Raw genomic sequence first — 64,358 nt, 5'->3', positions numbered from 1 at the left:
TTATTTTGGGGTCAAAATGTCAAATGTCAATGTCACTTTTACCTTGATACTGGCAAACAAATTCCGGAGCATGACTTAAGTTCCATTTGGCCCACAATATTCAAAACTTCATTAGATTATTGTCCATATTGGGTAGAAGACCCATATTGATTTTTGGGGTCAAAGGTCAAGGTCACAATTACCTTAAAATTGAAAAGAGTTTCCGGAGCATAACTTTAAGTTCCATTTGACCAACAATATTCAAAACTGCATAGGATAAGAACCCTTTCGATTTTAGGGTCGCAAGGTCAAAGGTCAAGGTCACTATTACCCTAATATTGAAAACCATTTTCCGATAACTTAAGCTTCCATTTGGTCCACAATATTCAAATTCTTGGGATGATTGTGCATATTGGTTAGAAAACCCCTATTGATTTTGAGGTCAAAGGTCAAAGGTTAATGTCATTATTATTAACTTAAGTTATTAATCAACTTACAACTAAGGATGAACAGCTAATTCCGATGTCTTACAAATGCTTCATCCATACTAAAAAATCACTTTCGGGCATTTTATGCTCCGCCTAGCAGTAATCTTTTTTCTTAATGCTTCAACTTCAAACTTCATATAAATGTTCTTTATCATCAACCAGATCTTATGTGTTAAGGTTCATAACTCTAGCACTAATTATTACAAAAATTATCTCCCCATTAACTTAGAATTTTTTTTACTTGAAAAATGTTATTTCTTACTAGAACTTCTTTAGTTTTAAAGGTATCTACCTCAAACTTTAAATACATATTTCTTATAATCAACCACATCTTATTTGACAAGGTTCATAACTCTTGAAGCAATATTTTCAGATTTATCTCCCTTTAAACTTTGAAATTTCTTTAAGAAATATTATAACTTCTTTACTTTTTAAGGTATCTTTTTCAAACTTCAAATATATATTTCTTATTATTAAAACACATATTGTGTGACAAGGTCCATATCTCTAGTGTGACTGTTTTCAGAGTTATTCCCCCTTGAACTTGTAATTTTATGCTAGCAACTATAACTTCTTTGTCATAAGAAGAAATATATTTATATCATAATTTAATTTACTTTCAGAGTTTTTGTCTTCCTTACTGTGTCCAGTATTTGATTGGTCGAGCTTCGCTGTCTCCTGTGACAGCTCTTGTATAACATAAAATGCCAAATGAATAACAAAACTATATTTTTATTTATAATTTTGTCAAGTGTATGTCAAGTAATCAGCAGAAAGCATCAAAATAATAAAGAAAAGGACTTTACTTTAATTGCATGTGTCTTAATTTTTCTGTTTCTAAATTCCATAATTCTAGTGGACAAATAGTGTAGGTATAACTGATATGGTATAAAACATTGTAATACAGGAACCCCTGGCTCAAGTGAAAACATGTTTGTGAACCTTATGTTCATCTATAAATGAAGATGTTTTCTTTTTGCTTTTGTCCCTTTCTTAATCAAATCAGATATTTACACTTAGAAAAAATATGTTTTCTTCCATAATCTATGAGACGTTTTTTAAAATTACACCTGTGTTAAATACTCATAAATGAAGGTCAGTTATTGAAAATTTCATTGTTTGCTGTATTTAATTAATGAAGGATTGACTTCATATTAAGAGACACAACATGCTTTAAGAATAAGATCTTTATGTATATCAAACTCAAAATTGACCTTGACTTATATATGATTTATTTATTCATTTATTATTTTATACATGAACTTAACAACTCTTGTGACCAAATGGACATGTTGAATAATTTAGATATATTAAGATATGACCTTGACCTTTAATGACCTTGACAGTCAGATTGATTGAACTTTTGCTGATTGAATTATTGTTTATATTTATTTAGCTTTGTCATTTATTTATGGAAATGATTCTTACTTGAAACAAAACAATCAGTGGGCTAGGCAGAACTGTTAAATTTACGAAAAGGAAAAACCTGATTTGTTTCCTTAATTTCTTTTTTAAAGATTTGTTTAAACCAAACCTTTGTTCGCTTATGGAAAAGGTAAAAGAGGCAAGCATTGCCCATGCGCAGCAGTGGTTCTTGTTAGAATTTAATTATTTCTGCATTTTGAAAGTTTTTAACGATGACATATTTAGTTTTAGGATTTTGAAAGTGACTCTTTTTATAATTTAATATAGTTTAGTTTATATGTACATTTCTCTCAAGTATCTTTATCAAACAAATCAGACTAAATTCATGGTTTAATGGATTATAATATTATATATACACTCGGCAAAATAGAATACTTTACATGGACTGTAAAAAAGCATATTTGAATTTCTAATTGGTGTATCCAGATAAATATGATGCCATTTGATTCCTTTGACATTGTGCTGTGATGTCCTTACATTTTTGTTGATCTTACCTAAAGAAACAATTTATACACGAACAAATTCTGACCTAGTGGTCCAAATAAAATATCCAGAAATGACAGGCATAATTTAACAAGACTTTTGAGATTTTGAATCTTTTAATTAAAACAAATATTGTTTATCAGAACAACTTTGTAACATGTGTTGCCCCCAGAACTAGCAATACATACTCGAACTCTCCTCATAGAGTAAATGTTACACCTGATTAAGACATCGTGCAGGGTCCTCCATTCCACATGCAGTGCCAGTGCAAGATCATTTAACATTGTCTATCTGGTGATTTCTTCTCACACTTCTCCCAAGTTCATCCCAAATATGTTCAATGGGATTCATATCTGGGTAGACAGGGGACCAGGGTAAGACATTAACATGCTTGCAAGCTAGAAAATTGGCTGAGTGTGGTCTTATCTTGGCTTGTCTTGCTGGAAATGTAATCCAGGACCATGATCCTGCATAAATGGTAAAAGAATGTTTGTTAGAACACAATCCTGTGCTGTAAGGTCTTTGTGCAACCACAAGCTCTGTCTTTCGTTCTCCCATTATTCCTCCATCGTGCATCACACTAATCCCCTACCAAACCTATTCCTTTCCCGGATACAACATTGCTTGAAAAGTTCATTTCTGTGACCAGAGATTCATACCCTGCAGTCAGCATGACTTACTCTAAAGCAAAATTCCTCGCTGAAAATAACCCGACCCCAGTGGTTTCGTGTCAAGGGTAAGTTAGACTGTGCCTAGGTCAACCTGAAGACCCTATGGCGGGGTCTTTAAGTATCTGACCAGTATAGGTCTGCGGGAACGACTTTCGAATGTTGCATTGCACAAGGCGATTTAGGATAGTGTGGGCAAATGCAGCTGCCAAGCAGTAGCGGAAGCAAGCAAAAACCGGCTGTGGAGGTGATTCAGCCTAATGACGAGGTTGTCCCTTAGTGACGTCATACGAGTGAACCACTGATCTTGGACAATTATGAACAGATTCAATATTACCGAACCGTGTATTAAGATTATGAATTGTTTGCCTAGAGCAGCAAAAATGCTGTACATGTACATAAACCTAATACCCGCTTGCAGCATCCCAACAGCCTGATTACATTGACTTTCAGAGAGCCATGGCATGGCTCCTGAAATCGTCAGATTAAACTGTAGAGTGAGTGATAATGTTTTTCAAAATTGTGAAGAAGAGCAAAAGTATCTGTGTAGGAAGAACTTCTAAATACTAGTATGACATCAGATTATTTGAGTAAAAACTGGATATCCCTGTTCAAGTTGCCCTTGCATGATCGACATGCAGCTCAACATTCGATCTATAATAAAAATCAAAGAATTTTCAAAGTGAATGTTGAGCTAGACAATCGACAATCAGCTAGACATTCAGAAATTTCTTATGTCGAGCTAGACAATCGACATTCAGCTCAACATTCGATCAATAATAATGATCGAAGTTTTCTTAAAGTGAATGTTTAGCTAGACAATCAACAATCAGCTAGACATTCGATAATTTCTTATGTCGAGATAGACAATCGACATTCAGCTCAACATTCGACTTGTAATAATAATCAAAGTATTCTCAAAGTGAATGTTTAGCTAGACAATCAACAATCAGCTAGACATTTGAAAATTTCTTATGTCGAGCTAGACAATCAACATTCAGCTCAACATTCGACCTATAATAATTATCAAAGTAACCTTAAAGTGAATGTTGAGCTAGACAATCAACAATCAGCTAGACATTCAGAAATTTCTTATATCGAGCTAGACAATCGACATTCAGCTCAACATTCGATCAATAATAATGATCGAGGTTTTCTTAAAGTGAATGTTTAGCTAGACAATCAACAATCAGCTAGACATTTGATAATTTCTTCTGTCGAGCTAGACAATCGACATTCAGCTCAACATTCGACTTGTAATAATAATCAAAGTATTCTTAAAATGAATGTTTAGCTAGACAATCAACAATCAGCTAGACATTTGAAAATTTCTTATGTCGAGCTAGACAATCAACATTCAGCTCAACATTTGACCTGTAATAATTATCAAAGTATCCTTAAAGTGAATGTTTAGCTAGACAATCAACAATCAGCTAGACATTCGATTATTTCTTATGCCGAGCTAGACAATCGACATTCAGATCAACATTTGATCTATAATAAAAATCAAAGAATTTTCAAAGGGAATGTTGAGCTAGACAATCGGCAATCAGCTAGACATTCAGAAATTTCTGATGTCGAGCTAGACAATCGACATTCAGCTCAACATTCGATCTATTATAATGATCGAGGTTTTCTTAAAGTGAATGTTGAGCTAGACAATCAACAATCAGCTAGACATTCGATAATTTCTTATGCCGAGCTAGACAATCAACATTCAGCTCAACATTCCATCTATAATGATAAAAAAACAATTCTCAAATTGAATGGTGAGCTAGATAATCAACAATCAGCTAGACATTCGAAAATTTCTTATGTCGAGCTAGACAATCAACATTCAGCTCAACATTCGACCTGTAATATTTATCAAAGTATCATTAAAGTGAATGTCGAGCTAGATAATCAACAATCAGCTAGACATTCGATAATTTATTATGTCGAGCTAGACAATCGACATTCAGCTCAACATTCGATCTATAATAAAAATCAAAGAATTTTCAAAGTGAATGTTTAGCTAGACAATCGACAATCAGCTAGACATTCAGAAATGTCTTATGTCGAGCTAGACAATCAATATTCAGCTCAACATTCGACCTGTAATAATTATCAAAGTATCCTTAAACTGAATGTTGAGCAAGACAATCAACAATCAGCTAGACATTCGATAATTTCTTATGTCGAGTTAGACAATCAACATTCAGCTCAATATTCGATCTATAATGATAATAAAACAATTCTCAAAGTGAATGTTGGGCTAGACAATCAACAATCAGCTAGACATTCGACAATTTCTTATGTCGAGCTAGACAATCGACATTCAGCTCAACATTCGATCTTTAATATTGATCGAGGTTTTCTTAAAGTGAATGTTGAGCTAGACAATCAACAATCAGCTAGACATTCGATAATTTCTTATGTCGAGCTAGACAATCAACATTCAGCTCAATATTCGATCTATAATGATAACAAAAAATTCTCAAAGTGATTGTTGGGCTAGACAATCAATAATCAGCTAGACATTCAGAAATTTCCTATGTCGAGCTAGACAATCAACATTCAGCTCAACTTTTGACCTGTAATATTTATCAAAGTATCCTTAAAATGAATGTCGAGCTAGATAATCAACAATCAGCCAGACATTCGATAATTTATTATGTCGAGCTAGACAATCGACATTCAGCTCAACATTCGATCAAAAATAATGATCGAGGTTTTCTTAAAGTGAATGTTGAGCTAAACAATCAACAATCACCTAGACATTCGATAATTTCTTATGCCGAGCTAGACAATCAACATTCAGCTCAACATTCGACCTGTAATAATTATCAAAGTATCCTTAAAGTGAATGTCGAGCTAGATAATCAACAATCAGCTAGACATTCGATAATTTATTATGTCGAGCTAGACAATTGACATTCAGCTCAACATTCGATCTATAATAAAAATCAAAGAATTTTCAAAGTGAATGTTTAGCTAGACAATCGACAATCAGCTAGACATTCGTAAATTTCTGATGTCGAGCTAGACAATCAACATTCAGCTAAACATTCGACCTGTAATGATTATCAAAGTATCCTTAAAGTGAATGTTGAGCTAGACAATCAACAATCAGCTAGACATTCGATAATTTCTTATGTCGAGCAAAACAATCGACATTCAGCTCAACATTCGATCTTTAATAAAAATCAAAGAATTGTCAAAGTGAATGTTGAGCTAGACAATCGACAATCAGCTAGATATTCAGAAATTTCTTATGTCGAGGTAGACAATCGACATTCCGCTCAACATTCGATCAATAATAATGATCGAGGTTTTCTTAAAGTGAATGTTTAGCTTGACAATCAACAATCAGCTAGACATTCGATAATTTCTTATGTCTAGCTAGACAATCGACATTCAACTCAACATTCGACTTGTAATAATAATCAAAGTATTCTTAAAATGAATGTTTAGCTAGACAATCAACAATCAGCTAGACATTTGAAAATTTCTTATGTCGAGCTAGACAATCAACATTCAGCTCAATATTCGACCTGTAATAATAATCAAAGTATCCTTAAAGTGAATGTTGAGCTAGACAATCAACAATCAGCTAGACATTCGATTATTTCTTATGCCGAGCTAGACAATCGACATTCAGCTCAACATTCGATCTATAATAAAAATCAAAGAATTTTCAAAGGGAATGTTGAGCTAGACAATCGACAATCAGCTAGACATTCAGAAATTTCTTATGTCGAGCTAGACAATCGACATTCAGCTCATTATTCGATCTATAATAATGATCAAGGTTTTCTTAAAATGAATGTTGAGCTAGACAATCAACAATCAGCTAGACATTCGATAATTCCTTATGTCGAGCTAGACAATCATCATTCAGCTCAACATTCGATCTATAATGATAATTAAACAATTCTCAAAGTGAATGTTGAGCTAGACAATCAACAATCAGGTAGACATTCGATAATTTCTTATGTCGAGCTAGACAATCGACATTCAGCTCAACATTCGATCTATAATAAAAATCAAAGAATTTTCAAAGTGAATGTTGAGCTAGACAATCAACAATCAGCTAGACATTCAGAAATTTCTTATGTCGAGCTAGACAATCGACATTCAGCTCATCATTCGATCAATAATAATGATCGAGGTTTTCTTAAAGTGAATGTTTAGCTAGACAATTAACAATCAGCTAGACATTCGATAATTTCTTATGTCTCGCTAGACAATCGACATGCAGCTCAACATTCGACTTGTTATAATAATCAAAGTATTCTTAAAATGTATGTTTAGCTAGACAATCAACAATCAGCTAGACATTTGAAAATTTCTTATGTCGAGCTAGACAATCAACATTCAGCTCAACATTCGACCTGTAATAATTATCAAAGTATCCTTAAAGTGAATGTTGAGCTAGACAGTCAACAATCAGCTAGACATTCGATTATTTCTTATGCCGAGCTAGACAATCGACATTCAGCTCAACGTTAGATCTATAATAAAAATCAAAGAATTTTCAAAGGGAATTTTGAGCTAGACAATCGACAATCAGCTAGACATTAAGAAATTTCTTATGTCGAGCTAGACAATCGACATTCAGCTCAACATTCGACTTATAATAATAATCAAAGTATTCTTAAAATGAATGTTTAGCTAGACAATCAACAATCAGCTAGACATTTGAAAATTTGTTATGTCGACCTAGACAATCAACATTCAGATCAACATTCGACCTGTTATAATTATCAAAGTATCCTTAAAATGAATGTTGAGCTAGACAATCAACAATCAGCTAGACATTCGATTATTTCTGATGCCGAGCTAGACAATCGACATTCAGCTCAACGTTAGATCTATAATAAAAATCAAAGAATTTTCAAAGGGAATTTTGAGCTAGACAATCGACAATCAGCTAGACATTCAGAAATTTCTTATGTCGAGCTAGACAATCGACATTCAGCTCAACATTCGATCTATAATGATAACTAAACAATTCTCAAAGTGAATGTTGAGCTAGAAAATCAACAATCAGCTAGACATTCGAAAATTTCTTATGGTAAGCTATACAATCAACGTTCAGCTCAACATTCGACCTGTAATAATTATCAAAGTATCCTTAAAGTGAATGTCGAGCTAGGCAATCAACAATCAGCTAGACATTCGATAATTTCTTATGTCGAACTAGACAATCGACATTCAGCTCAACATTCGATCTATAATAAAAATCAAAGAATTTTCAAAGTGAATGTTTAGCTAGACAATCGACAATCAGCTAGACATTCAGAAATTTCTTATGTAAAGCTAGACAATCGACATTCAGCTCAACATTCGATCTATAATAATGATCGAGGTTTTCTTAAAGTGAATGTTGAGCTAGACAGTCAACAATTAGCTAGACATTCGATAATTTCTTATGTCGAGCTAGACAATCGGCATTCAACTCAACATTCGATCTTTAATAAAAATCAAAGAATTTTCAAAGTGAATGTTGAGCTAGACAATCGACAATCAGCTAGACATTCAGAAATTTCTTATGTCGAGCTAGACAATTGACATTCAGCTCAACATTCGATCTATAATAATGATCGAGGTTTTCTTAAAGTGAATGTTGAGCTAGACAATCAACAATCATCTAAACATTCGATAATTTCTTATGTCGAGCTAGACAATCATCATTCAGCTCAATATCCGATCTATAATGATAATAAAACCATTGTCAAAGTGAATGTTGAGCTAGACAATGAACAATCAGCTAGACATTCCAAAATTTCTTATGTCGAGCTAGACAATCAACATTCAGCTCAACATTCGACCTGTAATATTTATCAAAGTATCCTTTAAGTGAATGTCGAGCTAGATAATCAACAATCAGCTAGACATTCGATAATTTATTATGTCGAGCTAGACAATCGACATTCAGCTCAACATTTGATCTATAATAAAAATCAAAGAATTTTCAAAGTGGATGTTTAGCTAGACAATCGACAATCAGCTAGACATTCAGAAATTTCTTATGTCGAGCTAGACAATCGACATTCAGCTCAACATCCGATCTATAATAATGATCAAGGTTTTCTTAAAGTGAATGTTGAGCTAGACAATCAACAATCAGCTAGACATTCGATAATTTCTTATGTCGAGCTAGACAATCGACATTCAGCTAAACATTCGATCTATAATGATAACTAAACAATTCTCAAAGTGAATGTTGAGCTAGAAAATCAACAATCAGCTAGACATTCGAAAATTCCTTATGTTAAGCTATACAATCAACATTCAGCTCAACATTCGACCTGTAATAATTATCAAAGTATCCTTAAAGTGAATGTCGAGCTACACAATCAACAATCAGCTAGACATTCGATAATTTCTTATGTCGAACTAGACAATCGACATTCAGCTCAACATTCGATCTATAATAAAAATCAAAGAATTTTCAAAGTGAATGTTTAGCTAGACAATCGACAATCAGCTAGACATTCAGAAATTACTTATGTCGAGCTAGACAATCGACATTCAGCTCAACATTCGATCAATAATAATGATCAAGGTTTTCTTAAAGTGAATGTTGAGCTTAACAATCAACAATCAGCTAGACATTCGATAATTTCTTATGTCTAGCTAGACAATCGACATTCAGCTCAACATTCGACTTGTAATAATAATCAAAGTAGTCTTAAAATGAATGTTGAGCTAAACAATCAACAATCAGCTGGACATTCGATAATTTCTTATGTTGAGCTAGACAATCAACATTCAGCTCAACATTCGATCTTTATTGATAATTAAACAATTCTGAAAGTGAATGTTGAGCTAGACAATCAACAATCAGCTAAACATTCGAAAATTTCTTATGTCGAGCTAGACAATCAACATTCTGCTCAACATTCGACCTGTAATAATTATCAAAGTATCCTTAAAGTGAATGTCGAGCTAGACAATCAACAATCAGCTAGACGTTCGATAATTTCTGATGCCGAGCTAGACAATCGACATTCAGCTCAACATTCGATCTATAATAAAAATCAAAGAATTTTCAAAGTAAATGTTGAGCTAGACAATCGACAATTAGCTAGACATTCAGAAATTTCTTATGTCGAGCAAGACAATCGACATTCAGCTCAACATTCGATCTATAATAATGATCGAGGTTTTCTTAAAGTGAATGTTGAGCTAGACAATCAGCAATCAGCTAGACATTCGATAATTTCTTATGTCGAGCTAGACAATAAACATTCAGCTCAATATTCGATCTAAAATGATAATAAAACAATTCTCAAAGTGAATGTTGAGCTAGACAATCAACAATCAGCTAGACATTGGAAAAAATTCTTATGTCGAGCTAGACAATCAACATTCAGCTCAACATTCGACCTGTAATATTTATCAAAATATCTTTAAAGTGAATGTCGAGCTAGATAATCAACAATCAGCTAGACATTCGATAATTTATTATGTCGAGCTAGACAATCGACATTCAGCTCAACATTTGATCTATAATAAAAATCAAAGAATTTTCAAAGTAAATGTTTAGCTAGACAATCGACAATCAGCTTGACATTCAGAAATTTCTTATGTCGATCTAGACAATCGACATTCAGCTCAGCATTCGCCTTGTAATAATAATCAGTGTATTCTTAAAATGAATGTTTAGCTAGACAATCAACAATCAGCTAGACATTTGAAAATTTCTTATGTCGATCTAGACAATCAACATTCAGCTCAACATTCGATCTATAATAATTATCGAGGTTTTCTTAAAGTGAATGTTGAGCTAGACGATCAGCAATCAGCTAGACATTCGATAATTTCTTATGTCGAGCTAGACAATCAACATTCAGCTCGATATTCGATCTAAAATGATAATAAAACAATTCTCAAAGTGAATGTTGAGCTAGACAATCAACAATCAGCTAGACATTCGAAAAATTTCTTATATCGAGCTAGACAATCAACATTCAGCTCAACATTCGGCCTGTAATATTTATCAAAGTATTTTTAAAGTGAATGTCGAGCTAGATAATCAACAATCAGCTAGACATTCGATAATTTATTATGTCGAGCTAGACAATCGACATTCAGCTCAACATTTGATCTATAATAAAAATCAAAGAATTTTCAAAGTGAATGTTTAGCTAGACAATCGACAATCAGCTTGACATTCAGAAATTTCTTATGTCGATCTAGACAATCGACATTCAGCTCAGCATTTGCCTTGTAATAATAATCAAAGTATTCTTAAAATGAATGTTTAGCTAGACAATCAACAATCAGCTAGACATTTGAAAATTTCTTATGTCGAGCTAGACAATCAACATTCAGCTCAATATTCGACCTGTAATAATTATCAAAGTATCATTAAAGTGAATGTTGAGCTAGCCAATCAACAATCAGCTAGACATTCGATTATTTCTTATGCCAAGCTAGACAATCGTCATTCAGCTCAACATTCGATCTATAATAAAAATCAAAGAATTTTCAAAGGGAATGTTGCGCTAGACAATCGACAATCAGCTAGACATTCAGAAATTTCTTATGTCGAGCTAGACAATCGACATTCAGCTCAACATACGATCTATTATAATGATCGAGGTTTTCTTAAAGTGAATTTTGAGCTAGACAATCAACAATCAGCTGGACATTCGATAATTTCTTATGTTGAGCTAGACAATCAACATTCAGCTCAACATTCGATCTTTATTGATAATTAAACAATTCTCAAAGTGAATGTTGAGCTAGACAATCAACAATCAGCTAGACATTCGAAAATTTCTTATGTCGAGCTATACAATCAACATTCAGCTCAACATTCGACCTGTAATAATTATCAAAGTATCCTTAAATTGAATGTGGAGCTAGACAATCAACAATCAGCTAGACATTCGATAATTTCTGATGTCGAGCTAGACAATCAACTTTCAGCTCAACATTCGATCTATAATAAAAATCAAAGAATTTTCAAAGTGAATGTTGAGCTAGACGATCGACAATCAGCTAGACATTTATAAATTTCTTATGTCGAGCTAGACAATCGAAATTCAGCTCAACATTCGATCAATGATAATGATCTAGGTTTTCTTAAAGTGAATATTGAGCTAGACAATCAACAATCAGCTATTATAGATCGAATGTTGAGCTGAATGTCGATTGTCTAGCTCTGCATAAGAAATTATCGAATGTCTAGCTGATTGTTGATTGTCTAGCTAAACATTCACTTTAAGAAAACCTCGATCATTATTATTGATCGAATGTTGAGCTGAATGTCGATTGTCTAACTCGACATAAGAAATTTCTGAATGTGTAGCTGATTGTCGATTGCCTATCTAAACATTCACTTTGAAAATTCTTTGATTTTTATTATAGATCGAATATTGAGCTGAATGTCGATTGTCTAGCTCGACATAAGAAATTATCGAATGTCTAGCTGATTGTTGATTGTCTAGCTCGACATTCACTTTAAGGATACTTTGATAATCATTATAGATCGAATGTTGAGCTGAATGTTGATTGTCTAGCTCGACATAAGAAATTATCAAATGTCTAGCTGATTGTTGATTGTCTAGCTCAACATTTACTTTAAGAATACCTCGATCATTATTATAGATCGAATGTTGAGCTGAATGTCGATTGTCTAGCTCGACATAAGAAATTTCTGAATGTCTAGCTGATTGTCGATTGTCTAGCTCAACATTCCCTTTGAAAATTCTTTGATTTTTATTATAGATCGGATGTTGAGCTGAATGTTGATTGTCTAGCTCGGCATCAGAAATTTCTGAATGTCTAGCTGATTGTCGATTGTCTAGCTCAACATTCCCTTTGAAAATTCTTTGATTTTTATTATAGATCGGATGTTGAGCTGAATGTCGATTGTCTAGCTCGGCATAAGAAATAATCAAATGTCTAGCTGATTGTTGATTGTCTAGCTAAACATTCATTTTAAGAATACTTTGATTATTATTACAAGCCAAATGTTGAGCTGAATGTCGATTGTCTAGCTCGACATAAGAAATTATCGAATGTCTTGCTGATTGTCGATTGTCTAGCTCAACATTCACTTAAAGAAAACCTCGATCATTATTATTGATCGAATGTTGAGCTGAATGTCGATTGTCTAGCTCGACATAAGAAATTTCTGAATGTCTAGCTGATTGTCGATTGTCTAGCTCAACATTCACTTTAAAAATTCTTTGATTTTTATTATAGATCGAATGTTGAGCTGAATGTCGATTGTCTAGCTCGACATGATAAATTATCGAATGTCTAGCTGATTGTTGATTGTCTAGCTCAACATTCACTTTAAGGATACTTTGATAATTATTAAAGATCGAATGTTGAGCTGAATGTTGATTGTCTAGCTCGACATAAGAAATTTCGAATGTCTAGCTGATTGTTGATTGTCTAGCTCAACATTCACTTCGAGCATTGTTTTATTATTATTATAGATCGAATGTTGAGCTGAATGTTGATTGTCTAGCTAGACATTGAATGTCGATTGTTGATTGTTGTTTGTTTAGCCAAGTTATTGAACATGTCAAAGTTAATTATATCTAATATAAGTACTTGTTAAATATTAGAATTGGAATGCATTATTATGTTCTTAGCAACTTAATAGGAAAACATTCTCAGTTATGCCCCCTTTTTGAATTTGAATTTCTTGTTTATCTTTTCTGAAAGTATCACAGATATTGAGTTTAGACTTGAAATACTTGTTCTCTTACAAATTTGAAATGCATTTCTAAGGAGTAGGCAACCGAGAAAGTCCCTTTTTTATCGAGGTTGCTTTCAAGAGCTTGACATAGTTGTCATAAGGCCATTCAGTGTATGTGTGTGAGTGCCTGCATCCGTCCGGATTATGTTTGTCTGGTTCGTGACTCATAGAGATGGCATAATTTCAAATAACGCGGCACAAATGATCACAAAAATGAAACGACCTGTCATAGGCAAGAACCGTGTGACTAGATCAACGTCATAATTAAAAGTATAATGTACAAAAATGGTATCCAACAGCTTGTCTACACCTTAACTTTATCATAAGCTGGTTGAATTAAAAAATTAACAAATGTTAAACATCATGAAACAGTGAATCAAATGCAAAAAATCATTTTGCAAGGTCAAAGCTCAAGGTCATATTTCAAGGTCAGATGTGACAGTGGGCTTGACATGTTGCCCTTAGGCATCTAGTTGCTGAATTGTTTTCCTTTCCACTAAGAATATTTTCATTTTAATAAAAAAAAACTGTCATTGATTTTCACTTCAAACTTGAAATATTTGTTGACTATCAAGAAGGTAAAACTGCTTTGCATGTTTGTAGAAATTTAACTTGTTTTTGCTAATATACCCTCACAAAGGGAGATTTATGTAAAACAGCAGGGTTTACCAAATGAATTTTATCATATGACTGATATCAATTCTACAAATGGCAATATAATATTGATACTTTTTGTATACTTATATTGTGTAAGGTTGACCAGATGACCAATGAATTAAAGCTGTTTCTTTCTATTCCTGGAAATGTATGTTGACATTAAATACACTAGTTTTGTATTTGATTTAATATTTACAGATTTAAAGAGGAGATTATGAAAAGAACAAATGTTGAAAGAGATCTAAAGGAAAAGAAGAAAATAGCTATGGGGCTTGAGAAAAAAGAAAATGATAATTATACTGAGAATCAGCAGCTAAAAGCTAATCTAAAAGAATTAGATAGTGTATATAGGACCCTTGCAAAGGAAAAGAAACAGGTTGAACAATATGCAAAGAACATGGAAGGTTATTTGAAAGACGAGAAGAGGAAATCTGATGATGAGTACAAAAAACTTTTAGCTGAACGAGATGATTTAAGAGACCGGTAAGTTAGTGCCATTTGAAGCCATTCAAAATATAGGACTTTATCTCATATAAGTGCTGCCTTTGTGACTCCTTAAAATGGTATTGTATGGTCGTGCATTTTTTGTGTTATACAAACATTGTTCACGTTATACTATAGGCGCGTCAATGATAAATGTTTTTTCTTCTTTTCAAACAGTCTTTATTTTTTATATGGAAATTTTTCTAACACTTAATAGACTTTGAACACTGAAAATTCCATCAAGCATTTTAAATGAAGATTTACTTCCTTGTTTAAAAGCACAATTTAATTTTGTCATATGGTCACTTGAGAAGACCCTTGTTTGGGAACACCAACCTTCAGGTGGATACCTTGCCTACATGAAATATTTAAAGTGAAATTTGTCTGTTACAACCTTAAACACTTATGTTATATCTGCTTTATGTCCGTAACATCCTATGAAATTTTAAGAAAATAAAAAAAACATGCTTACAATATGAATCGCTTTCTCTGCCATAGAAGTTCAAACAAAACATTTAATCACAATAATGAGTTTACAATATATTATGACATTGAAATGCTGAAATGGAAACACCTGCCAACCTTTCAATTTTAAAATTGTAACTCAGATGAGCTTTAATAATGGCACTATAATGTCTGTTGTTTTTGCCTGTTGTTACCCATAGTTACTTTTAAAAAAAACCCACCTAAACTGCATGGTTAATTGTGACCAAACTACAGGAAGAGTTCTAAAGGAACAATCTACATGAACAAAAGGTGTATGACTTGTTTTTAGTCATTTCATCAACTAAGTCAAAAATTTGAAAATATTTAATATTTTAAAGTCATCTGTTCCATAATACTACAATGCTCAGAGCTTCAGTAATTCTTGTGTAGCAAAACTTGTGGTCCTTTACAAAAGTTACATATACCAACAATTTAATAAATACAAATGTACTATATAAACTATATGCCTTAATTGTCACTCTTTGTGTTGCCTTCTACAGAGTAGTTGCTACATATAGATACCATCTCTCAGATGTATGTCATACAGTCATTAACAGAATTTGTCAGACTTCTTCTCAAAAACTATTCGAGCACTTTTATCCAAACTTTACATGAATAATTAGTACTAGGTTGTGAACATCTTTGTCCACCAATCTTAAAATTTGTATTGACTTCTCTTCAAAAACTTATATGTAATTTAATCCAAACTTTACAGGAATGGTCAGCACCAAGTCCAGTTGCACATATCATCAACATTTTCCAATTAAATGATGTTTTGTCAGAGTTATGGCACTTTAATAATTTTTATGCCCTGGGCATATATTAATTTAACCATCTGCACTACAGAATAAGGATTGGGGGCTATCTAATTGTAAACATAACAAAAAAGAGCAAAAGAGTTCCTTCTGTAACAGTGGAGGAAGGGGCCATCATGGCCCTCTAACTTTTTGTGGAGTAAGGGTCACTTAGGTCAAGTTCATTTGGGTAAAAAAAAAATGAAATAATTTTTAACACTCTGTATTTTTGAATTGTTGTAGTTCATGTTTAATACGGACAGGCGTAGGAGGTCCTCTTTCTTTTGGTTCAGTTGAAGGTCACTTGTATCAAAGATAAACTTTTATACATTTTACAGGTGTATCCTTATTCTATTGACTGATGTCTTATATTTGATGGGAACGTAAAATTGAGAAATTTTCTTCCTTTGAGAGGTCAGTTGGCTCAAGGTGACCAGTGCTAAAATAGATTTTTACACTTTTACCCATATAGCCTTTAGGTATTGACGGATGTCTTTCATATTTGGAACGAAGATAACTTGCATAGAAGTCTCTCTTTTAATGGGTCAGTGGTTCCAATAATAGATTTCATTGCAACTTTGCTTAAACCGACTTTATTTTTTAGCTCACCTGTCACAAAGTGACAGGGTGAGCTTTTGTGATCGCTTTTTATCCGGCGCCCGTCTGTACTCCGTCCGTCCGTAAATTTTTACTTTAAATGACATCTCCTCATAAACCACAAAGCCAATTTCATCCAAACTTCACAGGAATGTTCCTTTGGTGGTCAACTTTAAAGATTGTTCAAAGAATTTAATTCCATGCAGAACTCTGTTTGCCATGGCAACCGAAAGAAAAAAAAATCTTCTTTTAAAAAAACCCTTAGAGCTAGAGCTTAGATATTTGGCATGAAACATCTTAAAGTAAGTGTTTACCAAGTTTGTTCAAATAAAATCCCTGGGGTCAAAATTGGCCCGCCCCAGGGGGTCATTGATTTTTCCTATATGCATATAGTAAAAACTTAAAATATCTTCTTTTAAAGAACCAAAAGAGCTAGAGCTAAGATATTTAGCATGAAACATGTTCTAAAAGGTGTCTACCAAGTTTGTTCAAATAAAAGCCCTGGGGTCAAAATTGGCCCCGCCCCGGGGGTCATTGATTTTTCTTTTATGTGTATAGCAAAAACTTAAAAAATCTTCTTCGAAAAAACCCAAATAGCTAGAGTTTAGATATTAAGCATGAAACATGTTCTAATGAATGTTTACCAAGTTTGTTTAAATAAAAGCCCTGGGGTCAAAATTGGCCCCACCCCAGGGGGTCATTAATTTTCCCTATATGCATATAGTAAAAACTTAAAAATCTTCTTTGAAAAAAAACCAAATAGCTAGAGTTTAGATATTAAGCATGAAACATCTTCTAAGAAGTGTCGACAAAGTTTGTTCAAATAAAAGCCCCGGGGTCAAAATTGGCCCCGCCCCAGGGGTGTCATTGTTTTTAACTAAATGTGTATAGTAAAAACTTAAAAAAATCTTGTTTTAGAAAACCCAATGAGCTAGAGTTTAGATGTTTAGCATGAAACATTTTCTTATGGGTGTCAACTAGGTTCGTTCAAATAAAAGCCCTCGGGTGAAAATTTGCCCTGCTGGAGGGGAGGGGGGAGATCATTGTTTTTAATTTTATGTGTGTAGTAAAAACTTAACAAACTTAACATCGTGAAACATCTCCTAATGAGTGTCTTTCAAGTTTGTTCAAATAAAAGCCCTGGGGTTTAAACTGGCCCCGCTCCGGGGGCCTTTATACAGGTGAGTAACCTCAGGGCCATCATGGCCCTCTTGTTGTCTGATGTTTTCATATTTTAAAATGGTGTTTTTCCTTTGCATTGAGTTAAGGGTCTGTTGAATCAAAGTCACGTGTGCTAAAAATTGTTTTTTTTACACTTTTGCCCATTTAGCTTTTTTATGGACTGATGTCTGTCATTTCTGGTAGGATATGCATATATCTTGCATGGTTGTCTTCCTTTTGATAGAGTAAGATCCAATGGGTCAAAATAAAGGGTGCCAAAACAGATTTCAACACATTTGCTTATAAAGCCTTTATTTACAGACATTTACTGGTTGGAATTTAGAAAAAGCTCATACAATGATCAAGCATTGCTTTTTTCTTGTCCAGAGCATAACTTGAAAACCACTAGGTGGAATTCAATACTATTTCTTACAATGGTCAAGTGCAATGAGAGGAAGTGCAGTGTACAATAACCATAACTCCATTTTCCTTATTTATAGAGTTAATGGTCAAGTAAATTGAGAGGAAGCACAGTGTACAGAAATCATTAATCTTTCTGGATTCATTTAAAAGTTTTTGCCCTTTCTTACTTTTAATTGTCCAGTGCATAACTTGAAAATTAATGGTTGGAATTTAATGAAACTTTACAATGGTCAAGGGCAGTGAGATGAAGTGCAGTGCACAAGAACCATAACTCTAATTGGACTAATTACAGTTATTGCCCTTTGTTACTTTTTTGTCCTGTGCATAACTTGAAAACTTGTAGTTGGAATTCAATACAACTTCATACAATGGTCAAGTGCAATGAGAGGAAGTGCAGTGTACAATAACCATAACTCCATTTTCCGTATTTATAGAGTTATTGCCCTTTGTTCCTTTTTCTTGTCTTTCTGGACTTATTAAAGAGTAATTCAATCAAACTTCATCAATGGCCAACCACATTGAAAGGAAATGCAACATATAAGAACTACAACTATCTTTATTTCAATTGTTTTACAAGGTATTCTGTTACCAGTAACATCCTCATTTCCGAAGCAGTCTTGCGGGGGTATAAATCACATTTAGTGATAGTTCTAGTATTAATTTGATTGGTACCTTTTAGTGGCCGCTAAAGCTAAATGCCCCAGGCAAGGGGCATTTTTTAATTTTGTTATTTAAATAAAAGGGGAAAACAACTATTTTTGGGGAAAAATAATTTTTCATACATGTAAAAACATGTTTTTGGCCATTCAATAGCTGGGATTTAATAAACCTTTTTAAAAGGTATATTCTGGCGGGAAAATTGCTTTTTATAAATAATTTTAAGCCATTATAAGGGTTTAAGATAAACAACCCTTTTAACATTTAAAAACTTTAATAAATGATGTTTTTAAAAATTAAAAAAAATGTTTTCAGAAAAGATAAAAACCATTCATTGAAATTAATGAAAACTTTGCTAATGATACAGTTAATGTTTGATTTTTTGAAGTAAAAATAATTTTCCCAATTAAAAACTATGTATTTTTAACCCTAAAACAGTAAACATATTGCAAATTTTTTCCCTTTCGTTTGACATCCCAAAAATAATCCCTCCAAACCCAAAAACTCACAAACCCCGGGCATTTTTTTGGAAAAAATTTTTCCCTTGGTACTATTTTTTGTGTCTAGCATTTTAAAGTCACCGGGAGGAAAATTTTTCCTTCAAGGTGACCCTTTTGTATAGCCCATTTGCTGTCGTCCCTTTTTTCTGCCCTGTGCCCCCTTGCAATAAAAATTTTTTAAAACAACTTTTCCTCAAAAAACCCAAAAAATTGGGTATATGTTTTAAAAGCTTTGTGCGAGTGTTCCTGATAAAATCCCCCAAAAGTCTTTTTCAAAAAATTTTAAAATTTTCAATTAAATAATCGGGTGCCAATGGCAACCAAAATATTTTTTTACAAAAATCTTTAAAAAACCCCAAAAGAGCTAGAGCGGAGATATTTTGCACGAAACATCTTCTAGTGGATATCTACCAAGTTTGTTCAAATTAAAGCCCTAGGGTGAAAATTGGCCCTGCCCCATTGATTTTCAAAGGGGGGTCATTGATTTTCCTTATATGTATATAGTTAAAACTTTAAAAAATTTTCTTGTGAAAATACAAAAGAGGTAGAGCTAAGACATTTTGCATCAAACATCTTCTAGTGTATGTCTAACAAGTTTTTTCATATAAATGCCCTAGAGTCAAAATTGACCCCGCCCCAGGGGTCATTGTCATTCCTCATATGTATATAGTAAAAACTAATAAGAATCTCTTCTGAAAACTGAAAATCCAACAGAGGTAGAGCTTAGATATTTGGCATTAAACATCTTCTAGCGGATGTCTACAAAGTTTGTTCAAATAAAAGCCCTAGGATTAAAATTGGCCCCGCCCCAGGGGCCATTGATTTTCTTTATATGTATATTGTAAATTTTTTTAAAAATCTTCTGGTGTAAATCCAAAAATGGTAGAGCTTAGATATTTGGCATAAAACATGTTCTAGTAGATGCCTACCAAGTTTGTCCAAATGAAATCCCCAGGGTAAAAATTGACCCCACCCCAGGGGATCGTTGATTTTCCTGATATGTATTTAGTAAAAACATTAAAGATCTTCTCCTGACAATCCAAAACCACTATAAGATAAGATACTTGGCATCAAACATCTTCTTGTGGATGTCTACCAAGTTTGTACAAATGAAGCCCTGGGGTCAAAATTGGCACCGCCCCAGGGGGTCATTGATTTTCATTATATAAATACATGTACATAGATCTTCTTATGAAAATCCAAAAGAGATAGAGCTTAGATATTTAGCATGAAACATGTTCTAGTGTATTCCATCATGTTCAATATTAAATTGGCCCGAGGGAATCGAAGTCCACTGTTAAATCCCTAGCCAGGTCAATGTTTGTTTTCCTTCTCTTTTTCTGTCATCTTTTTATTAGCTCACCTCTCACTTAGTCACAGTCTGAACTGTTTAATAAAATGGCGACCATAGTTAAAATTAAAAAACAACAACATCTAAACAACATCTAAACTGCTGGTTCAGTTTTGACAAAATTTACACAAATTTACACAAATATTTCTTTGGTGACAGTACACAAAATTGTTCAGATTAAACTGTCCCGTGATTTCCAATTGTGCTTCTGGGGTGAAACGGGCTGCAGTTTGACCTTTTGAGCGAGCCAGGGCCCTCTGGGCCCTCTTGTTTCACAAATGCATCTTGTTGTGGAAAGCTATATATCTGATGCAAAAATTATTGTTTGAATTTTAAAAAAAATATACTTTCAATATGCTTGTATGAAATAAATAATAAGTCATGCCGATATAAAATGAAACGATGGGTCAAATGAGAGATCAAAGGCCATCGTGGTCCTATTGTTTATTATGAAGGAAAAAGACAAAAACAGTCAAATGTTGTTAAAGTATATAACTAGAGGGGCAGGTTAACACTGGTGAGCGACTCAGGGCCATTATGTCATTCTTGTTCTTTTTGTACTCAGGTTAAGTAAGCTAGCTGGTAAGAAATTACAGGAGCAGAATGCTGATATACCAGACCTCAGTGATCCATACAGAGCAATGAAACTGTCAGAGAAGTTTGGCCAGATATATGATGATGAATGGACTAATGCCTTTGAAAGTTTGACTTATAAGAAGCCAGGCTTACCATTAAAAGAGGCCATACATGTTCTAATACGCCTTCTTCAAGTAATGTATAATACTATTTGTATAACCATTGTTCTATAAAATGCTGTTCTAATTGTTTCATCAAAGCAAGAATTGTTCTAAACAACAATAGTTGGTATACTTTGGTTTATCGCATTATTCATAAAATCATTTTAGCTTTTCTCCTTCAAAGATTGCTGCTCATTGTCATTGTCATCATCATAATTGTTATTGTCATTCAAAAACTTGAATGTGACTAATTATTAAAAATTTTCAAAAGATATCATCAACTACTTGCTTATCATGACAATGTGCAGGTTTTATACATAAAGGGCCTTAATTCTTAAATCAATATTTGTGGAGTAATGTCCCTTCTTAACTTACAATCTTTAAAAGAAGAGTGTCAACACTACATGTGTTGCTCTTGTTAATGATATAGAATGTCTCTTTTTATACCCCCAAAAACGAAATTTGGGGGGGGGGGGCGGTATATAGGAGTCACGCAGTGGTCGGTCGGTCGGTCTGTCGGTCCAGACGTCCGTTGCATTTTCCTTGTCCAGAGCATAACTTGAAGACTAATGGTTGGAATTCAATATAACTACATACAATGGTCAAGCACATTGAGAGGAAGTGCAGTGCACAAGAACCATAACTCTATCTTGACTAATTACAGAGTTATTGCCCTTTGTTACTTTTCCTTGTCCCGGGGAATAACTTAAAAACTACTGGTTGGAATTCAAAAAAATTTCATCAATTGTAAAAAACCCAAAAAGGGTAGTGCAGGACAAAAACCATTTAAAATTATCTAAAAATAATTACAAGTTATTGCACTTTGTTACCCTTTTCCCTTGCCCCTTTTTTTCCGACCCTAACTTGAGAAAATGGGTTTGGATTCAATATAAACTTCATACAAAGGTTAGCCATTGGGGGAAATGCTGGGACAGGGCCTAACTACTTTGCTAATTACAGGTTTTCCCCTTTTATTTTTTTTTTCCAGAGTAACTTGAAACTTTTGGGAATAATACAATTCATCGTTTTCAAGGACATTAAAAGGAAGTGCGTGACAAGAGCATAAATCCATTTTGACAAAATTTTAGTTACTGCCTTTAAATTTTTTTTGTCGGGGATAACTTAAAAAGTTGGTTGGGGAAATTTAAAACAAATTTTACAAAGGCCCAAACAATTGGGAAGTGCAGTGCCAAAACTAAATTTTTCTTCATATTTTAGAGTTATTGCCCTTTTTTCTTTTCTTTGTATTTTTTGGACTTAAAGAGTAAATTCAAATTTAAAAATTTATCAAAGGGCCCAACCCCATTGAAGGGAAAAGCAACAATAAAACTACAAAATATCTTAAAAAGCCCAACCATAATTAATTTCAGTTCTTTTACAAATATTTGTTATAGTAACACCTATTTCTGAAAACAATATTGTCAGTATAAAAACATAAATGATAGTTCTGTTTAAAAACCTGACTATTTGACAAAAATGAGTGCTTTCCCAGTACCCTGAGCTCGGGGGCAGTGTTGGGTGTTGTAACACTTTGATAAAGTTTTGTAACACCTCAAATATTTTGAAACTCCATTGACTTATGGCTTTAAGACTTTGCACACTTGTTCACCATCATGACTACAACCTGTAGAAAGGAGGAGGTATTTATATCAAGCATTTTGACAGAATTAAGCCCCTTTTACTACTAAGAATTTACGATAAACTTTACGTACCACCTCATATTTTTTCAAAGTTCATAGACACATGGCTTTGTTACTTTGCACATTTATTAACCATTATGACCTCAACCTGTAGACAGGAGGTGGTAACTCTATCAAGCATTTTGACAGAATTATGCCCCTTTTGACTTAGAATTTACTCCACCTCAATAATAAGTTGAAATTTTATACACTTCTTTGAGAGCATAATAGGAGTCTCTCCAAGGTCTATAACTGTTACATGGATTTAAAAGAATAAAATGGCGCCTTTTTGAACATAGAAAATTATTAATTTACATTATCAAGGCTCTTTTACTATCAAGCACTAAGAATAGTCGAGGGTGCTGTCCTGCTGACAGCTCTTGTTTTTAGTCACAATCATAAAACAAAATAGAGTAAAAGTTGTTTCACTTTTCTAAAAGGCTTTTACGCTTCATTTACTTTAAAAAATATAAAAATTAGAATTCTTATCTCCCTTGTTGCCCGAGGTTAGAAAATTTTTTTTAAAACATATCTTGTTTTTTTAGTCCAAAAATTTTATTCATGGCCGGGGGGGGACGAATGGGGGGCCTGTGCTTCCATGACTTAAGTTTGGAAAACATTATAAAAGTAATGTATTGGAAACAGGATTCGAAGATCATTTCCTCAGTAATTACATTGCGCAGAGATTATTTGCGCTGACACATTTATTAAAAATGGCTTGTTACAGCATATCATTCATTTTTATCTTTGCATTTTTGATGTCTTACATGTATGCAAATGACTCTTAATTTAGACAATAACTTTTGTGTTTTCAGGAATGTTGGATGTTTTGCAATAACCTGATGACAACACAAATGGACAGTTTACAAAATGTGTTTCTACATCCTTCTCAGAACTTGGCTAATTTTGACCAAAAGAAAACTGTAGGTGTTTTTAAATAATAGTTTTTGAAAATTGATAAATTACAACTGTTACTAAATAGGTAGTTTCCTTTTTGTGTGTAATGTGTAAACAAATTCAAAACACAGAAATATGAAAATACTAATAGTTATCCAAACAACTAAATTGCATAATTGATATAATTTGAGCTAATTTGTGGATGACAATGGTTAATGCACCTTAACACCAGCTTAAGCAAATTTTAAAATTAAAATATGGAAATAACTATGTGATTTAGGCTCACCTGTGCACAAATTGCTCAGATATGAGCTTTTGTGATGGCAGTGTGTCTTTCAGCTGTTGCAAAACAAATCTCTTTCTAAACCACCGACTGAGTTTGACCAAATTTAATAGGGATGAACCTTAGGAAATCCTCTTTAAAAATTATATAAAATATCCCACTCAAATGTATCACAGAAGGTTAAATAGACCTTAAAAATGAAATCTTAAAAAAACATCTCAAAATCTACAATTCCCAGACCTAAGGTAGTTGGATGTAGCATCACCTAAAGGTCCTCTAAAATAATTTTGTAAAAAATGTCTGTTGGGTCAAAAATGGGTCACATAGTTTACGTAGAAATGATATTAAATAATCCTAACAATGTTCTTCTCTGAATGTACAATGCCAAGAGCTTAGAAACTTACAATGAAGAATCAGATAAAATCATGCTCTATAACTCTGCCTTAACTAATTTTGGAATTATTGCCCTTTATGTTTACACTTTGAACTTTGTCCGGGACATAACTTTAACCAGAAGGGGTATTGACTTGAAATTTGTAGGTAGATCAATCTCATTCAGTAGAAGTGCACTACAAACAAACCATAACTCTGCCTTCCCTTACTTGGAGTTATTGACCTTTGTTCATGTTTACACATTTAAAATGTCCGGGACATAACTTGAAATCTATGAAAGGTATCAACTTAAAAAAATTGTAGGTATATAGATCTCAAAGAATTGATGTGTAGTTCAAAAGAACCTTAATGTTGGAGATATTGCCCTTTATTTATTTTTACATTTCGAGCTTTCACAGGAACATAACTCTAAAACCAAAAGGGGTATTTACAAGAAACTTTGTAGGTAGATAGATGTCATTGAATAGAATTGCATTGAAAAAACCTGTCTTCCCTTTTTAGCTCACCAGAGCCGAAGGCTCAGGGTGAGCTATAAGTATCAAATGGGGATACTCCGTCGTCCGTCGTCCGTCGTCATGCGTCAACAATCGTCTTCTTCTCTGAAATCGCTGGACAAATTTACTTCAAATTTTGTCTGTAGCATCCTTTTGACAGTCACACTTGAATTTGCTCATGTCATTTGCAATTGGCTCCTTTTAGGGGTCAATAGAGCCAAAAACAGTAAAACCCTTTAGACATCTTCTTCTACAGAACTAATGGATGGATGATCACCAAACTTTGTCTCTATCATTCTTAGGTAGTCTTTTATCAAGTTTGCTCATATTAATTTGATTGGCCCCTTTTAGGGGCTGCTGAAGCTAAAAATAGAAATTACTTTAAACATCTATATCTAGATAACTCATGGATGGATGATCACCAAACTTTGTCTGTAGCATTCTTAGGTAGTCTTTTATCAAAGTTGCTCATATTAATTTGATTGGCCGCTTTTAGGGGTTTCCACACCTGAAAGTAGAAAATCATGTAGGCATCTTCTTCTACAGAACCAATTGATGGATGATCACAAAACTTTTTCTGTAGCATTCTTAGGTAGTTTTTTATCAAATTTGCTCATATTAATTTGATAGGCCCCTTTTAGGGGTCAAGGGAGCTAAAAACAATATAAACCTTTAGACAACCTTTTCTACAGAATTTATTGAAGGATGATCACCAAACTTTGTTATTAGAATTCTTATAGTAATCTTTTATGAAAATTGCTCATATTCATTTGATTGGCCCCTTTAAGGGATTGCTAAAGCTAAGATACCCCAGACCATGGCACGTTTTCAAATTATAGTTTAATGAAAGGGAAACAATTCCTGTTGGAATTTCTTTCATACATGTGAATGACCTGCTGTTTGCTGATGAAATTATTGGAGGTCATGACCTCTTATGAAATAACTTAAGTACATTATACAAGATATATAAGGACTTAGTGTCAAGCTTTATTTGGTTCCTGTTAATTAAAAAATCTCCTTCTTTTTGAAGTAAACTCTCCCTCTTGAAAAAATGTTCACATGTATATACCAGACATGGGGCGATTACTTGATAATTGTAATCGATTAAATTATGATTATTTGTCAAAATGCTTGATTAAATTAAATTACTGATTACTGATTATCGACAGGAGTAATCAGATTACATTTATGATTACTGATTACATGTACAAAAGTTAGGAAATGCAATGGTTCAACACTATCGTTTTATTGAACATTTCAATACAACAAATGTACAAAAAATAATCCAGCTTAATTTTACAGTAATTAATTCAGTCTACATATGTACATGTGTTTAAAAACAGCAGGCATATTTCCCGCCATGCTTGTGTACTGCTTTCTTTTCGATATGATGAAAATCTGTTTATACTTTTTGCTTCTACATGGACTTAACAATACCAAAATGTAACAGAAAATATAACAGAAAATATAACCATATCTTACTTTTGTCAGTAATTTCAGCTTATACCAGCTCTTTACTGAACCTATAAAGTCTTCTCAATAAGTGATAATATACCTATCCAGGCCATTGTTATAATTTCACGGCTAAATTTAAGAGGTATAATTGTGACAATCTTTTATGTATTGGGTCAATATGTCAGTTGTCTTTTCATCACCTTATTAAAACACAGGTGTCATCAAATCTGACCTGGGTGACTGCATTTAATTCACCTACACTACCTAAGACAATTAGAAGGCATTGACACTGGTACTTTTTTTAATCTTTATGTGTATGTTTGTTCAGCATTTTTTTTTTAGCTTAACATGTATTGTAATCATACATGTAATTATTGTGATTACTGATTAATTGGTCATGTAATTGATTAAATTATGATTAAATTACATGAAAACAATTATGATTACTGATTACTGTGATTACTCAAAAAATTGTAATCGATTAAATTGAATTAAATTATCGATTACGATTACCCCATGTCTGGAATATACATGTTATACATAAAAAGATTGAATGTCTTAATGTCTTTACAGAGATCTGAGGTCAATGTGCTTTGTATCTGTTTGTGCCCTAGAATTCAGACAGCAATTGCATAATTATAAGGTTCATTTGTAGGTCAATCTTGAGAATTTTCCTCAAGGCCTAACAAATGTTTCATTTGTTTCTGGTGGAGAAAGCACATTTCAATAAATATTGGGACACACTGTTGAACCTCATGTTTCATATGTGCATGGGATATTGTCACTGTCTAATAGATAGATGATTGTTTTTCCCTGAGACTCATTTAAGTATCTGTTGTAATATATTTATATGAGACTATAATAATAATATATAGAATAGCCTGATCGATTGACCTGCAATTGAACCACTTTCTCTGACTTCAGATTTTTTTCTTCTTTTTTCTTTCATCTGGTAATATTCAAATAATTTCTCAATAGAGAAATACTAAGATACTTATACTAATACTAATCTTTTATAACTTAGCATTTACATGCAGGAACAAAACTTAAGAGTATAACCTGCTATGTTATTTTGTCATTTTAAGCTCGACTTTTTTTGAAAAAAAAACAAGAGCTATTGTTAAAGTTGTGGCGGCGTTGCCGTTACCATAGCTGTTGCAGTCCACAAACTTGTACCTGGGTCATAAATTTTTTAATTCTTGGTGTATTGTCTTAATTATTGGCCACATCAACCCTTGGGACAAGACCTTTCAGTAGATCACACTAACCTTGACAGGCTGTCCAGCACCTTCTGACAAAAAATTAGGGCAAATTTTAGGGCAATTTTTAAAAAAAATTAGGGCTAAAATTAGGAATTTTAGGGTAAATAAAAGAAATTTTAGGGCTAAAATTTGGAATTTCATAACTAAATTATGGCTTAAAAAGACCATGATATGAGCTCAACTTTGAATATTTGACACAAAGCATAAATAATGCATTACCAGTGTTCCATAGTCACCAGTGAAGAAATGGATTCACTGGTCAACTGCCTTTAAACAGAGCTAAAAACCTTCATTAAAACATAACTAGAATGAAAACATTTTCAAAGTTATAAGTATCCTGAAACAACCAATATTCAATAAGTTAAGCTATGATTAGCCAATAATAAATGGAAGGGGAAATTATGCTTTAGATTTATTTTAGCTATAAATGCATTTATTATCAACATTTATTCATTTTAAGGTTGGTACATTTAAAACATAACTAGAATGAAAACATTTTCAAAGTTATAAGTATCCTGAAACAACCAATATTCAATAAGTTAAGCTATGATTAGCCAATAATAAATGGAAGGGGAAATTATGCTTTAGATTTATTTTAGCTATAAATGCATTTATTATCAACATTTATTCATTTTAAGGTTGGTACATTTTCAACAAGTCTTGATCTTTCTTAAAAAACAATAAAAACAATATGACCCACTCAAGTCATTCCCAGGAATATTAAAACTTAAATTCAAACAGCAGGGTATACACCTATGAAGAATTTGTTCAAGATAAATCAGGCTACTAAAAATTGTAGAAATTTCACAACAGTGTCAGTTTTTTCAATGATTTTCAACAGTTTTTTTTCCAGATTTTAAAAAACTTACACTATATGTTATAACATATGTTCAGTACATGTTAATGTGTACAAAAAGGGCAGCTGAAGGTGTCACTTCTTAGTACCCTAATTGGGTAGCAAAATGGTTAAAGCATACAATCACTACTGCCAGTTTACCTTTCCCACTTTATAATTAGCAATGGAAAACTTGTCTAGATCTGCCAGCTGGTATCACTTACAAAAGATCTGTTCTACAGTCATCACTTGAAAATAACTTGATTACAAATTAAGATTTTATTAATAAGGACCCCTTCATAATGTTTGATAAAATTTAGTGGTTCATCATATAAATAGTTGCTTTAAATACACCTAAGACTGAGGTAAATGGTAAAACTCTATAGCCAATAAAAATGTAACTTCCTTGGAAATTTTTTTATCACAATTTTTAACAAGTGACTATTTTGATATAGTCAAAGTCGGACAATTTTCATTGTTCCATTTAAAACAAACAGTTTCTTATTATTTTTCTGATAACATCTGGTAATTAATCATGTATGGCATTTCTGCAGGAGTTGAAGTAAATACAACATGTGACTTTATGCAATTTAGTCAGACATGGCATCAGCTCCACTGACTGTGTTAGAATTTAAGTTGTGATTAAAACATGGTTGTTTCGCGATATGTTTATCACAAAAGATAAAAAAATAGGAATTTAAGTGAAAAAATAGGGTTTTTTTAGGAATTCCCTTTGAATTTTTCATTTTTTAAGGAATTTTAGGGACGCTGGACAGCCTGCCTTGACTTTCATCCATAAATGACCTTGACCTTCAAGGTCAATTTTGGACCACTACCATGTGGACCATCACCACCATGCGGGCCAGCACCTCTAGATGGACCACCACTGTGCGGACCACCTCCACTATGCCGACCACCACCACCATTAGGATCACCTCCACCATGCGGACCACCACTGTGCAGACCAACGCTACCATGTTGACCACTAACATGTGGTCCACCACCATTGTGCTGACCACCACCAACATGCATATCACCACCACCATGCGGACCGCAACCACCATGTGGACTGCCATCACTGTGCGGACCGTCAACACCATGCGGACCACCACCACCATGTGGACCGCCACCACCATGCGGATGCTCACCACCATGCGGATCGCTACCATCATGCGGACCATCATCAACATGCGGACCGCCACCAACATGTGGACTGTCATCAACATGCTGGATCACCGCCAACATGCGAACTATCGCCAACATGCGAACTGCCACCAACATGCGGACCACCACCTACATGCGGACCGTCACCAACATGCAGACCACTGTCATGCTGACCATCACCACCATGCAAACCATCACCAATATGCAGACCGCCACCAACATGCGGACCATTGCCAACACCATGCTGGACAAACGCCATCATGCAGACCACCACGACCATGCGGACCACCACCACCATGCGAACCACCACCACACCATGTAGCCCACGTCAACATGCGGACTGCCATCACCATGCGGTCCATCAACACCATGCGGATCACCATTGCTACCATGTAGACCACCGCCAACATGCGGACCATTGCCAACATGATGACTACCATCACCATGCGGACAGCCACTACCATGCGGATCACCACCGCTACCATTCGGACCACCACCACCATAAGCATTTATATATATTTAGATATTCAAGATATACAGACAAAACTAATGTGACAAGACATACCGATTAAATTTATAGAAAGGAAACGTTTAGATTTGTTGAAACATTTCTTTGTTTGCTTTAAGAAAAAGTAAAAAGTCAAGCGTTGCACCCACCTGGTGTTGGCTCTTGTTTATTCTTTGTGCTATTTTAGTATCATTTTTAATTATTTCTATTCAGAATCACATTTTGCAAGCTTGGTTATCACTTGTTGAAAGTAATTTTGCACTGTTTCATACAATGTATGGAAAGTTGTTTTCATGTTCACTGAATACATTTCATCAAAACAACCTTTTGCCTTTTTCCTCTATATAGTTAAAGATACAATTTTTCACATCTCTATTAGTGTTTAACATAATTAACCTGAAATGTTATCTTTCTGGTCGCCTATATGACTGAAATACTGTTGGGAAAGGCGTAAAAAAAACAACAAAATTATCTTTCTGGTCAAGTTGACTAGTATACCTATGTTATCTTAAATAAATATTGACCGATGGTGTCATCCTGACAAACAGTATACATGTATATCTAAATACTGAGATTATATAAAAATCTAATTTTTTAGATAATTAGAAAAAAGAAGAAAGATCGCAATTTTGAAAAAAACAGTCATAGTCAAATTTTTATCACAAATTAATGGATGGATGATCACCAAACTTGGTTCCTATCATTTTTACTATAACGAAAAAAACAATCAGTGTCGGGAAACCTTATATCTAGAGAGGGAAGTTGAAGTTGACCTGGACTTGTCTTTCTACAAGTTTATTTGAAAAAATAATTCTATAATCACTTAAAAACAGTTGTTTCTGGTGAGCGATTCAGGGCCATCATGGCCCTCTTGTTTCAGAGTTATTACCCTTTTTTACACTGAACTTTGTTTGGGAAATGACTGTAAAACCACAAGGATTATTTACAAGAAACTTTGTTGGTAGACAGATCTTAAAATGCAGTAGTGCAATACAGGAGAACCATAACTCTCCTACTCTCATTTTGGAGATAATGCCTTTTGTTCATTTTTGTGCCCCCACTATAGAGGGGGGGGGATTTAGATTTACCCTTGTCCGTCCTTCCGTCCGTCCGTCCGTTTACTTTTGTGTCGCATGTAACTTAAAAAGTATTTGCCCATGAAACTTTACAAGAATGTTGATCAGCATGTGTAGTTGTGCACCTGGGTATTTTTGTCTGGATATTTATAGTATTTTTAGAGTTATTGCCCTTGACTATGTAAAATTTTGCAATTTTCAACTTGTGTTGCATGTAACTCAAAGAGGATTTGACATAGAGTCATGAAACTTTACAGGAAAATTGATCAGCACATTTTGTTTTGCACCTAGGGATTTGCTTGTGTATTTATTCAGTACTTGTAGAGTTATTTCCCTTGACTTAGTAAAAACCGTTTCATGATGTTGTTATTTGTTCTTTGAATGCTTGAGATAGAATCAAGCAACTTTACAGGAATAATGATCAACATTCACATCACTGTGAAGCTATGCACCTGGGACTTAACATGCGGATTTTTCTCAGTTTTGTTAGATTTATTGCCCTTGACTTACAGTAGTATAAATTTGCAATTTTCAACTTATTCATGCATAGCTCAAAAAGTATTTCACTTGTAGGCCTGAAAGTTTACAAGAATGTTGGTCAGCATGTGTACTTATGCACCTTTGGGTTTGCTTGTGGATTTAACAGTGGCGCGGTAGGGGCACCCGTGTCCTATGGACACATTTCTAGTTAAACTTTGAACTTTGTCCAGAACATAACTTAAGAACTATGAAAGGTATCAACATGAACGTATGTAGGTAGATATATGTGTGGAGATCTCACTGAGTAGAGAAAGAATGTATTGCCCTTTAAAGAAGTCATGAAAACTTTAAATCCAATCTTTAATTTATCTTTTTGATGTAAGACAAATAATTCAAAAACATTTGAAAAAAATCTTTTAACTTCTGCATTCTGTGTGTGTGCCAAATAATTAACAACAAAGCATCTTTTCTGACAAACGCATGTGGGGGGGGGGGGGGTATGCTTTTGTGTCAATTTCTAGTATTGTAAAACTGCCTTTAAAATGTTCTTCTCTGAAAGTACAATGCTAAGAGTTTAGATATTTTACATGAAGGTTCACATTATGTCCACCAAGTTCATACATATTGATTGAAAAATAGGAAAATGATGTAAATCTTCGTTTGTGAAATTGTAGGTGCTTGGCATGTAGCATTGCCTAATATAACTACTAAAGTTACACAAGTCAAGCTCCTTTGGTCAAAAAATGGCCCGCCCTTGGGCTCACTTTTATTACATAGATTTTTTATAATGGGTATGTACTTCTGTCAATCCTAACTTTGTGGCCATAATTTTGTCATTTATGGATGGAATGTACGATAATTTTGTATAAATGTGAAGCATATTTTGGCAACCTGTCATATGCAAGAATCTAGGACGGATGCTCAAAGGTCAAGGTCACACTCTGACTTGAATGATTTTTCTCATAAAAATTGTATGACTGTTCTTGTCCTGTAAACAATTTTGTCATTGATATATGGATTTAAAAACACTATGCATACGTTTGTGAGACATAATGATGATGTGTTGCGCATAGGGTTCAGGTATACATTTTTGAGGTCAATGCCACTTGTTTGTAGAAAATGATGATTGTTAAGACAGTTCTTAAAACTTTTAATAGGGACTGACTGAAAGGCCCAGAGTTACATCAAAGGACCAGCTATCACTTAAAGATTTACGTAATCGGGTTGGAGTATCACCATCTGTCATAGAGGAGGTTAAACAGGTAATGTCAACATAGTTCCTTTGATAGTCAATTAAATGAACAATACAGATTTGTTGCTGTGAAATGGAAGTTAAAGTGAATTCACCAATCACATGAATTACATTTCCAACAATTTTGTCTAAAAAACAAACTGATTTTGACTTTGTTGTCCTTCTGCATTCAGCTTGTTCTGCTTTCACAGGTCAAACAGCTGGTTGGATTTCACAGGAGTGATCAGTACCATCCCTAGCTTGCACGTTCCACTCAGCTGCACAAAATGATCGTCATTGTTAAAAATAGAAACATCTTGTCTGGATTTCACAGGTTAAACTGCTGTGAATTTTCAATGAAACTACACAGGTGTTATCTGTACCATACCTATATGTGCATATGGCTGGCACGTTCTGCTTCACTGCACAAAATGGCTGCCAGAGCTATGACCAGAAAAATTTTGTCCGGCATTCACTGGTCAAACTACTGGTGGGATTATAATGATACTTCACAGCAGTGACCAGTACCATCCCTAGTTGTGCATATCTCGGCATGCTCTGCTTTGCTGCACAAAATGGCAATGAGAGCTATAAATAGAAAATTTTTGTCCCTGATTTCAAAGGTTTAACTGCTGGCAAGATTTTGACAAAAATTCAAAGAAGTGATCAGTACCATACATTGTTTTAGGAAACATATGTTTTTGTGACAAAAACCCCTTCTAGTTAATTTATTGTTTTTAGTCCCCTACCGGTTTACCGGAGGAGACTTTAGGTTTACCCTCTGTCCGTCAGTCCGTCCGTCTGTCCGGGCAAATGAGAGGATACTTGTTGGGTACCTCCAACACACGAGAGGACACTTGTTGGGTAATTCTATTCATTCCGTCAGTATTGTTGGGTATTGGGTTATGTTCTCTTGTTGGGTACCTTTACACATACGAAGTACCCAATAAATGACCATTGGTAGGAACGTCCGTCCGTCAGTCCGTCCGTCCACAAAATTGGATCCCGCGATAACTCTGAAAGTACTGAAAATATTTTTTTGAAACTTGATATATGGATAGATGGCAGTATGGAGATTATGCACGTCTTTTTCTATTCTTCCTATGTTGAAAATTCTGGTTGTTATGGCAACAAATAGACTGAAAACAAAGCAAACTTTACACAAACCTGGATCCAGTAACACAAAAGTACTGAAAATATTTCAATGAAACTTGAAATATGGGTAGATGGCAGTCTGGATATTATGCACATCTTTTTCTTTTCTTCCTATGTTGAAAACTTTGGTTGCTATGGCAACAAATAGACTGAATTTCAAGATTTCGGATTCTAGTTTTTACGTTTTTTCACTATATGTTCTTTATTTCTTTAGGTATTTTCTTCAAACTTTAAATATAAATTTCTAGTCATCAACCAGATCATATGTGACAAGGTTTACAACTCTAGCACAACATTTATCAGAATTTCCTCCCTTGAACTTAGAATTTTCATGAAAAAATATTGTTTTTTTTAACTTTCGTTTAATTCAAATTCAAAACAAACATTCATTATCAACACTTTCATTACTAATTGTTCTTTGTTACACTCACATCGTGTATGACGTCTTGCATCTTTATTTCAAGCGTTATCTCCTTTTTAAAGAATTTTGCTTTTAGAAATGTTATATTTTGATAACAGTGATGTTTAAAAAATAACTTTAGAGTGTCCTTCAGTCCGTCAGTCTGTCTGTGCATAAAACTGTTTCCTGTGATCACTTTTAAAGAACTTTTTCAACAAATTTACTTAAAATAGATACATAACTGAATGGCCAATGGCCCTTCAGAATGTTGCAGGGGTTCTAACCGGTAGGGGACTTAAGGATTGCTTGCAATACTATGATAATTGCTTGTTTATTTTTATTTGGAGGAGTGTCATGTGACTGAAATGATGAAATGATGAATTGAAATTTTTGGTTAAGTCTAATAATTAAAAAACACCTGTAATCCTTAAAAGACATGAAATGGACATCTGTAGGAAGTGGTTTACTCAGACTTCTAGTCACTCACCCCTTAATGATGTTGATTTGATTCTCATCAGGGACTTTGAATTGTTTATTGTTATGAAGATATCCAGTTAGCTTACAGAAGATTAATGGTTCTACTCAGGTGCCTGAAAAAACCCTCAAAAGGGGCACCCATCACTTTAAAGGGAATGTCCATTTGACCTTTACAGTGTCAGTCAGTCTAAAAGATCAAAGAAGATGTAAACAAGAAATGTTAAACGACACATATGCCCCCTTTCTAGCCATTGACTCACATTATTGGTAATTTTGTTATAGACACTTGCCAGAAATGGGTACATGGAAGTGTTCAGTTAAGGAAAGGAAGAAGAAAAATAATGATCTTCTAGTTATAACCGAAATCAAAATGTGAAATATAAAGATAGATAAATACAAAATCCCTAAAGAAAGCTCGAAAATATAACATCATTGATTAAATGTACGGGGAGACTTTTTACAGCCGCCACACGGCACAAATAACACGGATGTGATCATAAAATAGATATGTACGGTACTGGAAAGTGCAAGTTACCGTCCACGCCCCCTAGCACCGGCTTAAGCAGAATTCAACATTTAAACATGAAATAGTAAAATTTTGAATTTAGAAACATCCGCAGATGTGTTCATACGGCGGTTATCATGGAACCTTCAATGTGACACTTCCGTGCCATTCCATGAAAATCGGCGTATGGTCCCCAAGTAAAAAGAAGCGTGTGCCCTAAACGAGAAAACAATTGGCGGAACTAAATAAAATGGAATTTTGAAAGGGGATCAGAGGTTATGAAGCCTGTGTATTACAGATAAGACGTCAAAAGACAAATTTAAAAAGCAGGTAACATATCCTAAGGGTGATTCAACATTATTCAAGTAGAAATATTGGAACCACCCAACTAGAAAATGCTGAAAAGTTGAAACTAAAAATACCACAAGCACAACAATAATGTCGTGCTGAACGATCTTCAAGGATCGAAAATATAACATCATTGATTAAATGTACGGGAAGACTTTTTACAGCCGCCACACGGCACAAATAACACGGATGTGATCATAAAATAGATAAATACAGAATCCCTAAAGAAAGCCCAACACGGCAAAATTGAAAATGTTGCAGGCTCGGTTTGATTGAGGCTGTTCATGGACGGTACTGGAAAGTGCAAGTTACCTTGCAAGAGCTTGACCTTTGAACTAGTGACCCCATTATGATCTATAAATATGTTGGATATGAAGACTTTGTATCATACAGTTTCAATGTTAATGGCAAGAAACCATTCTGACATTTAAGGCACCTGTGCCCTTGACCTTTGACCTAGTGACCCCAAAATCAATATGTGACCTAGTGATCCCAAAATCTATACAGGTCTTCTACAAGTAATGACCAATCACTGTGGGAAATATGAAGATTTTATGATGAATAGTTTTACAAGATAATCAGAGGAAACCGTTTTGACATTTATTGTGACCTTGACCTTTGACCTAGTGACCTTAAAATCAATAGGGGTCATTTACTTGTTATGATCAATCAGTATATGAAATATGAAGATATTGGGATAAAAAGTTACAAAGACAATGAGCAGATACCATTTTGGCATTTAAAGCTCCTGTGGCCTAGACGTTTAACTTTGTGACCCTTTTATCAATAGGGGTCATCTACTAGTTATGGCCTATCACTATTTGAATATAAAGACTTAAATGACAAAATGGTTTACCGACGGACAGACCAACCGACGACAAACATTAGCAAAACAATATGCCCCCTCAGCTTGGAAGGGGGCATAAAAATGCTTAATTGATATTTTCCACATTATGAAAGGTGTTTGTTGTAACATTTGTAGTTTTTGAAACCATATAGTGTTTTTCAGCAAGTTGGCTGATCGACTTCCAAATGTCATTGTGTTTCCCCTGATGATGGGCTGTTTTTAATGTACATTTGGCATGCCCTATAGTGGACATTGAGCAAGTTTAGGAACCAAGTTTAAATTACCTCTAGCATTAAAATCATGTAGCCATGTTTTTCTGCTACAGAATTTCTGCCACAGAATTTATTTTTCTTTTCTCTTGATTTTCAAACAATATTTGAATGATAAGATGCTTAAACGTTTTTGAAATTTTATTTCATCATAGGCATTGCTTGCAGACTCTAAAACATGGGATAAAAGGGAGAAAAAAGAATTCGATAAAAAGCATATAGAAGCGTGTACACCTTATATACAGAAATGTGCTGAGATTTGCTGGCTTATGGCTCTGCATGACCCTCCTTTGGTGATGAAAATGGAGGTCAAACCAGGCGAGAAGTTTGATACAAATATCTATACAGTGTACAGTCAGTCTGGACAAACAATTGATTTTTTGGTATGGCCACCACTTTATAATGGTAAAGATGGTGGACTTCTGTCAAAAGGTGTAGCTGAACCAGTAAAAGTTGTAAACAAGAAGAAATGAATAACTTTTGACTTGTATTTAGCTTATGTAGTTTATGTATGTTCTGAATGATAAAGGAAAGAGTATATCGAAATGATATCCTAATATAATTTTTTTTTTGCAGTTTTGCTGAATTTTCTTTAATTTTGGTTACACAGTTTGTTTGAAACCAGGACCATTATACAATATACGTAATCTATTATAACCCCCACACACATAATTTGGAGGAAACTATACTGGAATCACTTTGCAAGTTGGCAGTCAATCGATCATTCTCCATTGTTACGACTTTACAAATCCTTTACCTTTTTAAACTTGGCCCAAATTCACACCTCAGCTTAAGCAATTTGCAGAACCCATGACACCGCAGTGTTGGTTCAAGGTCAGTGTCACCCTTAAATGTCATCGGTAAAAAATCGTACATTTTTAGAGTCTTCCTCTTTAATCATGTACCTTGAAGGATTTCTTTAAACTTAGGTCAGCTTTACCTCAATGAGGAATTGTGCAGAATCCATGCTGCCCATTGTACAAGGTCAAGGTCACCATTAAAGGTCAAAGGTTTTTGTCCACTTTATAATCCTATTTACCAGTTGAAGGAATTTTTTAAAATTTTTATTCAAATGTTATCCCCACTAGGCAATATGCGGTTCTCTATGACACTGCTGTGCATCCTAAGGTCATATTTACCATTTTAAGGTCAAAGTTTTACATTTTTGGCTGCACTATAGATTCTATACCTTTTCAAATATTTTTTTGTTCCGTGTCTCAGCTGAAATCGTTTTTTTTTTTCAATATAATAATACATTCAATGCATAATATCCTGTCATAGAAGTTAGGTGGGGTATTTTTCAGTCCTGTGACAGCTCTCGTATGTAGATGTCACATAAATTGTAAATAATATTGCTGTATGATATATAAAATATATATAAAACATTTGTAATGATGTTAAATAAAACATTGTTTTATGATTTACATATTACAATGTTCAGAGATAGAATTCAGATGCCTCCAGACATGCCAATTTAAAATGTTATGTAAATGTATCATGTTGTGAACAAAGTAAATAATTTACACACATAAACAATAACACTCAATCTACTTATAATAAATTAACAGAGGTAAAATTTTAAAAAAGCCCTTTCTGTGTTAGTCAGGCATTAGAAAATGGTGACAAATTTGAAATACTTCAAAATCAGTCACTAATCTCACACAACATGTAGATATATTTTTGAATCTTTTTACTTTTCCTAAAGTCTTAGTACACTTCTTTTTCTTAAGATTGTTTTTTTTTAAAATATTTTGGCTCATCTGGAGGCGTGCAGCTTTAAAACACTTGTATTGACTTTGTATCAAAGTAAGACAAGACACTGACAGCATCTTTACAAACAGAAATTGCTTCACATTAGGTTTTATGTGTGTATTATTATGATTAGTGATTTGCTGTTTTGCAAGGTTTGCATATTTTTTGTCATGGTTTGCCCCATTTACCATTATATGTCCGCATTTTCTTAACAACAAAATATTTGTTTTAAATAAATAGGTTAGGTGTCAGTAACCTTGAGGTAAAAGCTATTGACTTCAAACTACTTGTCCCTAAACGCATTAGGTTCATTTTGTTTTTGCATGCAAGGAAGCCGACCAGCTGGTTTACGATATGTTGGTAATTTTACTTAGGTGCACGCTTGTGCCAGAAATAATGCATGGAAAATCATCTGTGGTCTTTCTCTACCAGTAAAGCTGAAAAGTTGCCTTATGAGCTATACATGTACTGTTTGATGAGATATTAAACCTACCCGTGCCCCCCCTCCCCCCACAAAGAAAATGAAATAAAATAAGAAAAAAAAGTAGATACATGAAATAAATTTATTTTAGAAAAGGAACCCTAGGCATGGCAACAAGGAAGTGGTTATACTCGGATGCTCCTTCGAGTTTTATGAAAGGAAGTCGCATGCAGGCACCTTCGAACAACCACAACCTTCCGACTTAAGGTCTTCTTTCACTAGAAATGTTCAACAAAAACCATGATGATAAAAGAATTCCCCACTTTTCATGAAATTAATGCCCTTGTCTTAATGAGAAAATGAAGTCAATAAACTGTGTTTGTGGTCCATGATGTCTTAAGCTTGGCTTGAAAACAATATTGTCCAATTATTTTTATTCACCACTATTTAGTTGAAAGTAAACACTATGTCAAAGCAGCATATACATGAAAATGATGGAAATGTATGTAGTTGTGAAGTATTCGGTAGTGTACAAAGAAAGTAATTTCACTTTGCAAACAGTACATACAATCCATGTAAATTACAAAACAATGAGGTCAAAATATTCAAAAATAACCCTTATTGCATCAGTCACGTGATAAATACTGTAAAATCAGTAATTTATGACACGTGTAGTTGTTACTTGACTTTTGAAATGTTTTTAATTTTCTTAGTACATTTTTTCTAAAAATATTTTGGCTCATGTAGAGGCATGCAGCTTCAAAGGAAGCAGTGTTGTACTTGTTTGATGCATCTTGCTTAATTGATTCCGGTACGTTGTTTCATCAGGTCACAACAATCCATGTATTAAGCATTCATAGTTATTCATAAAATATATATTCTTTTTATTGGTATTTTTAAGATTGTTATTGATGGTATGATTTGGTTTACAACAGCATCATATTCTATGTATATGTTAGAAATGAACTTTATATATGTATATCTGTTTGACGATAAATAAAATGATCATATTAACAAATACATTTTTGTTTGTTTGATGGACTGTTAAAGTCCAAATGATAATTGAAATGTGATATGCGCTTCTTATAGCAATTAATGAAATTTATTTACTTTATGGATACTTTTTGCAGATTGCTGCTTTCATAATTAATAACGTTTTGCAATCATTTTATCAGAAGTTAAAAGAAATTTAGTCTTGTTTTTTCATCTTGGTAATACTTTGTAAATACATAGTCAGTAAAAGTGAATGGATTGATGGTCTCTCTAATTAAATTTCTAATCTAATCTGTGCTCGCTAAAATGTTTCAGATCTTGTTCTAACATTGTTGAGATCACTATGAATAACAACATCTTTTTCAAAAGAACACAATCAAGGCACACTTACATTTACTTTTTAAAAAAGTTAAACTACATTGTATGTATAATTAATGTAAGAAATGCTTTGCTATTTAATTATACCCATTACATTAAAAAGTTGTTTGATTTTATGGTTTTTCTAAAATTTAGTGATAAGTAATGTATAACAAAATCATCAATGGTTACACATAATACAATTTATGTTTTCTATTTGTATAATAAATATGCTGAAATAACATGTGTTTGGTTCTTTCCATTAAGAAATAATTATATATGGCTTACCCATTTTAAATAATTAAATATTTTTTGACCTATTGCAACACTGTACAGTCAGGCTGCATTAATGTCAAGAAAATTTAACATTGGCCAATTTTTATTTTTGTTAATGAATTGTCTTTTTTACTGGACACAACAATCCTGTGTACAAGTAAACCAAACTGAATTTGTCATAAAATGATCATGACCTTCAAAAATTTGCTTGATTTCTGAGATAAAAAGCTTTAAACTTTGAGATAGTTTGTGATAAAATGGGGATTTGTTTTTTCCCAAATTTATTTTGAACACAACAATGCTCTTTTACAGACATTCAAGTAACTAATAATTATGATGTTCTCAATGGTATTTGATCTTGAAGGTCAAATTATGATTTGTGTGATTTGAAACATATATTTTCAGTTTACTTTTGTATATATAAATGGTTGTCTTCATACTTTACAAACTAATTCAGGACATGTCCTTGAAAAATAAATCACATATGCCTTGCTTAAATTTCTTCATATGAAGGTCAATATTTGTAATTTCTTAGTTTCGTTTTTGCTTAAAATTGGTATACTTGTATTAATTCATACATTGTGTATACTTGTGCACAGAATTTTGGGACAAGAATTAAGAGGTTTTTAATTGAACATACTTGGACAAACATTTGTCAAATTCAAATTATGAATTGATGAGTCTTATGATTCGATTTTGTCTAATGTCCATAATGAATTTTGCCTTCATTTTTAATAAGCTTGGTATTACTTTACGGATTTTTTTTGTATTTTAACAACACTGACTTATATAGAGATAGACTTCAATAGCATTGACTGTAATCATATGTATATTAAATGTTTAAGTATTGCTTAAGGTATGAAATCCTAATGTATTCATGTTATAGATATATAGAGAGATATCAAATAAGCTTCTGTTAATGACATTGAAATTTAGGACCGTGGGTTCAAACCCCAGAATGTCCAACTTTTTAAAAACATTTTTCTTTCCTTTTTATGTTATTTATGTATCTCTCATATCCCTTTTGGGTAGAAAAAAAGTGTTCAATTTTTATTATTTAATTATCATAGTTTTTTGTCTAAATAGTGCTAAATTTTATAACAAATATGGTACCTGATAATTTCAAAGTGAAATAAATTCAAAACTAGATATTAAAAGTATTTAACATTTTTACCAGATCAACTAATATACATATGAGAAGATTTAGGGAAACTTTGAAAAACGCAATTTTTGAGTAAATTTTAGGGGTTATTTTAATTAGGCTCTTAAAATTTTATACATATTTCATAAAGTTTGAGTAGAAGCAATCGTTTTGCTTATGTGAATTGTTAGCTGAATGTTACATTTTGTTTTTCATCAAAAATTAATGCAAACAGCGTTTTCATAAGGATAATTTTTCAGTTTCTTATAGTGCCCGTTAGGATTATATACCTTAATTGCATAATTACTAATAATTTACCGAAAATATATCATTCTTGGAACATTATAATATTTTGTTTTGAAATTATTAAAGTATGCTTGTCCTTTAAAATGGTATTATGTTAGGTTCTTTATAAACTATTTTGATAAAAATAATATAATAAACGTATACTTCATTAATTTAAGGAATATAAAGATCAAATGCAATGTTATAAATTCAAATATGAACATGAATATATTACACCATATGAAAAGTTAAAATATATATAGTAGTGATAATTAAAAAAAAAGATATATAATAAAATTATATCAATAATAGTGTAAAAAGGAAGAAGAAGATCAAAACAAACAAATATAATAGGACAAAAGTATATAAACTTTATAATAATTAATAAGAAAGATTTGGAACTCAAAATACTTGACGGTAATAAGATTGAATTATTATATAGTATTAGAGATATATATAATTATATAGATAAAAAAGCGGAAGGATAAAGATAGAGATATATAGTAAGGGGAATGCATACAGAAGCGATATAGTAAGATAACGTATGAAGAATAAATAGTATATATTATAATAGAAATAAGAAAAAAAAAAAAAAAAAATATATAATATAAATTAGGACCTATAAGATAGGAATATTAGTAGAAAAGTTACACACTCTAGAAATTTAGAATAATCAGTAAATATAAAACACTAATATGGACAAACCTATATATAGGGATAAGAAGAAATAAAAATAAAGAAAAATTTACATATTATATATAAGAAGATAATAATAGATAAGGATATAGATAAAATATTGTAATGAAAATAAAAAAGAATATATGAGGATAAAGATCATATAATAAATGAAGTTATAGAATAATATATAAATAAATTGAATTATGAAAAAAATAATTATAGAGGATAATATAGAGAAGAAAAAATAGAAAACCTATAACATTATTTATATATAAAGAACCAAATATAGAATAAAAGAAATGAGATAAAAAAACAAAAATAATATAGTTATGTATAGATATCTAAAAAGAGTAGATATATATTATATATCAAAGCTAATATTATTTTAATTGGCACCAAATATATATGAGGGATCTATAGAGATAAAAAATAGAAAAAGAATTTAAAATGATATTTTACATAAAAAGCAAAAAATTATTAGAATGAGAAAAAGATAAAAAAATATAATGTCTAGTAGATTATTAGAGAGATATAATCTATATAATCAAAGATATATGATCATAATTAATAAAATTGAATATGAAACCTATTTATAGGGGTCTGTAAAAATAAGAAAAATAAAGAAAAAAAAAAAATATTGTTAATTAATATAATAGAACATAATATAGAATAGAACTGAATAACAAATATAGAATATAGATAACGATATCATTAAATGAAGATAGATAAAAATTATTAAATAAGATATATAGCCTATACATAAAAAATAAGAAATATAGAAAATATAGGAAAAAAAATATATTTAGGAGAGAGAAGCATATAGATAAAAATAAGAAAAAAAATAAATTATAGATATATATATCTAAGAACTAAAAAATATAAAAATACATATATAATACTGAAAAAATAGAGAAGAATGAATAACAAATATTTATGATATATATAAGAATAATTATTAATAAAGATAATTGCATCAATAATATACATACATTAGATTATAGCCACAATACATAATAGCTAGATTAAATAAAATAAGAAGAATATAAAGGACTAAATAAAAAAATCAAAAAATTAATAATAAAGATAATATAAAAACAAAAAATATACTAATGAATAAATAAAATTTATATATAGAATATTTAAGATATATAAACCAAACAAAAAAAAATAGAGAAAAAGAAAAAATTAAGTTTAATAAAGGAGAATAGAGAGACTGAGAGACAATAGAGACAAAAACATGAGAGATAAATATCCACAAAGATATTAATAATGGAAAAATAAATGAATAAAATGTAAACATAAATCTTAATAATATATAAATAACTAAACGACATATATATAATGATATTAAAATAATATAAATATAATATAAACAGAAAGTGGAGATATAAAAATTAGATAGAGATAAAAAACAAGAAATATAAAGATAGATAAATATATAAACAATAAAATACACATAAAAAAAAGAGATATACTAGAAAAATAATAATATTAAAACAAAAACAGAAAGAACAACCAATAAAAAAATATAATAACATAATCAATAAAAAAAAAAAAAAAAAAAGAAATTTAAATAAAAAAAAAAAAGCAAAAGACTATAGAGATCCTATAAAACTAAACTACAAATAAAAAAATAATATAAATAAAACTAAATAAAAAGATAATAAATATATAAGAAAAATAAGATATGAAAGTTAACAAATAAAAAAAAAAAATTAAGTTATTTATATAAATTATCAAAATTTTTGAGATAACAAAATAGAATAAAAAGCGCTAACTCAAAATTTCCACAGCTCCACCCATATTTTGCACATGTAAATCTTATTGACGATATTATAATGCAAAAGATGTAACATACTCAGTTTAACAAACCAAGCACATGTTCATATTATTAAAAAGCTAACAATACTAGCAAAACTACCACGCAACCAAAATTTCGTAGAATTAGATATTCGAACAAACACGAAAGCGTTTCCCCTAAAAATTGTGAATATAACTATTAATCTTGAAGTAAAAACTTCATTTCTACTTTAAAAAACATAATTATATTCAAGCAACTAATCTATCAACCTAGGCCATACGAGCCTTTTACATCTAACATATAATTACATCAAATATCACAAACGACGGGTGAAAAAATATCAGTACTCATCCGCTCTGTACAAATAATATTTTCGCTCTATTAAATGTGAGGTTATGGAATATCGAACGTCCTCGGCTTTTTCTATTTCCTTATCGAAGATTCTGACGGAAAGGCCAGAACGGTAGTTGGAAGATAACGTAGTAAGGTTTAAACGGATCTACATGTCATATATCTCCAAAGTGCATGGATATTTAACTTCCTTATTGAAACGCTATGCACTACCGAGATATTCAACTAATAATATATATAGGCTCGTTTACAGTATAAGAATATATAATTATAGAATAAGATATGATATATTAATTGTCATGTCCAATCTATCTACTATTATATTAAAACACAACAACCATTAAGATTCTCTTTCCTACCTTTAGAATGTTCGAATAATTGGAAGAAAAAAAACTATTATAAGGCAAAATAATAATAAAAAACCTTGAATTAGCTGATATTTAATTTCGTGGGAAAAAGTTTTAGTTATCTTAACCAGAATGTATTAATTAATCATTATTGTATCTGTCTGTCTGTCTGTCTCACTGTCTTTCCGTATTACATTTCGTCAGGAGTCTAATCCGTAAAGAATTTAAAATATAAACTTATAAATAATTTCATCAGCGGATAAATCATATTTAGAAGGAGAGCAGTGTATGATAACTGCCAGTTATAATTTATCTAAAACTTTTTGAGATATCAACTTGAAATCTTTCTAAGAAGACACATTTAATGACAATTGCGACTTGTCGGAAATTTCCGTCAAACCCCGGAACAATTATATGTATAGTATGAATTATCGATATTTCGCTCTTACCTTCACTAAAAACTAAAATAAAATCAAATAGAATAGTATTTTAAATTCTTGCATGTATTAGGCTGGTGAATTCATTATCGCGTGCAGATAATATATCTATGTCTATGTTGGTGTAAAAATCATTTTAATGAGTTTTATTTTAATAATAAAAGGAGAATGAATATTCTTTAATAACGATAAATACTGAAAAACGGTACTGTTTAATGCATAGTTCAAATATGGTTATATTGACATAATTTTGGTCAAATTTATATTACCCGAATAAATTATATATTTTTCTTTGGGGGTGTTAATACATTGTATACGTAATGCAAAATATTTCACAGTATTCTTGTTTTGCATTAAAGGTTTTCGTGGTAGACATCTTGAATTCGTTTTCTACTTCATTGAAATTTATGAATAATAGCGCGTATTCGAATGTTTCCCGCCCCCATAAAAAAGAGGGGGAAGGGGAGTGGAGGCGTGATTTGCCGCGTGATCACTTTACACTTCTAAAATTTAGTACTATCGCCTTTTGTAATTTCTTATGCTTAGTTTTGTCTGGATCATAACTCGTAAAATATTTGAGCTGTCAATCTTAAACTCACATCTTATAAAGGAGGAGTGCAGTTAACAAGTAAAACTTTTACCGTACTATCTTTTAATAGGTCTGTCTGCGGATAATTACAGAGCTTAAGAAAAATGACTCTACACTTCAGAAGTTATTGTCTTTGCAAAATAAAACAACAACTTTTCACAGCGAATTTTCCATTATCGCCATACATTTTGTCCTAGTGAATAGAGCTACAGCTTTGATTTTTGGATTTTGTGCAAAGTTTGATATGCAGATAAAGACTTATATATTGGCCCAGTGACCTACTATTTTGTATGAATTCTATTTACAAGGACAGTTTCAGTTGAAGATTTTAACTTTGATATCAGATGGCAAACTTTTTTACCCAGTGAATAACTTTTAAGCTCACCTGAGCATTTTATGTCTTGAGCAGACTTTTTCACTAAGCTAGACTTAAAAATAAACTTGTACCTTGATCATAACTTTTTAACTTCTTCGTGTATTGAATTCACAACAACCCTTGGGACAATACCTTTACGTATTCTAGACTAACATTGACCTTAATTCATAAATGACATTGACCGTCAAGATCAAGTGTCTTAATTTTGCAGCTTTGCTGACTTTTGCTATCAGTGGCCATATCTGTGTTTTATTTTTAAATGGATTGTCATCATTCTTGCATATAATAATTCTTTTAGATAGACCTTTACGTTAACTAAACAGACATTGTCCTTCACTCCTGAATTGGATAATTGACTTGAAGTGTAATTTAATTGATTTTTTGTCATTTCGTATTTCTGGTACTGTGCTATATATTCGTGTATATTTTCTATATCAGTACATGGTCTTATTCTATATATAGATAAAATATAATGATACAAATTATTTATTTTTGGATTAAGACTTGTAAACGTATATCTGATGATTACTATAGAAATTAACTTGCTCTTTTATAATCTTATGACCTCCAGTTTCCACTTGTTTTGCTATAATTGACAGTAGCTTGGTAATTAATCGATGGATTAGTTTCATAACTGCACAAAATAATCTTACGGACAAGACATTCTGAAAGGTGCAACTGACTTTGGCAATGGGCTTTAAATGACCCTTGAATTTTGGTTAAGTTGTCATGATATGTTATTTTTGTACGGATTTGATTCATAAATGGACAAAACAACAATTGTGACAAAATGACATGTGAAATAATAAGGACATTACCTTAACCTTAACATAAAATTGACCGTCAAATGATTGAATTTTGATTATATTTAAATATTTAACTTTTTGGTAAGGATTCATCCTTGGACAAAACAAACAAGTGTGACTAGACAGACCTATAAAAATTCAAAAAAGGAAAAACTTCATTTTTTTTCTTTAATTTGCTTTTAAACGATTTATTTAAATCGTTTATTGGTTTGCTTTTAGAAAAAATAAAAGAAGTCCAGCCTTGTCCTCGTTCGGCTGTGGCTCTTAATTGCTTTTTGTTTTTATAATTATGTACCCGTATCTCTGTCTATCTTATATGGTCAAGTTTTTTTACCATTGTCAATCACATCTTTCTTTCAGACCGTATAACATATGTTTATACAACGTTAATCAATTTTGCAAGTGACATTATAATGACATACATTTTTTAAAACTTTCCTTGGGGTTTCGACAAGAAAGCCACTATTGAACTAGAACGTGCACATCGCTTGACAAGAAAAGTAACTTCTCCCAAATTCAAAGATAAAGATTTTGTTCAGAAAATCTAAAGCACACAGTAGCGATCAACTAGAATATGTCTGAAGATTTTACCTCGCATTCTAGGAAAATTAGATCCAAAGTTACTCATTATATCGACATCTTTAAGAAGCTGAACAAAAGATCGTATATTAAATGTGATAAGCTGATTAGGGACGGTGTACCCTATATATCTGACTTTGACATGGATGATATTGTTTGAGTGTTTGAAATATTTTTGGTTTCATCAAAATGGACTGGAGAAAGCGATATTTGTGATTCATCAGATTATGTTGATAATATTAGGTCATTGAGCATTATTCGTTTGGTAGAAATTGGGGCTAAAAACTATGGTGAATTTTTATTAACTGGTTATACATGTTAAGATGTTATTAGACAAATAACATAAAAAATGAAATTCAAATTGAATATCTGTATGTGTTAAAAATATTATATTTCAGTATGCTGAAGTTATACAACTGAGACCTTCTAGTAACAATAGTTTATTGTTACGTGTAAGCTCTAAAGTTAATATCCTTCATAATTTTCTTTTATGTTTTGTATATATGTTACCAGAAAATTCATCAATACTTGAGGCACTGTTTGACGAGTTTGCTATTTTCGAAAGTGACTATCCGGGTCTTTCCATTGTTGTCTTAGTTGATTTCAAAGCGTGTACGTCCACAAACCTAATTATATTGCAATGGATGGCGACTTTCCATTGTTAAAATAATGATAGTTTTTACGTTTTATATTGTAGATACTATTTTGCCACCCAAAGCTATTCCTGATGGTAAATCTATAAATAATTACGGCAAAAATTGCTTCAGCTTTGTACTGCTACTAAGCTTCGTATATGCAATGGCAGAAACGGCAACGATGCTGGAAAATGTTGTTGAACATGTTATACTGATAATAATTCGAGTCTTATTGATAATATTCTGTCTGATATGTCATTATTTGATTATGGCTGAGATTTTGATGTTGAAAACCGAATTTAAGCTTTTCTCATGAAGGTTAAGATTAAGTCCGCATCGCAATTAGAAGATAACATTCCTGAAAAAGTATTGAGTATATCTCTGTGAATCTATATGCTCGACTGAAATGGTATGCAAATAATAAACAACAATATATCGAAAAGATAATTATAGGTCTCGATTCTCTGTATGACTTTTTTGATTCAGCTTTAGATAATAATGATATAATTTAGATAAACAGCGACTAACACATTGTTTTTACAATGCTGGAAAAAACAAATATGAACACTAGAAAAAAGTGTTTGTATAATCTTAATACAAATCAGAAATGTCAAAAATGGTATAGTTCTCCTTGTAAACTGATAGCACTTTACACGACTACAAATTTGTCAAATCCGAATATTTCGAAACATGTCGTAACTGCAAACTAACATATGAAGCTCATGAAAGATAAAAACTTGTCGATGCCGGTTGAAATAGTTTTGGAATAATTTAAAGTAAAAGACAAACAAAGAGCTAACTCGTATTAATATAACAACTGAAGAGTGGTATAATTGCTTTAATAGTTTATTTAATTCCGTTGTTAACAGTGAGTTTGATGATACCACCAACGTCTGAAATCAAATAAGGTTAAACAGCTGGAAGTGATGGTATCACAGCTGAGTTTATTTTAGCCGAATCTGACAGACTCATCCCAATTTTATGTGTGTCATGCAATAAGCAATACAATAACGATAAATTTCCCAGTAATTGGTCAATCTCAGATATCTTATCTGTTCTTAAAAGGGTAACCAAAATGATCCAAACAATTATCGCGGGATCAGCCATCTGAGTAAAACATTTACAACTATTTAAAATAGCAGATTTGTAAAAAATTGGTGTGACTCAAACTTTGTATGAGGTAAAGGATAATGCCGCTTTAGGAGTGGTTATAACACTATATACATTTTTTTGTCTGTGCAATTTTATAACCAAATATCTACAAGACCTCAATATCGTTTTTATGCTTTATCTGTTGATTTCGAATAAGCATTTGATCGAATTAATAAACATGCTCTATATAGTAAATTATGCACTAATAATGTTAGTTCAAAGTTTTTTTTAAAAATGATCAAATATTTATATCATAAAATCCACATCTGGACTTATTGAAAGTTTTGAATGCCCATTTGGTGTCAGGTAGGTGTATAATCAATAATCGGCCTGTACTTTTCATAAATGAATTTGGTCATATTTTGCTTTACCAGGGATTAGGACTTACGCGAATTATTTCGAAGGTTGCGCGTTATTGATTTCCAAACATGTTGGGAGGCTCTTGATTCATTTAGACTTTTTTTCTATTAATGTTTTCAAATTGACTTTAATAGAGAATCATACCTAGATCAAATTGAAAATTTCCTGTCACTCATTGTTAAATTTAGAGGCGGTTTATAACTCTGGCTTCTTCAATAATATACCAAAAATATAAGGATATGTCCTCTGTCATACGAACAAGTATGATAAAAATCACATTATCGTAGATGAATTTACTCAACTTTAAATTATACGTAAAGCATTATCCAGATGAATAATGACAATTCTTCCGTTTAAGACTAGATTGATAAATATGCATTATTTGAATTTGTTACTAATTTTAATTCATAACGTAAAAGCATTCTACACTTGAATAATTGACAAATCCTCTCTGTTTATACGACTTAGATGATGATCACATTATCTTGATTTGTACTAACTTTAATTCTATACGTAAAAGCATTCTATCAGATGAATAAGTGACAAATCCTCTCTGTTTATACGGACCTAGATGATAAATATCACATTATCTTGATTTGTACTAACTTTAATTCTATACGTAAAAGCATTCTACCAGATGAATAATTGACAAATCCTCTCTGTTTATACGACCTAGATGATGATCACATTATCTTGATTTGTACTCACTTTAATTCTATACGTAAATCATTCTATCAGATGAATTAGTGAAAAATCCTTCACATGAAAAATTTAACTCTGTTCCAATTAATGAAGATGCGATATTATATAAGACTATAGCACGCTTTCTCTATCATGCACTTAAATATGGACGCCAAATTCAGTACATAAAATTTAACATTGTATTAGTAATTATATAGGGTAATATATCTACGGCATTGTCTTTTAATCTCTTTTTTATAATGTCTACCAATGTTCTTAGTACAACATACTATGTACATTTATGATCACCTCATTGTATTTTCCATTGCTATGTCTTGTTTGTTGTATTATGTTGTATTTTGGGTCGGAGGCCTATGTAACAAAATATAAATTCTACTTACCTATATACCCATATATCCCCAGTTATCGTCCTTACATTTATGTACTTGAAAGTAGGTTCAATAACTTTTTTTGCCGAAAAGTTCAATACTTTGTTCAAAAACATTCGAGCAAAATGTCATGACGCTTTAAAATGTCAATGAAAATTGTAGACCCGCTTGAGTTTACGAGAGACAAGTAAAATAGTGGAAATAGTAGAATAGTAGAATGTAGAATATCTCATCTAAAGGTGTTTTCACCTGCCACCCTCCCTAACCCGTCTTTTACAAAAAGATTAACATTTTCACAACAAAGGGATACAATGAAAAATGAACTTGATGTATGAGGAAACCCTCGGTAAGTTAATGATGAAAATCTATTTCACTAGCATTAAATTGAAGAAACTAACAAATTTCATGAAATGTTTTTTACACAATAAAAGATAAAGATCATTATTGTGTTTATGTCTAAAAAGACAATATTTATCAATCAAAGATGATTTATTTTTCAGAGTATGGCAATGTCACTTGGACAAAGTTTTAAAGAAAGTGGAAGTGACGAAGCTAGGGATAATGAAGATGATACTGAGGTCTGCTCATATTGTGCTACGGATGGAAAGCTCCAGCCAGCATCGTACTTCTGTTATAATTGTGGCGTGTTTGGTAGATACATTTGTGGTAGATGTTTAACTCATCATAACCGGACTGTGAAGAGTCATAAAGTAAAATTGATGAGCAATCAGCATGTGTCACGAGGGTATGTTACACCATTAGGTATTATATTGTGAAAATGCAAGTATTTCTCGAAAAGTCATTGTTTGACGGACTAGTAATATTCTTGTTAATTGAATTGTTCAACGATAAGTTATAGAACAGCACCGAAACATAAGGGTATCTGATTTATACGAGGGGGGGGGGGGGGGGCTAAGCTCCCGTGTATAGTGCCGAGTGTTTTGATGTTCGTTCTCTTCTTATCAATGATACAGTTCTTTTTTTATCCCATATTTTTACTTAGCGGCACAAATGGCCAATATCTGTAGAATCAATTTTATTTATCAAGCAGTTTAGCTCACCTAAGCATAAGGCTGTTATTGCCACTATCTCCGTTGTACGTCGTTCTCATCTTTTAAAATAAGCCAGTACAGTCGAACTTGTCTATACCGACATTCATCAGGACCAGTTGGTTATTGGAGGTTGTCGGATAAGGCAAGTACAGAATATTGCAACGATCAGTTTGCTTAAACGTGTTCATGTATTTAACGGAGACATTTTAAATATCTTTATGTACATTGTATTAAATAACAGACTCAAGTTTTTGAACTTTAAGCCCAGTATTATTTTCACATTGATCTTTATATAATAACACATACTGAAGAACGTCCTATTTCATTGTATTTCGGCATGTATATTTTTGTTGGATTTGTATATTAACATAGTATAACTTGTCTATACCAGCACATAGTAAGACTAGTCGGTTAAGTTGGTTATGGGAGGTTGTCGACAAACCATGCAAATCAATGATTTGACAAGTCTATATTTAACCTAATGTTAAAAATATAAAATAAGTTTTTGTTGTTTATACTTAAATTCTTATGAATGATACATCTAATTGATTGAAACAACTTGAGAAATTCAGACTTGTTTTTAGTTTCAAAATGTTTTGTCGACGATTTTTGATTTTACAGAAAGCCTTTTCTTCTCCTTTTAATTGACAACATTTAAATTTACAGTGAAATTCGTCACTAACTTTTTTTAACAATAAGCACAAGATATAATCGTAATTGTGTTACTAGACTAATTACCCGTTTCTATTAGAAATCGATTATTTCTTGTTCTGAATTTAAATATAAAAGTTAACTATCTATATTGTAAAATACGGTTCAAATCCTTTTAAATACCCTAAAAACTCGATTCTTATTAAAAAATACCATTTGTTTAAAAAAGGGTCCTTGAAGTTTAATTTTGTTTAACTGAAGCTTAAGTCTATCATGTTTTTTTTTTGTCAAACCACACTTGTGATAAACTACATGTGTACATGTGAATAATCATGAAGTTTATATGTAGATATGTACCTTACAACGAGTTAATATTTCCTTACAGTGATATATTGTTGTAGATAAAACAACGAGTAGATATTTCTTTACAGTGATACATTGTTTTAAATGGAGTGTAAATATTATGTTTAAACCAGTCGCTGTGCGTATATTAAACTCTGTATACACGTAAAATGTCAAAGCGGTATAACAGAAAATATGCGAGTTTTGATAGAGATTTTACATCAGTTTAGGAGAGACACACTGATAGTGTGTAGCGTTTATATTTTTGTGGAGAAGAGAATTTGTTGTATTGAAGGGAGTTTTGTTGGTTGAACGTTATTGTTGCGATCTTAATTGATCATGGTTTATTGGTTGTAATTAATTGTTTTGGTTTTTGAGTTTTATCTGTTGGGTAGTAATATTTAGTTGAAATCGGTTGAATGTTTGTCTGGTCAAGATTATATTAGTTGATGCTTTGTTTTGAGGATATATGTAAATATTGGGTGCTTTAGTTTAAGTTGTCTTGTGATGCTGATTAGATTTTTGCGAAGTTAATATTATTAGTTGAATGTTTATGGTTTATAGTGTATTTTAGAGTTGTAAAAAATAGTCATTTCTGTGTTCTTCATTTTGTGGAGTTTTATTGTTTTGTTTGATCATAAGTTGTTTAGAGCTTGGGCTCGCCAGGTGTCTAGTATTGTTTCGTATAAAAGACGTATACGTGAAAAGATATTTCGTATAAGTGGTTTGTTTCTTTTGGGTGGAACTAATGATCAGAGTTCTTTGTTTTGGGTGTAAATAATAATCAGAGTTTGCTGTTTAAATTTATATATTGATTTGAGATAGAAAAAGATAAAAATACCTAAAAATAATGTTAACTAAACAATTACATGCTAGTTTTCCAACTGAGAATATTTCAATTTTATGTCAAGGGGTGCTGCCCAGCCCCCATATCTTGGAAATTGGTTCTAGTATTTATTACTTAATCTTTCCTTAGATTAAATAACATCAAGGCAGTCATTTCTCCTGACAATGTGATTAAGGTAGGTTTGATATTAAAAAAGCAATGGAAATTTCCTTTTAAGGAAATGATACGTAATTCAACTTTTGTTCTTACAGACAAACATTTATTATTTATTATTGACACTTTTAATGCATTGTTATTTTATAATCTTGACCAGAATTATAATATCCTTCCTTCGATGTCAATATAATAAGTTTTAAGAATGTTTATTGTACACACTCAATACAGCTGAGATTACCATATCCCAAAATTTCATTCTTTAACGTAATATTGATATAACAATATCGTTCGCGTAGAGTTAGAATAAATGGTTTAATAAGATGTAAAAGCTCATTTGTAGTACTTCTATTTCCATTGTAGTTTCTTATAATTAATAACAATATAAAACAATTCTCAATCGTTTATGATAGTAACAAAGCACATGGTAATAGGCTTTCTCCTTTACGTACAACTACATAACAAGGGAATTATCTTTTGAACAAATAAGAAATTATCTTAACAAATTGTTTAATATTAGCGTTAACATTTTCCTTTAATATATGAATACATCTTTTTACCAAAAAAAAAAAAAAATCTCAAAACTGTGCCAAATGCTAGTTTATATGTCAATAATGGAAGAAAAATTAAAGTGTTCCTATTGTTATTCAGATAGTGAATAATGTGTTGCTAAATAAATAAATGATCTGAGGTAGAAACTTTTCTTAAACCTGCACATTGTTGATTATTTCATTAAAGTTCGCATATTCGGTTATTCTTTTATTTAAGAAGAATGATGTGTATCGGGACCGAACAGGATTTCGGGTATCTGTCTCATACGCGTCGTTTCAACCGGGTACAGTATAAAATTGATATAAAACAAATCATGAGAGGATAGATATGTCAGTATGCTAGAACTTAGATAGATGAAATCACACATTCTCTAGTTGTTGTCCACCAGGACTGTTTAAATTAAAGCTCCTGGGTTAAATTTCGATCCCCCGCGGTTTTTATGTATAAGATTAAAAACAAATAATAAAAAAACGAGAATAAATATCAACAAGGCAAAGGCAACGTTCACGGGACGCAGCCCCCGACACATCAAAGCTACCACAGAAAGGCACCCAGAAGGCGCCAAATCAAAACCTGGAGTAGACATAAGGCGGCGAAAGGAGGAAATGGACACGTCATGTGTGAAATAATAAAACTAAAACGAACACATATGGAAATTAAATGATCAAGGGCTATAAGGCAGAAAAGGGGGTCAGAAGGGGGGGGGGGGGGGAGAGAGAGCTATACTTACCTTTAATAAGGTAGACATCACAATACATGCGAATCTTCAAAACAAGTAACAAAACATACATGCAAAAAACGTGAAGGAACACCGGGGGGTAACTCGATGGAACGGTTTTGGTAGTTACACCATGGGGAGTTGAAACCGGTTTTAGGCGCGCCAAACCTCACTCTAAGACCATTATGTTCCTACATGACATTACAGTGTAAACAAAACTAATCACCACATTTCTTCTTCTATAAAAACATGAGTGCTTAAACTTAGATATTGGGCATGAATAGTGTCTAATGGACCTCTACCAAGTTTGTTCAGATTTTAACCCTAGAGTCTAATAGGTCCCACCTAGGAGGTCATTGTTTTTCCTTATATCAATAAAGCATAAATTTGAGATAAAAAAATCTTTTTCTAAAACCATTATAATGAGGTTGAGCTTAAATAATGGCAATAAATATTTTGTTGTAGACTCAACCAAATTAATTAAAAATTGGACAAGCCCCGGGGGTTATAGATTTTGTATATAGCAAAAAAACCATGAAGGCTAAAATACGAGATATTTAGTATAAAACATTGCCTAGAGGGTGTTTATACCAAAATCAAATTATAGCACTGTGCTATAAATTAGCCCTGTCCAGGGGGTCATGTATTTTCTTATATGTACGAGCGTATATAATAAGAACAGAAATCGTTTTCTCTAACACCATGAAGGTCAAAGCTTATATATTTCTCGAGAAACATTGTATAATAGACCATATCAATGTTGCTTGAAATTATAGCCCTGTGATCTAAGGTGGCCCCTACAATCACAAAAGCTAGAGTCTAGATAATTGTCATAAAACATTTCTATAATGACGTCCACTGTGTTTGTTTAATTTTTAGCCATTGGGTCTAAATTGGCCCTGTCTTGTTCTGCCCCGGGGTCATCATGCATTGATTTCCTTTTTTAGCAATCAGTTACTTCCAAGACAAACGTTGACTTCCCATAACAAGCAAAGACTCCCATAGCAACCACTAATATTGACTTAAAAAGGCAACCTGTGAGTTTTACAAGAATTGCCTTTCTTTAGAAAACACTATTGTCCATAGTAATCAATGTCTTTCTTAAGCAACCAGTGACTTCCATAGAAACCGTCGACTTTTAACAGGAACAATTATCATTCATAGCAATTAATTAAGACTGTCACAACAACAACCATTTACTTCCATATTAATAATTGTTCTTCAAAGCTATTAACCCATAACTGCATGAGCATTTTGTGAAAAATGGCTGTTTTCATTGAAAAGTCTCCCGTTACAAGTTCAAATTGCTATAAAAGCTGCTTCAATACTAATCAAACTTGGCACAAGTGTTAACTGGACCATGTAACAACATGTTCAGTCTTAAATTTCCTATTACCATGGCAACGAGGGAATAACTCAAAAAATGCCAAAAAATCATTATTTTGCCTTGATTTTTCTCTATCAAAATTCTTGCAACTTCTCAATTGATTCAGATAGAGTCACGGGCTTTTCAGCGTTGGTAACACGTTATATTATGATTGATCTGGGGTCATTTTTAGCCTCTCACAAGTCCAAAATGTCTTGGCGATAAGAGGGCATGTCGCTTCCTTCAAACCCCCAAAACAGAAGGGGACAAATTCCCCTCCTGGCAACCCCCTGATGTCCCTTTTTGATGAAGGGCGGCGCCAAAAAAGTAATCACTTTTTTATCAACACTTCTCAAACGAAAACATGTGTTTGGGGCCAAAACAGGACATTTTTTCACTATTTGACGCCTAAAAGATGGGGCGTTGAAAGTGCGTTGTTTCGCGTAAATATGAGGTTAAAAGTTAATATTGACTTCCCATAGCCTATTCACCGTGTATATCCAGTAACGCCGGAATGTGAAAATAACACGATTCGTGCAATAAGTAACGCAGAATTGTGTAATAAATGGCAGATACCTGACAGGATTTCCAACGCGGTAAGTAAACTGGCCAATATATTTTTTATTTAACCGAACTGAAAAAAAGGAAAAGCCGCATACGGCTTTGAAGACATTACTCTTTATCCCTCATCAAGATTATTGCCACGACATTGTTTATTTTTTAAGATCATTCGTGAAAATGATGGCTTGACCATCGTTTTGAGCGAGATTATGGCTTTTTGTGAGCTGAAATCCTGTCAGGTATCCGCAATTTATTGCCCAGTTCTGCGTTACTTATTGCACGAATCGTGCGTTATTTTCACATTCCAACGCTATTGGATATACACGGTGATACTGTCTACCAAAACAATTCATTGACTTTTCATATGAACAATTGTTTATTAAAACAACTAAAGACTTTCGTAGCAATTGTTGACTTTCCATAGCAAACATTAAGTTTTCATACCATCCATTTACTTACAACCTTAACCACTGACTTAAATAGTAATCACTGACTGAACTTAGCAACCTCTTATTTCTACAAGGTTTTCCTTAGCAAGCGTTATAATCTATTGCAACCATGGTCTTTCCAAAGAAGCGCAACAATTGACTGTCAATAGGAACAACTGTACTTCATAGCAATTACTGACTTCTATAGCAACCATTGACTTTCCATTGCATAGGGACCATTTACTTTTACACTCAAGCAATGACTTCCATACAGATTATAAACTTGTTGCTTCTACAACTTTTTTTTCGCAAGCATTATAACCCAAACCAACCAATATCTGTCCTTGTGTACATTAGTATGATTTATTAAAGATTGTATCACTTATTATAATCATATACAAAATTGAATCTATAACAGCTTTACAGCTTTAAAGCTATGAAGATACAGTGCCGTTTCAATTTTGTATTTTAGACAAACGTTGGAGACAGAACTTGATAAAGAGCGAAAGAATGTAGAAGAACTACGCCACAAACTTGATGACAAAATGAAACAAATCCAAGAACTTGAAAAAGCTTTAAAAGACACAGATGAAATAAACAAACATCTAGCAGTAAGGTAAAATACTTTCATAAATATTTGTTTATAAAATATTTCAAAATATTTTGTAAAAGTGTTTGTTTTGTAAATAATCGGGTATTGTTGTGTTTGTTTTCAACAATATGTATAGATATACACAGATCTTTATATAAGTTTGAAGGTAATGATTGTTTCAATATGTTTATTTCTTTATTTGTGATAAATAGCAGTTTTTAGTAAGATTTGTTTTAAAATTAAATGTACACGTGCAATCACTTTAAATATGCATATAATAGTTGAAAGTCTCACGAAAGTGTAATACTATTGTGTAAAACATTTTTTACCACGTTATTTTTTTGGTTAATGACAACCTCATGCAAAACCCCATGACAGTATCCCATTTTTGGGATAAAGTCTTGATTCGAATTCGTCACTATTACTTTATGTATGTATATTAGTAAGTATTATTTTAGTGTTAAAGTGTTATATAAAATGTGTCTTAAGGATATATAGATATAAGTTTTTGTATGAGGATATACTTTGGTAACTATAATTTCTAAAAAAAAAACGTTTGTGAACTATTAAAAATATTGGTACATTATGTCTGTATAAATAGCCAAATTCATCATGTCGCAAAAACGAGCTAGCTGCTATATCATTTCGCACAGAGATAGTGCATTATTGAACTGAGGTAACTGAAAAATCATTCTGCACGAAAAAGTCATGAAATATTTTCTATTGCTAAATGGGAACCAGGCAGATATTTGAAAACCACAGTGTCTAACCGTTCAATATTGAAATATATAGAAATGGATTAAGATGTCAAATATTAAAGAAAAACATAACTTTTGTTCTGATGAAAATGATGAAATGAACGATGAGAAAAAAAGGAAAAGAGAAGCATGTAGTAGTGTAAGTAGCACATTAGATACTAGTACTGGTATGTGTACAATAGGAGAAAAACAGAAAAAGAAGAAAAAGAAGAAAGGTAAACAAGATATTGAGGATGACACATTAATACAAGAAACTGATACACAACAACTAAACAAAATTAACAAACAGTTAAAAGACATAAACTTGAAGCTTTCAAAAGTGTACACAAAAGATGATGGTAGCTTAAGAGATATGATAAAAAACATGTTCAGTCAAATGAAAGAAGAAATGCTATCATCTGTTAGTAAAAGAATCGACATTCTTGAAGGAAAATTATTTGAAAAGGAAACTGAAAATGAAGTTTTAAAACAAGAGGTTAAAGAGCTTGAAAAGGTACTAGAAAACCAAAAAAACGAAAATGAAAAACTAGTCGAAGAAATACGTATAAACGAAAGGCAAACAAAAGGAAAAATAAATGATCTCGAACAATATAGTCGAATAAACAACCTTCGAATTGACGGGATTAAAGAAACAACTAATGAAGACCAGCAACAAACGGAGAGAAAGGTTTTGAATACCTTAAATTCTTACATGCCTAAATTAAAACTAGAAATAGATGATATAGAAGTCGGTCACCGCTTAGGCAAACAAGATGACAAAAAGCCAAGACAAATAATTGTTCAATTCTGCTCGCGGGGCACAAAAGTAGAAATACTAAAAAATCGGAAACTATTAAAGGGATCAGGAATTTACGTTAATGAAGACCTTACTCGTTTGAATCAACACGTTTTTACGTATATAAGGAAAAAACTGTCGGATGAAGTGGAAGGTGTGTGGACTAGGAATGGTAACATTTTCTACAAAAATAAAATGGGATCAGTTCACCGAGTTCATTCTGATGAATACCAGACATGGATCGATCTGCCTTGGCCGATAGTAACACCAGACCAACTTAAACGTCCAGCAACCCACAATGCATGGTTAGCCCCAGTGAAATTAACAAAGTAGTTATATGATCATTGATCAGCATATGTAATACAAACATTTGACAGTGAAGTTGTCAAACCGGTTTTCTTATATAAAAGTAGACGCATAAGTACACATTGTCAAGCAATGGACTTTCATTGTTAAATTTTTGTATCCTTCTCCATATTTGTTTACTTTATCCTATCGTTTACTAAAATATACATTTAATATGAAAATCCTGAAGCAGTAAATTTTAATTACTATATTAATTTTTTTTTCTTTTACAATTAGAATATAATATACCCCTATACACACATGGCAATGCTGACCTTTAATAAAGTATACATAAAAAACTGAACTAACTATTTGAGCTTAAGTCATAATAGAATTAACAGAATTTCTTTCATTAATTTTATTGAAAGCACACAATATGGAAACAGCTGATTTAAGAATATAAAAGAATAATTATGATCTTCTTTCCTTGTTTTGGTCATTGTACCTTCATGATTTCACCAGATTAAGTTAACATAATAAAATACACAAAACATTGTTCGTTTAAAAATATTATTATATCATTATATTTGATATCTTTATCGAGAGGAAAGCAAAACTATCATTTACAAAACTGTCCTATGTAAAAATTGAATTATATACATGTTGTTTGCTTTATGTCACTGAATATTTTTCTGTTGAGGTTCTTTTGTGTGTAAAAATTACTTGCTCAAAACATACATGTAAAAATTGAGTCATATATATGTTGTTTGCTTTTTGTCACTGAATATATTTTGTTGTTTTTTGTGTTAAAAATATTTGCTCAAAAGATACATATTTATGTTAAAAACAAGTCTTTTTCTGCCATGGCTGTTTAAGCTGTAACACATATAATAATTTCAATATATAAAGAATAAGGGTGAAATGATGACTTCTTTCCTTTTTTAATTAAGATTTTACACTTATTCTTTTGAAAACTTGTTATTTAACGAGAGAGAAATTGGCCAACAATGATTACTAAATCATTGTTTAAGTCATTTGTCTTTTGTCTGTACTTCCATACCTTTTACAGATTAAGTTAACACAATAAAATACACAAACAATGTATGTTTAAAAATAATATATTATCATTATACTTAATGTCTTTGTCTTGGAGAAATCAATAAATACTATTAACTAAACTATCTTAGGTATAGTTGTGTCATATAAATGTTGTTATGCTTTTTTTGTTTCTGAATATAATCATGCTTTTATGTGTTGTGTACTTATCCAAAAAAATACTCCTTTATGTTAAGAGCAAAACTGGCTTAATTTAAAAATGAATGATAAGTTCGAAAATAATATTTTTGTTTGCATTATAGTGATAAGTTTTTATTTTTTTCTCCTTTGCTAAAAGTTACAAAATTGAAAGCTGAATAGGAAAATAACTTTCAGAAACTTTTTTGCCTCATAACCAGTAGCAATTCTCCAAAAATATTTTATATAAGATCCGGAAAATTGTACAGATATTTTCTTTCTCACACTCAGTATACCTTGAAGAAAGATATTTTTTGTGCTTAATGTGTAAATACTTAATATTTGTACACATGCATATTATATATATGTGTGTGTGTATGTGAGTGCGTGTGTGTGTGCGTGCGTGAGTAAAAACATGCTTTTAATGTTTTGTTTAATAATGTTTTGCGACATGATGGATCTTTACATGTAAACTCAATAATATGTTTTTGTCTCTTAAACTTTTTTATATAAGATCATCTACTGTTTTTGAACGTAAGCTTCACATTGAATTGAAATGAGTATGAAAATTTGTACTTTTAATGTAAGAGGTTTGGGAAATTATATGAAAAGGAAGCAAGTTTTTAATTGGCTTAATTTACAAAAGTATGACATATGTCTTTTACAAGAAACGCATTTAAACACAAAACAATATCTTAAATGGACATCAGATTGGGATGGACGGGCTTTTTTCAGTGGAAATACTAATAATAGTGCCGGCGTATGCTTCTTAATTAACAGCAAATTCGATTGCAAAAACATAACATATACAGAAATAGTTTGTGGTAGATTAATAGCAATTGAGTTTGAACAGACAATGAACACATATATAGTTATAAATATTTATGGACCAAATAATGATGATACCTCAATTTTTGAACAGCTAGATAAATTTATTTTGGAACATGAAGAGAAAAAAATTATTATAGGTGGTGATATCAACACTGTTTTAGATACAGAAATAGACAAAAAGAATGGTAGAAAAGATGGCCACAAAAAATGCAGACAAAAACTTAAGGACATAATTGAAAAATATAGCGTTTTTGATATTTGGAGAACTAAAAACCCACATAAACGTCAGTTCACATGGCATTCACATGACAAACCTGCTATATTCTGTAGACTTGATTTTTTTTTAATTTCTCAAAATCTTTTAAATAATGTTTGCCTATGTAAAATTGAAAATGGATATAAATCGGACCACTCTAGAGTTACACTATCAATGAACACACATATTCATACAAAAGGAAAAGGGTACTTTAAAATTAATAACAGTTTACTACTTATACATGAATACCAAAACGTTATACGAAAAATTATTGAAGAAACCGCTATGATAAATGCAGGGGCAAATCCAAATACAATGTGGGAAATAATGAAAGGAAATATTAGAAACGAAACTATTAAGTTTGCAAGTAAAACCAAACAAGATGATGAAAAAAGGGAAAAAGAAATCAATTTAAAATTAATTAACTTAGAACAGACATTCAGTTCTTGTTCCCTAAACAATGATATTGATAAAATAAAGTCAGAAATAGAAAAAAATAAAGAAGAGTTAAACGAAATCTACGATAAGAAGATAAATGGAATAATATTAAGATCAAAAGCGTTAAATGTTGAATATAATGAGAAAAATAGTAAATTGTTTGCAAATTTAGAAAAAAGAAATTCTGAAAAAAAGGTTATGATTCAAATAGAAGTTAGTGGCCGAATAATCTCAAAACAAAATGAAATAATAGAAGAGCAGAAGCGCTTCTATAAAAATCTTTATAAAGAGGTTGAACAAAAAACAACTAAATTTAATTTTATGGATCCAACTATACCAAAAGTAAGTGATATAGAACGGACATCTCTAGATAGCGAACTTACTGAACTCGAATTTACAACAGCTCTAAAAAGTATGAATAATAAATGCGTTCCAGAATAAAAAAGGAAATTCCAGATGTCCTTTTTCCGGGGGTCTACCTCTATGCACTTTTTCAGCAACAAATTTACATGCAGAAAGAGAGAGATAGAGTTAGGGGAATAATTCCCCTTTCTTTTAAACCTCAAACGCATTGTTACTGTCTGATATTCCTCTATCTTTTCATATGGGTTTATTTTCTAAGGATAATGTTGGAAATCGTTGTTCGGAGTTATTTGATGAACACATATACGTATACATAGAAGAATACATGTATGTTATATTTCTTATACTTTTTGAAATGGGTAAGTAATACTGTCATTAATGCAGTTCATTCTCGAA

General features: G+C 32.0%; 3 protein-coding genes across 3 annotated transcripts; all 3 read left to right on the top strand.

Annotated features, from left to right (window-relative positions):
* The first annotated feature begins 14,497 nt into the window (after positions 1-14,497).
* Positions 14,498-37,945, top strand: LOC132713939 (uncharacterized). The gene is made up of 5 exons (XM_060696642.1): positions 14,498-14,891; positions 21,426-21,630; positions 24,092-24,199; positions 33,281-33,385; positions 37,511-37,945. The coding sequence occupies exons 1-5, from the start codon at positions 14,623-14,625 to the stop codon at positions 37,826-37,828; spliced, it is 1,005 nt and encodes a 334-aa protein (XP_060552625.1). The 5' UTR covers positions 14,498-14,622; the 3' UTR covers positions 37,829-37,945.
* Positions 37,946-48,539: 10,594 nt separating this feature from the next.
* Positions 48,540-59,051, top strand: LOC132713940 (uncharacterized). The gene is made up of 4 exons (XM_060696643.1): positions 48,540-48,698; positions 48,943-48,996; positions 52,262-52,506; positions 58,904-59,051. The coding sequence occupies exons 1-4, from the start codon at positions 48,540-48,542 to the stop codon at positions 59,049-59,051; spliced, it is 606 nt and encodes a 201-aa protein (XP_060552626.1).
* Positions 59,052-59,950: 899 nt separating this feature from the next.
* LOC132713938 (uncharacterized) lies at positions 59,951-60,889 on the top strand. Its single transcript, XM_060696641.1, has one exon. The coding sequence runs from the start codon at positions 59,951-59,953 to the stop codon at positions 60,887-60,889; it is 939 nt and encodes a 312-aa protein (XP_060552624.1).
* Positions 60,890-64,358: the final 3,469 nt, after the last annotated feature.

The sequence above is a fragment of the Ruditapes philippinarum genome, unplaced genomic scaffold, assembly GCF_026571515.1.
Source record: "Ruditapes philippinarum isolate M1 unplaced genomic scaffold, ASM2657151v2 ctg8219_1_1_1_1, whole genome shotgun sequence".
Taxonomy (NCBI): domain Eukaryota; kingdom Metazoa; phylum Mollusca; class Bivalvia; order Venerida; family Veneridae; genus Ruditapes; species Ruditapes philippinarum.
Note: the sequence above shows the minus strand (reverse complement) of the source record. Positions and strands in the feature narration are given on the sequence as shown.

Excerpts from the sequence above, each read along its gene's own strand:
- LOC132713939 (XM_060696642.1), top strand. The coding sequence starts at position 14,623 with ATGAAAAGAACAAATGTTGAAAGAGATCTAAAGGAAAAGAAGAAAATA. Across the intron at positions 14,892-21,425 it reads CGAGATGATTTAAGAGACCG|GTTAAGTAAGCTAGCTGGTA; the intron begins GTAAGTTAGTGC and ends TTTTGTACTCAG. Across the intron at positions 33,386-37,510 it reads TCATAGAGGAGGTTAAACAG|GCATTGCTTGCAGACTCTAA; the intron begins GTAATGTCAACA and ends ATTTCATCATAG.
- LOC132713940 (XM_060696643.1), top strand. The coding sequence starts at position 48,540 with ATGTCTGAAGATTTTACCTCGCATTCTAGGAAAATTAGATCCAAAGTT. Across the intron at positions 48,699-48,942 it reads ACTTTGACATGGATGATATT|TATGCTGAAGTTATACAACT; the intron begins GTTTGAGTGTTT and ends ATTATATTTCAG. Across the intron at positions 48,997-52,261 it reads ACAATAGTTTATTGTTACGT|AGTATGGCAATGTCACTTGG; the intron begins GTAAGCTCTAAA and ends TTTATTTTTCAG.
- LOC132713938 (XM_060696641.1), top strand. The coding sequence starts at position 59,951 with ATGTGTACAATAGGAGAAAAACAGAAAAAGAAGAAAAAGAAGAAAGGT.